The sequence below is a fragment of the Anser brachyrhynchus genome, assembly GCF_964034855.1.
Source record: "Anser brachyrhynchus genome assembly, chromosome: W".
Classification (NCBI taxonomy): Eukaryota; Metazoa; Chordata; class Aves; order Anseriformes; family Anatidae; genus Anser; species Anser brachyrhynchus.
In genome coordinates, this window is record NC_137704.1 from 5225519 (window position 1) to 5297195 (window position 71677).

Consider the following 71677-nt stretch of genomic DNA (forward strand, 5'->3'; position numbering starts at 1 on the left):
GGAGTTGGAGGGGCAGCCAGAGCCCCCCAGCTGGGCAGCACTCAGTGCCTGCCTCTCCCAGGGATGGGGTTACAAAGTTTGTTAAAGATGGAATTAGTATGCCTGGCCGTTTTTCTCTGTGTTTTAGTTTGTGTTAATAGTGCTTTCTTAATTTGTGTTACTCTTGCTTTCTTAATTTCTGTTAATCGCGCCTTCTTAATTTGTGTTAAACCTGCTTTCTTAATTTGTGTTAATCGAGCTCTTTTATGTTAATAAAGAAGGGGGAGATGTGGGAGCATGGCCATGGGGGTCGACAAGTCCCATAGTTGGTGATAACATCCGACTATTAAAGTAGAGACCATCAGGAAAGTAAAGAGTTGAGAGGGAACAAAGAAGGGTGATTCAGGAGACACCTTAAACAGGGACATGAAGAACAGGAACAGGGACAGGCTAACAGAGCAGGGAGAAACAAAAAAGAGCATATGGGAGGGTCCCACTGGCATAGGCAGGACCCACAAACAAGGACTCCAGGAGTTGGAGGGGCAGCCAGAGCCCCCTGGCTGGGCAGCACTCAGTGCCTGCCTCTCCCAGGGATGTTTTTACAAAGGTTGTTAAAAGATAGACTTAGTATGCCTGGCAGTTTTTCTCTGTGTTTTAGTTTGTGTTGATCCTGCCTTCTTAATTTGTGTTAATCGCGCCTTCTTAAGTTAATAAAGAAGGGGGAGATGTGGGAGTGTGGCCATGGGGGTCGAAATGCCCCATGGTTGGTGATAACATAGGACTCTTAAGGATGAGACCATCAGGAATTTAAAGAGTTGAGAGGGAACAAAGAAGGGTGATTCAGGTGACACCTTGTTGTCTGGGCTGGCTTGTTCTCCAGCCATTAATGCATGGAAGTGGCTGGGTGTTTGGTGTTGCCGGGCAACGTTGTTGACCAATGACTAGTTAGTGGAAAGGTACTGCTGTGAGGCGGAAATTATAGGAAGGGAGCCTTTCCTGAATAAGGGATAGAATGAAGTTGTGCCCTCACTCTGAGAGATGAACTTATGCCCTCAGTAAGAGAGAGTTCAAGTTATGTCATCAATAAAGAGGTAGCAGTTACAGATCCTGAAAGAACCCCGTTGTCCGTGCGGTCTTTACGCCACAAATCGCCCCCCAACAGGGACATGAAACGAACAGGGACGAGAAGAAAACAAACAGGGGAATGAAGAACAGGAACAGGGACAGGCTAACAGAACAGGGACAAAAACAAAAAAGGAATGAATAGGGACAGGCAAACGGAACAGGGACAAAAACAGAAAAGGAATGAATACGTACAGGCTAACAGAACAGGGACGAACAAAAAGAGCTTATGGGAGGGTCACGCTGGCTTACGCAGGACCCCCAAACAAGGACTCCAGGAGTTGGAGGGGCAGCCAGAGCCCCCCGACTGGGCAGCACTCAGTGCCTGCCTCTCCCAGGGACGGGGTTACAAAGTTTGTTAAAGATGGAATTAGTATGCCTGGCAGTTTTTCTCTGTATTTTAGTTTGTGTTAATAGTGCTTTCTTAATTTGTGTTACTCTTGCTTTCTTAATTTCTGTTAATCGCGCCTTCTTAATTTGTGTTAAACCTGCTTTCTTAATTTGTGTTAATCGAGCTCTTTTATGTTAATAAAGGAGAGGGAGATGTGGGAGCCTGGCCATGGGGTTAGACAAGCCCCATGGTTGGTGATAAGATCTGACTAATAAAGTAGAGACCTTGAGGAAAGTAAAGCCTTGAGAGGGAACAAAGAAGGGTGATTCAGGAGACACCTTAAGCAGGGACATGAAGAGCAGGAACAGGGATAGTCTAACAGAACAGGGACGAAAACAAAAAAGTAATGAATAGGGACAGGCTATCAGAACAGGGACAAACAAAAAACAGCGTATGGGAGGGTCTCGCTGGCATAGGCAGGACCCCCAAACAAGGACTCCAGGAGTTGGAGGGGCAGCCAGAGCCCCCCGGCTGGGCAGCACTCAGTGCCTGCCTCTCCCAGGGATGGGTTTACAAAGGTTGTTAAAGATAGACTTAGTATGCCTGGCAGTTTTTCTCTGTGTTTTAGTTTGTGCTGTTCCTGCCTTCTTAATTTGTGTTAATCGCGCTTTCTTATGTTAATAAAGAAGGGGAAGATGTGGGAGTGTGGCCATGGGGGTCGACAAGATCCATGGTTGGTGATAACATCAGACTCTTAATGATGAGACCATCAGGAAAGTAAAGCCTTGAGAGGGAACAAAGAAGGGTGATTCAGGAGACACCTTAAAAAGGGACATGAAGAACAGGAACAGGGACAGGCTAACAGAGCAGGGAGAAACAAAAAACAGCATATGGGAGGGTCCCACTGGCATATGCTGGACCCAAAAACAAGGACTCCAGGAGTTGGAGGGGCAGCCAGAGCCCCCCAGCTGGGCAGCACTCAGTGCCTGCCTCTCCCAGGGATGGGGTTACAAAGTTTGTTAAAGATGGAATTAGTATGCCTGGCCGTTTTTCTCTGTGTTTTAGTTTGTGTTAATAGTGCTTTCTTAATTTGTGTTACTCTTGCTTTCTTAATTTCTGTTAATCGCGCCTTCTTAATTTGTGTTAAACCTGCTTTCTTAATTTGTGTTAATCGAGCTCTTTTATGTTAATAAAGAAGGGGGAGATGTGGGAGCATGGCCATGGGGGTCGACAAGTCCCATGGTTGGTGATAACATCCAACTCTTAAAGATGAGGCCATCAGGAAAGTAAAGAGTTGAGAGGGAACAAAGAAGGGTGATTCAGGAGACACCTTAAACAGGGACATGAAGAACAGGAACAGGGACAGGCTAACAGAGCAGGGAGAAACAAAAAACAGCATATGGGAGGGTCCCACTGGCATAGGCAGGACCCACAAACAAGGACTCCAGGAGTTGGAGGGGCAGCCAGAGCCCCCCAGCTGGGCAGCACTCAGTGCCTGCCTCTCCCAGGGATGGGGTTACAAAGTTTGTTAAAGATGGAATTAGTATGCCTGGCAGTTTTTCTCTGTGTTTTAGTTTGTGTTGATCCTGCCTTCTTAATTTGTGTTAATCGCGCTTTCTTATGTTAATAAAGAAGGGGAAGATGTGGGAGTGTGGCCATGGGGGTCGACAAGCCCCATGGTTGGTGATAAGTTCCGTCTCTTAAAGATGAGGCCATCAGGAAAGTAAAGCCTTGAGAGGGAACAAAGAAGGGTGATTCAGGAGACACCTTGAACAGGGACATGAAGAACAGGAACAGGGACAGGCTAACAGAGCAGGGAGAAACAAAAAACAGCATATGGGAGGGTCCCACTGGCATAGGCAGGACCCACAAACAAGGACTCCAGGAGTTGGAGGGGCAGCCAGAGCCCCCCAGCTGGGAAGCACTCAGTGCCTGCCTCTCCCAGGGATGGGGTTACAAAGTTTGTTAAAGATGGAATTAGTATGCCTGGCAGTTTTTCTCTGTGTTTTAGTTTGTGTTGATCTTGCCTTCTTAATTTGTGTTAATCGCGCTTTCTTAAGTTAATAAAGAAGGGGAAGATGTGGGAGTGTGGCCATGGGGGTCGACAAGCCCCATGGTTGGTGATAACATCGGACTCTTAAAGATGAGGCCATCAGGAAAGGAAAGCCTTGAGAGGGAGCAAAGAAGGGTGATTCAGGAGACACCTTAAACAGGGACATGAAGAACAGGAACAGGGATAGTCTAATAGAACAGGGACGAAAACAAAAAAGTAATGAATAGGGAAAGGCTATCAGAACAGGGACAAACAAAAAACAGCGTATGGGAGGGTCTCGCTGGCATAGGCAGGACCCCCAAACAAGGACTCCAGGAGTTGGAGGGGCAGCCAGAGCCCCCCGGCTGGGCAGCACTCAGTGCCTGCCACTCCCAGGGATGGGGTTGCAAAGGTTATTAAAGATAGTCTTAGTATGCCTGGCAGTTTTTCTCTGTTTTTTAGTTTGTGTTGATCTTGCCTTCTTAATTTGTGTTAATCGCGCTTTCTTAAGTTAATAAAGAAGGGGAAGATGTGGGAGTGTGGCCATGGGGGTCGACAAGCCCCATGGTTGGTGATAACATCGGACTCTTAAAGATGAGGCCATCAGGAAAGGAAAGCCTTGAGAGGGAACAAAGAAGGGTGATTCAGGAGACACCTTAACCAGGGACATGAAGAACAGGAACAGGGATAGTCTAACAGAACAGGGAGGAAAACAAAAAAGGAATGAATAGGGACAGGCTATCAGAACAGGGACAAACAAAAAACAGCGTATGGGAGGGTCTCGCTGGCATAGGCAGGACCTACAAACAAGGACTCCAGGAGTTGGAGGGGCAGCCAGAGCCCCCCAGCTGGGCAGCACTCAGTGCCTGCCTCTCCCAGGGATGGGGTTAAAAAGTTTGTAAAAGATGGAATTAGTATGCCTGGCAGTTTTTCTCTGTTTTTTAGTTTGTGTTAATAGTGCTTTCTTAATTTGTGTTACTCTTGCTTTCTTAATTTCTGTTAATCGCGCCTTCTTAATTTGTGTTAAACCTGCTTTCTTAATTTGTGTTAATCGAGCTCTTTTATGTTAATAAAGAAGGGGGAGATGTGGGAGTGTGGCCATGGGGGTCGACAAGCCCCATGGTTGGTGATCACATCCGACTATTAAAGTAGAGACCATCAGGAAAGTAAAGCCTTGAGAGGGAGCAAAGAAGGGTGATTCAGGAGACACCTTAACCAGGGACATGAAGAACAGGAACAGGGACAGGCTAACAGAGCAGGGAGAAACAAAAAACAGCATATGGGAAGGGCCCCACTGGCATATGCTGGACCCACAAACAAGGACTCCAGGAGTTGGAGGGGCAGCCAGAGCCCCCCGGCTGGGCAGCACTCAGTGCCTGCCTCTCCCAGGGACGGTTTTACAAAGATTGTTAAAGATAGACTTAGTATGCCTGGCAGTTTTTCTCTGTGTTTTAGTTTGTGTTGATCATGCCTTCTTAATTTGTGTTAATCGCGCTTTCTTAAGTTAATGAAGAAGGGGAAGATGTGGGAGTGTGGCCATGGGGGTCGACAGGCCCCATGGTTGGTGATAACATCGGACTCTTAAGGATGAGACCATCAGGAATGGAAACCCTTGAGAGGGAACAAAGAAGGGTTATTCAAAAGGCACCTTAACCAGGGACATGAAGAACAGGAACAGGGATAGTCTAACAGAACAGGGACAAAAACAAAAAAGGAATGAATAGGGACAGGCTATCAGAACAGGGGCAAACAAAAAACAGCGTATGGGAGGGTCTCGCTGGCATAGGCAGGACCCACAAACAAGGACTCCAGGAGTTGGAGGGGCAGCCAGAGCCCCCCGGCTGGGCAGCACTCAGTGCCTGCCTCTCCCAGGGACGGTTTTACAAAGATTGTTAAAGATAGACTTAGTATGCCTGGCAGTTTTTCTCTGTGTTTTAGTTTGTGTTGATCCTGCCTTCTTAATTTGTGTTAATCGCGCTTTCTTATGTTAATAAAGAAGGGGAAGTTGTGGGAGTGTGGCAATGGGGGTCAACAAGCCCCATGGTTGGTGATAACATCCGACTCTTAAGGATGAGACCATCAGGAATTTAAAGAGTTGAGAGGGAACAAAGAAGGGTGATTCAGGTGAAACCTTCTTGTCTGGGTTGGCTAGTTCTCCAGCCATTAATGCATGGAAGTGGCTGGGTGTTTGCTGTTGCCGGGCAAAGTTGTTGACCAATGACTAGTTAGTGGAAAGGTACTGCTGTGAGGCGGAAATTATAGGAAGGGAGCCTTTCCTGAATAAGGGATAGAATGAAGTTGTGCCCTCACTCTGAGAGATGAAGTTATGCCTTCAGTAAGAGAGAGTTCAAGATATGTCATCAATAAAGAGGTAGCAGTTACAGATCCTGAAAGAACCCCGTTGTCCGTGCGGTCTTTACGCCACAAATCGCCCCCCAACAGGGACATGAAAACGAACAGGGACCAGAAGAAAACAAACAGGGACATGAAGAACAGGAACAGGGACAGGCTAACAGAACAGGGACAAAAACAAAAAAGGAATGAATAGGGACAGGCAAACGGAACAGGGACAAAAACAGAAAAGGAATGAATAGGTACAGGCTAACAGAACAGGGAAGAACAAAAAGAGGGTATGGGAGGGTCACGCTGGCTTACCCAGGACCCCCAAACAAGGACTCCAGGAGTTGGAGGGGCAGCCAGAGCCCCCCGGCTGGGCAGCACTCAGTGCCTGCCTCTCCCAGGGATGGTTTTACAAAGATTGTTAAAGATAGACTTAGTATGCCTGGCAGTTTTTCTCTGTTTTAGTTTGTGTTGATCCTGCCTTTTTAATTTGTGTTAATCGCGCTTTCTTATGTTAATAAAGAAGGAGGAGATGTGGGAGTGTGGCCATGGGGGTCGACAAGCCCCATGGTTGGTGATAACATCCAACTGTTAAAGTAGAGACCATCAGGAAAGTAAAGCCTTGAGAGGGAACAAAGAAGGGTGATTCAGGAGACACCTTAAACAGGGACATGAAGAACAGGAACAGGGATAGTCTAACAGAACAGGGACAAAAACAAAAAAGGAATGAATAGGGACAGGCTATCAGAACAGGGACAAACAAAAAACAGCATATGGGAGGGTCTCGCTGGCATAGGCAGGACCCCCAAACAAGGACTCCAGGAGTTGGAGGGGCAGCCAGAGCCCCCCGGCTGGGCAGCACTCAGTGCCTGCCTCTCCCAGGGATGGGGTTACAAAGTTTGTTAAAGATGGAATTAGTATGCCTGGCAGTTTTTCTCTGTATTTTAGTTAGTGTTAATAGTGCTTTCTTAATTTGTGTTACTCTTGCTTTCTTAATTTCTGTTAATCGCGCCTTCTTAATTTGTGTTAAACCTGCTTTCTTAATTTGTGTTAATCGAGCTCTTTTATGTTAATAAAGAAGGGGGAGTTGTGGGAGCATGGCCATGGGGGTCGACAAGTCCCATGGTTGGTGATCACATCCGACTCTTAAAGATGAGGCCATCAGGAAAGTAACGAGTTGAGAGGGAACAAAGAAGGGTGATTCAGGAGACACCTTAACCAGGGACATGAAGAACAGGAACAGGGACAGGCTAACAGAGCAGGGAGAAACAAAAAACAGCATATGGGAGGGTCCCACTGGCATATGCTGGACCCACAAACAAGGACTCCAGGAGTTGGAGGGGCAGCCAGAGCCCCCCGGCTGGGCAGCACTCAGTGCCTGCCTCTCCCAGGGACGGTTTTACAAAGATTGTTAAAGATAGACTTAGTATGCCTGGCAGTTTTTCTCTGTGTTTTAGTTTGTGTTGATCCTGCCTTCTTAATTTGTGTTAATCGCGCTTTCTTAAGTTAATGAAGAAGGGGAAGATGTGGGAGTGTGGCCATGGGGGTCGACAGGCCCCATGGTTGGTGATAACATCGGACTCTTAAGGATGAGACCATCAGGAATGGAAACCCTTGAGAGGGAACAAAGAAGGGTTATGCAAAAGGCACCTTAACCAGGGACATGAAGAACAGGAACAGGGATAGTCTAACAGAACAGGGACAAAAAGAAAAAAGGAATGAATAGGGAAAGGCTATCAGAACAGGGACAAACAAAAAACAGCATATGGGAGGGTCTCGCTGGCATAGGCAGGACCCACAAACAAGGACTCCAGGAGTTGGAGGGGCAGCCAGAGCCCCCCTGCTGGGAAGCACTCAGTGCCTGCCTCTCCCAGGGATGGGGTTACAAAGTTTGTTAAAGATGGAATTAGTATGCCTGGCAGTTTTTCTCTGTATTTTATTTTGTGTTAATAGTGCTTTCTTAATCTGTGTTACTCTTGCTTTCTTAATTTCTGTTAATCGCGCCTTCTTAATTTGTGTTAAACCTGCTTTCTTAATTTGTGTTAATCGAGCTCTTTTATGTTAATAAAGAAGGGGGAGATGTGGGAGCGTGGCCATGGGGGTCGACAGGCCCCATGGTTGGTAATAACATCCGACTCTTAAGGATGAGACCATCAGGAAAGGAAAGCCTTGAGAGGGAACAAAGAAGGGTGATTCAGGAGACACCTTAACCAGGGACATGAAGAACAGGAACAGGGATAGTCTAACAGAACAGGGACAAAAACAAAAAAGGAATGAATAGGGACAGGCTATCAGAACAGGGGCAAACAAAAAACAGCGTATAGGAGGGTCTCGCTGGCATAGGCAGGACCCACAAACAAGGACTCCAGGAGTTGGAGGGGCAGCCAGAGCCCCCCGGCTGGGCAGCACTCAGTGCCTGCCTCTCCCAGGGACGGTTTTACAAAGATTGTTAAAGATAGACTTAGTATGCCTGGCAGTTTTTCTCTGTGTTTTAGTTTGTTTTGATCCTGCCTTCTTAATTTGTGTTAATCGCGCTGTCTTATGTTAATAAAGAAGGGGAAGATGTGGGAGTGTGGCCATGGGGGTCGACAAGTCCCATGGTTGGTGATAACATCCGACTCTTAAGGATGAGACCATCAGGAATTTAAAGAGTTGAGAGGGAACAAAGAAGGGTGATTCAGGTGACACCTTCTTGTCTGGGGTGGCTAGTTCTCCAGCCATTAAAGCATGGAAGTTGCTGGGTGTTTGCTGTTGCCGGGCAAAGTTGTTGACCAATGGCTAGTTAGTGGAAAGGTACTGCTGTGAGGCGGAAGTTATAGGAAGGGAGCCTTTCCTGAATAAGGGATAGAATGAAGTTGTGCCCTCACTCTGAGAGATGAAGTTATGCCTTCAGTAAGAGATTGTTCAAGATATGTCATCAATAAAGAGGTAGCAGTTACAGATCCTGAAAGAACCCCGTTGTCCGTGCGGTCTTTACGCCACAAATCGCCCCCCAACAGGGACATGAAAACGAACAGGGACGAGAAGAAAACAAACAGGGGAATGAAGAACAGGAACAGGGACAGGCTAACAGAACAAGGACAAAAACAAAAAAGGAATGAATAGGGACAGGCAAACGGAACAGGGACAAAAACAGAAAAGGAATGAATAAGTACAGGCTAACAGAACAGGGACGAACAAAAAGAGGGTATGGGAGGGCCACGCTGGCTTACCCAGGACCCCCAAACAAGGACTCCAGGAGTTGGAGGGGCAGCCAGAGCCCCCCGGCTGGGCAGCACTCAGTGCCTGCCTCTCCCAGGGATGGGGTTACAAAGTTTGTTAAAGATGGAATTAGTATGCCTGGCAGTTTTTCTCTGTATTTTAGTTTGTGTTAATAGTTCTTTCTTAATTTGTGTTACTCTTCCTTTCTTATTTTCTCTTAATCGCGCCTTCTTAATTTGTGTTAAACCTGCTTTCTTAATTTGTGTTAATCAAGCTCTTTTATGTTAATAAAGAAGGGGGAGATGTGTGAGCCTGGCCATGGGGGTCCACAAGTCCCATGGTTGGTGATAACATCTGACTCTTAAAGATGAGGCCATCAGGAAAGGAAAGCCTTGAGAGGGAACAAAGAAGGGTGATTCAGGAGACACCTTAAACAGGGACATGAAGAACAGGAAGAGGGACAGGCTAACAGAGCAGGGAGAAACAAAAAACAGCATATGGGAGGGTCCCGCTGGCATATGCTGGACCCACAAACAAGGACTCCAGGAGTTGGAGGGGCAGCCAGAGCCCCCCGGCTGGGCAGCACTCAGTGCCTGCCTCTCCCAGGGATGGTTTTACAAAGATTGTTAAAGATAGACTTAGTATGCCTGGCAGTTTTTCTCTGTGTTTTATTTTGTGTTGATCCTGCCTTCTTAATTTGTGTTAATCGCGCTTTCTTATTTTAATAAAGAAGGGGAAGATGTGGGAGTGTGGCCATGGGGGTCGACAAGCTCCATGGTTTGTGATAACATCGGACTCTTAAAGTAGAGACCACCAGGAAAGTAAAGCCTTGAGAGGGAACAAAGAAGGGTGATTCAGGAGACACGTTAAAAAGGGACATGAAGAACAGGAACAGGGACAGGCTAACAGAGCAGGGAGAAACAAAAAACAGCATATGGGAGGGTCCCACTGGCATATGCTGGACCCACAAACAAGGACTCCAGGAGTTGGAGGGGCAGCCAGAGCCCCCCAGCTGGGCAGCACTCAGTGCCTGCCTCTCCCAGGGATGGGGTTGCAAAGTTTGTTAAACATAGACTTAGTATGCCTGGCAGTTTTTCTCTGTGTTTTAGTTTGTGTTGATCCTGCCTTCTTAATTTGTGTTAATCGCGCCTTCTTAATTTGTGTTAAACCTGCTTTCTTAATTTGTGTTAATCGAGCTCTTTTATGTTAATAAAGAAGGGGAAGATGTGGGAGTGTGGCCATGGGGGTCGACAGGCCGCATGGTTGGTAATAACATCCGACTCTTAAGGTTGAGACCATCAGGAAAGGAAAGCCTTGAGAGGGAACAAAGAAAGGTGATTCAGGGGACACCTTAAACAGGGACATGAAGAACAGGAACAGGGATAGTCTAACAGAACAGGGACAAAAACAAAAAAGGAATGAATAGGGACAGGCTATCAGAACAGGGACAAACAAAAAACAGCGTATGGGAGGGTCTCGCTGGCATAGGCAGGACCCCCAAACAAGGACTCCAGGAGTTGGAGGGGCAGCCAGAGCCCCCCGCTGGGAAGCACTCAGTGCCTGCCTCTCCCATTGATGGTTTTACAAAGATTGTTAAAGATAGACTTAGTATGCCTGGCATTTTTTCTCTGTGTTGTAGTTTGTGTTGATCCTGCCTTCTTAATTTGTGTTAATCGCGCTTTCTTATTTTAATAAAGAAGGGGAAGTTGTGGGAGTGTGGCCATGGGGGTCGACAAGCCCCATGGTTTGTGATAACATCGGACTCTTAAAGTAGAGACCACCAGGAAAGTAAAGCCTTGAGAGGGAACAAAGAAGGGTGATTCAGGAGACACCTTAAGCAGGGACATGAAGAACAGGAACAGGGACAGGCTAACAGAACAGGGACAAAACAAAAAAGGAATGAATAGGGACAGGCTATCAGAACAGGGACAAACAAAAAACAGCGTATGGGAGGGTCTCGCTGGCATAGGCAGGACCCACAAACAAGGACTCCAGGAGTTGGAGGGGCAGCCAGAGCCCCCCGGCTGGGCAGCACTCAGTGCCTGCCTCTCCCAGGGATGGGGTTACAAAGTTTGTTAAAGATGGAATTAGTATGCCTGGCAGTTTTTCTCTGTATTTTAGTTTGTGTTAATAGTGCTTTCTTAATTTGTGTTACTCTTGCTTTCTTAATTTCTGTTAATCGCGCCTTCTTAATTTGTGTTAAACCTGCTTTCTTAATTTGTGTTAGTCGAGCTCTTTTATGTTAATAAAGAAGGGGGAGATGTGTGAGCCTGGCCATGGGGGTCCACAAGTCCCATGGTTGGTGATAACATCTGACTCTTAAAGATGAGGCCATCAGGAAAGGAAAGCCTTGAGAGGGAACAAAGAAGGGTGATTCAGGAGACACCTTAAACAGGGACATGAAGAACAGGAACAGGGACAGGCTAACAGAGCAGGGAGAAACAAAAAACAGCATATGGGAGGGTCCCACTGGCATATGCTGGACCCACAAACAAGGACTCCAGGAGTTGGAGGGGCAGCCAGAGCCCCCCGGCTGGGCAGCACTCAGTGCCTGCCTCTCCCAGGGATGGTTTTACAAAGATTGTTAAAGATAGACTTAGTATGCCTGGCAGTTTTTCTCTGTGTTTTAGTTTGTGTTGATCCTGCCTTCTTAATTTGTGTTAATTGCGCTTTCTTATGTTAATAATGAAGGGGAAGTTGTGGGAGTGTGGCAATGGGGGTCAACAAGCCCCATGGTTGGTGATAACATCCGACTCTTAAGGATGAGACCATCAGGAATTTGAAGAGTTGAGAGGGAACAAAGAAGGGTGATTCAGGTGAAACCTTCTTGTCTGGGTTGGCTAGTTCTCCAGCCATTAATGCATGGAAGTGGCTGGGTGTTTGCTGTTGCCGGGCAAAGTTGTTGACCAATGACTAGTTAGTGGAAAGGTACTGCTGTGAGGCGGAAATTATAGGAAGGGAGCCTTTCCTGAATAAGGGATAGAATGAAGTTGTGCCCTCACTCTGAGAGATGAACTTATGCCCTCAGTAAGAGAGAGTTCAAGTTATGTCATCAATAAAGAGGTAGCAGTTACAGATCCTGAAAGAACCCCGTTGTCCGTGCGGTCTTTACGCCACAAATCGCCCCCCAACAGGGACATGAAAACGAACAGGGACGAGAAGAAAACAAACAGGGACATGAAGAACAGGAACAGGGACAGGCTAACAGAACAGGGACAAAAACAAAAAAGGAATGAATAGGGACAGGCAAACGGAACAGGAAAAAAAAAAAAAGGAATGAATAGGTACAGGCTAACAGAACAGGGACGAACAAAAAGAGCGTATGGGAGGGTCACGCTGGCTTACGCAGGACCCCCAAACAAGGACTCCAGGAGTTGGAGGGGCAGCCAGAGCCCCCCGGCTGGGCAGCACTCAGTGCCTGCCACTCCCAGGGATGGGGTTGCAAAGTTTGTTAAAGATAGTCTTAGTATGCCTGGCAGTTTTTCTCTGTGTTTTAGTTTGTGTTGATCCTGCCTTCTTAATTTGTGTTAATTGCGCTTTCTTATGTTAATAAAGAAGGAGGAGATGTGGGAGTGTGGCCATGGGGGTCGACAAGCCCCATGGTTGGTGATCACATCCGACTCTTAAAGATGAGGCCATGAGGAAAGTAAAGCCTTGAGAGGGAACAAAGAAGGGTGATTCAGGAGACACCTTAAAAAGGGACATGAAGAACAGGAACAGGGATAGTCTAACAGAACAGGGACAAAAACAAAAAAGGAATGAATAGGGACAGGCTAACAGAACAGGGAGAAACAAAAAACAGCGTATGGGAGGGTCTCGCTGGCATAGGCAGGACCCACAAACAAGGACTCCAGGAGTTGGAGAGGCAGCTAGAGCCCCCCCGGCTGGGCAGCACTCAGTGCCTGCCACTCCCAGGGATGGGGTTGCAAAGTTTGTTAAAGATAGTCTTAGTATGCCTGGCAGTTTTTCTCTGTGTTTTAGTTTGTGTTGATCCTGCCTTCTTAATTTGTGTTAATTGTGCTTTCTTATGTTAATAAAGAAGGAGGAGATGTGGGAGTGTGGCCATGGGGGTCGACAAGCCCCATGGTTGGTGATCACATCCGCCTCTTAAAGATGAGACCATCAGGAAAGTAAAGCCTTGAGAGGGAACAAAGAAGGGTGATTCAGGAGATACCTTAACCAGGGACATGAAGAACAGGAACAGGGACAGGCTAACAGAACAGGGACAAAAACAAAAAAGTAATGAATAGGGACAGGCTATCAGAACAGCGACAAACAAAAAACAGCGTATGGGAGGGTCTCGCTGGCATAGGCAGGACCCACAAACAAGGACTCCAGGAGTTGGAGGGGCAGCAAGAGCCCCCCGGCTGGGCAGCACTCAGAGCCTGCCTCTCCCAGGGATGGGGTTACAAAGTTTGTTAAAGATGGAATTAGTATGCCTGGCAGTTTTTCTCTGTGTTTTAGTTTGTGTTAATAGTGCTTTCTTAATTTGTGTTACTCTTCCTTTCTTAATTTCTGTTAATCGCGCCTTCTTAATTTGTGTTAAACCTGCTTTCTTAATTTGTGTTAATCGAGCTCTTTTATGTTAATAAAGAAGGGGGAGATGTGGGAGCATGGCCATGGGGGTCGACAAGCCCCATGGTTGGTGATCACATCCGACTATTAAAGTAGAGGCCATCAGGAAAGTAAAGCCTTGAGAGGGAACAAAGAAGGGTGATTCAGGAGACACCTTAAAAAGGGACATGAAGAACAGGAACAGGGACAGGCTAACAGAGCAGGGAGAAACAAAAAACAGCGTATGGGAGGGTCTCGCTGGCATAGGCAGGACCCACAAACAAGGACTCCAGGAGTTGGAGGGGCAGCCAGAGCCCCCCGGCTGGGCAGTACTCAGTGCCTGCCTCTCCCAGGGATGGTTTTACAAAGGTTGTTAAAGATAGACTTAGTATGCCTGGCAGTTTTTCTCTGTGTTTTAGTTTGTGTTGATCCTGCCTTCTTAATTTGTGTTAATCGCGCTTTCTTAAGTTAATAAAGAAGGGGAAGATGTGGGAGTGTGGCCATGGGGGTCGACAAGCCCCATGGTTGGTAATAACATAGGACTCTTAAGGATGAGACCATCAGGAATTTAAAGAGTTGAGAGGGAACAAAGAAGGGTGATTCAGGTGACACCTTCTTGTCTGGGGTGGCTTGTTCTCCAGCCATTAAAGCATGGAAGTTGCTGGGTGTTTGCTGTTGCCGGGCAACTTTGTTGACCAATGACTAGTTAGTGGAAAGGTACTGCTGTGAGGCGGAAGTTATAGGAAGGGAGCCTTTCCTGAATAAGGGATAGAATGAAGTTGTGCCCTCACTCTGAGAGATGAAGTTATGCCCTCAGTAAGAGAGAGTTCAAGTTATGTCATCAATAAAGAGGTAGCAGTTACAGATCCTGAAAGAACCCCGTTGTCCGTGCGGTCTTTACGCCACAAATCGCCCCCCAACAGGGACATGAAAACGAACAGGGACCAGAAGAAAACAAACAGTGACATGAAGAAGAGGAACAGGGACAGGCAAACAGAACAGGGGCAAAAACAAAAAAGGAATGAATAGGGACAGGCAAACGGAACAGGGACAAAAACAGAAAAGGAATGATCAGGTACAGGCTAACAGAACAGGGATGAGCAAAAAGAGCATATGGGAGGGTCACGATGGTTTACGCAGGACCCCCAAAAAAAGACTCCAGGAGTTGGAGGGGCAGCCAGAGCCCCCCAGCTGGGCATCACTCAAGTCCTGCCTGTCCCAGGGACGGGGTTACAAAGTTTGTTAAAGATGGAATTAGTATGCCTGGCAGTTTTTCTCTGTATTTTAGTTTGTGTTAATAGTGCTTTCTTAATTTGTGTTACTCTTGCTTTCTTAATTTCTGTTAATCGCGCCTTCTTAATTTGCGTTAAACCTGCTTTCTTAATTTGTGTTAATCGAGCTCTTTTATGTTAATAAAGAAGGGGGAGATGTGGGAGCATGCCATGGGGGTCGACAAGTCCCATGGTTGGTGATAACAACCGACTCTTAAAGATGAGGCCATCAGGAAAGTAAAGAGTTGAGAGGGAACAAAGAAGGGTGATTCAGGAGACACCTTAAACAGGGACATGAAGAACAGGAACAGGGACAGGCTAACAGAGCAGGGAGAAACAAAAATCAGCATATGGGAGGGTCCCACTGGCATAGGCAGGACCCACAAACAAGGACTCCAGGAGTTGGAGGGGCAGCCAGAGCCCCCCAGCTGGGCAGCACTCAGTGCCTGCCTCTCCCAGGGACGGGGTTACAAAGTTTGTTAAAGATGGAATTAGTATGCCTGGCAGTTTTTCTCTGTATTTTAGTTTGTGTTAATAGTGCTTTCTTAATTTGTGTTACTCTTGCTTTCTTAATTTCTGTTAATCGCGCCTTCTTAATTTGTGTTAAACCTGCTTTCTTAATTTGTGTTAATCGAGCTCTTTTATGTTAATAAAGGAGGGGGAGATGTGGGAGCCTGGCCATGGGGTTAGACAAGCCCCATGGTTGGTGATAAGATCTGACTAATAAAGTAGAGACCATCAGGAAAGTAAAGCCTTGAGAGGGAACAAAGAAGGGTGATTCAGGAGACACCTTAAACAGGGACATGAAGAACAGGAACAGGGATAGTCTAACAGAACAGGGACGAAAACAAAAAAGTAATGAATAGGGACAGGCTATCAGAACAGCGACAAACAAAACACAGCGTATGGGAGGGTCTCGCTGGCATAGGCAGGACCCCCAAACAAGGACTCCAGGAGTTGGAGGGGCAGCCAGAGCCCCCAGCTGGGCAGCACTCAGTGCCTGCCTCACCCAGGGACAGTTTTACAAAGATTGTTAAAGATAGACTTAGTATGCCTGGCAGTTTTTCTCTGTTTTTTAGTTTGTGTTGATCCTGCCTTCTTAATTTGTGTTAATCGCGCTTTCTTATGTTAATAAAAAAGGAGGACATGTGGGAGTGTGGCCATGGGGGTCGTCAAGCCCCATGGTTGGTAATAACATAGGACTCTTAAGGATGAGACCATCAGGAATTTAAAGAGTTGAGAGGGAACAAAGAAGGGTGATTCAGGTGACACCTTCTTGTCTGGGGTGGCTTGTTCTCCAGCCATTAAAGCATGGAAGTTGCTGGGTGTTTGGTGTTGTCGGGCAAAGTTGTTGACCAATGACTAGTTAGTGGAAAGTTACTGCTGTGAGGCGGAAATTATAGGAAGGGAGCCTTTCCTTAATAAGGGATAGAATGAAGTTGTGCCCTCACTCTGAGAGATGAAGTTATGCCTTCAGTAAGAGAGAGTTCAAGATATGTCATCAATAAAGAGGTAGCAGTTACAGATCCTGAAAGAACCCCGTTGTCCGTGCGGTCTTTACGCCACAAATCGCCCCCCAACAGGGACGTGAAAACGAACAGGGACGAGAAGAAAACAAACAGGGGAATGAAGAACAGGAACAGAGACAGGCAAACAGAACAAGGACAAAAACAAAAAAGGAATGAATAGGGACAGGCAAACGGAACAGGGACAAAAACAGAAAAGGAATGAATAGGTACAGGCTAACAGAACAGGGACGAACAAAAAGAGGGTAAGGGAGGGTCACGCTGGCTTACGCAGGACCCCCAAACAAGGACTCCAGGAGTTGGAGGGGCAGCCAGAGCCCCCCGGCTGGGCAGCACTCAGTGCCTGCCTCTCCCAGGGATGGGGTTACAAAGTTTGTAAAAGATGGAATTAGTATGCCTGGCAGTTTTTCTCTGTGTTTTAGTTTGTGTTAATAGTGCTTTCTTAATTTGTGTTACTCTTGCTTTCATAATTTCTGTTAATCGCGCCTTCTTAATTTGTGTTAAACCTGCTTTCTTAATTTGTGTTAATCGAGCTCTTTTATGTTAATAAAGCAGGGGGAGATGTGGGAGCATGGCCATGGGGGTCCACAAGTCCCATGGTTGGTGATAACATCCAACTCTTAAAGATGAGGCCATCAGGAAAGTAATGAGTTGAGAGGGAACAAAGAAGGGTGATTCAGGAGACACCTTAAACAGGGACATGAAGAACAGGAACAGGGACAGGCTAACGGAGCAGGGAGAAACAAAAAACAGCATATGGGAGAGTCCCACTGGCATATGCTGAACCCACAAACAAGGACTCCAGGAGTTGGAGGGGCAGCCAGAGCCCCCCGGCTGGGCAGCGCTCAGTGCCTGCCTCTCCCAGGGATGGTTTTACAAAGGTTGTTAAAGATAGACTTAGTATGCCTGGCAGTTTTTCTCTGTGTTTTAGTTTGTGTTGATCCTGCCTTCTTAATATGTGTTAATCGCGCTTTCTTAAGTTAATAAAGAAGGGGGAGATGTAGGAGTGTGGCCATGGGGGTCGACAAGCCCCATGGTTGGTGATAACATCAGACTCTTAATGATGAGACCATCAGGAAAGTAAAGCCTTGAGAGGGAACAAAGAAGGGTGATTCAGGAGACACCTTAAACAGGGACATGAAGAACAGGAACAGGGATAGTCTAACAGAACAGGGAGAAAAACAAAAAAGGAATGAATAGGGACAGGCTATCAGAACAGGGACAAACAAAAAATAGCCTATGGGAGGGTCTCGCTGGCATAGGCAGGACCCCCAAACAAGGACTCCAGGAGTTGGAGGGGCAGTCAGAGCCCCCCGGCTGGGCAGCACTCAGTGCCTGCCTCTCCCACGGCTGGTTTTACAAAGATTGTTAAAGATAGACTTAGTATGCCTGGCAGTTTTTCTCTGTGTTTTAGTTTGTGTTGATCCTGCCTTCTTAATTTGTGTTACTCTTGCTTTCTTAATTTCTGTTAATCGCGCCTTCATAATTTGTGTTAAACATGCTTTCTTAATTTGTGTTAATCGAGCTCTTTTATGTTAATAAAGAAGGGGGAGTTGTAGGAGTGTGGCCATGGGGGTCGACAAGTCCCATGGTTGCTGATAACATCGGACTCTTAAAGTAGAGACCATCAGGAAAGTAAAGCCTTGAGAGGGAACAAAGAAGGGTGATTCAGGAGACACCTTAAGCAGGGACATGAAGAACAGGAACAGGGACAGCCTAACAGAACAGGGACAAAACAAAAAAGGAATGAATAGGGACATGCTATCAGAACAGCGACAAACAAAAAACAGCGTATGGGAGGGTCTCGCTGACATAGGCAGGACCCACAAACAAGGACTCCAGGAGTTGGAGGGGCAGCCAGAGCCCCCCGGCTGGGCAGCACTCAGTGCCTGCCTCTCCCAGGGACGGTTTTACAAAGATTGTTAAAGATAGACTTAGTATGCCTGGCAGTTTTTCTCTGTGTTTTAGTTTGTGTTGATCCTGCCTTCTTAATTTGTGTTAATCGCGCTTTCTTATGTTAATAAAAAAGGAGGAGATGTGGGAGTGTGGCCATGGGGGTTGTCAAGCCCCATGGTTGGTAATAACATAGGACTCTTAAGGATGAGACCATCAGGAATTTAAAGAGTTGAGAGGGAACAAAGAAGGGTGATTCAGGTGACACCTTGTTGTCTGGGGTGGCTAGTTCTCCAGCCATTAATGCATGGAAGTGGCTGGGTGTTTGGTGTTGCCGGGCAAAGTTGTTGACCTATGACTAGTTAGTGGAAAGGTACTGCTGTGAGGCGGAAGTTATAGGAAGGGAGCCTTTCCTGAATAAGGGATAGAATGAAGTTGTGCCCTCACTCTGAGAGATGAACTTATGCCCTCAGTAAGAGAGAGTTCAAGTTATGTCATCAATAAAGAGGTAGCAGTTACAGATCCTGAAAGGACCCCGTTGTCCGTGCGGTCTTTACGCCACAAATCGCCCCCCAACAGGGACATGAAAACGAACAGGGACGAGAAGAAAACAAACAGGGACATGAAGAACAGGAACAGGGACAGGCTAACAGAACAGGGACAAAAACAAAAAAGGAATTAATAGGGACAGGCAAACGGAACAGGAAAAAAAAAAAAAAGGAATGAATAGGTACAGGCTAACAGAACAGGGACGAACAAAAAGAGCTTATGGGAGGGTCACGCTGGCTTACGCAGGACCCACAAACAAGGACTCCAGGAGTTGGAGGGGCAGCCAGAGCCCCCCGGCTGGGCAGCACTCAGTGCCTGCCTCTCCCAGGGATGGGGTTGCAAAGTTTGTTAAAGATAGTCTTAGTATGCCTGGCAGTTTTTCTCTGTGTTTTAGTTTGTGTTGATCCTGCCTTCTTAATTTGTGTTACTCGCGCTTTCTTAAGTTAATGAAGAAGGGGAAGATGTGGGAGTGTGGCCATGGGGGTCGGCAAGCCCCATGGTTGGTGATAACATCCGACTCTTAAGGATGAGACCATCAGGAATTTAAAGAGCTGAGAGGGAACAAAGAAGGGTGATTCAGGTGACACCTTAAAAAGGGACATGAAGAACAGGAACAGGGACAGGCTAACAGAGCAGGGAGAAACAAAAAACAGCATAGGGGAGGGTCTCATTGGCATATGCTGGACCCAAAAACAAGGACTCCAGGAGTTGGAGGGGCAGCCAGAGCCCCCCGGCTGGGCAGCACTCAGTGCCTGCCTCTCCCAGGGATGGTTTTACAAAGATTGTTAAAGATAGACTTAGTATGCCCGGCAGTTTTTCTCTGTGTTTTAGTTTGTGTTGATCCTGCCTTCTTAATTTGTGTTAATTGCGCTTTCTTATGTTAATAATGAAGGGGAAGTTGTGGGAGTGTGGCAATGGGGGTCAACAAGCCCCATGGTTGGTGATAACATCGGACTCTTAAGGATGAGACCATCAGGAATTTAAAGAGTTGAGAGGGAACAAAGAAGGGTGATTCAGGTGAAACCTTCTTGTCTGGGGTGGCTAGTTCTCCAGCCATTAATGCATGGAAGTGGCTGGGTGTTTGCTGTTGCCGGGCAAAGTTGTTGACCAATGACTAGTTAGTGGAAAGGTACTGCTGTGAGGCGGAAATTATAGGAAGGGAGCCTTTCCTGAATAAGGGATAGAATGAAGTTGTGCCCTCACTCTGAGAGATGAACTTATGCCCTCAGTAAGAGAGAGTTCAAGTTATGTCATCAATAAAGAGGTAGCAGTTACAGATCCTGAAAGGACCCCGTTGTCCGTGCGGTCTTTACGCCACAAATCGCCCCCCAACAGGGACATGAAACGAACAGGGACGAGAAGAAAACAAACAGGGACATGAAGAACAGGAACAGGGACAGGCTAACAGAACAGGGACAAAAACAAAAAAGGAATTAATAGGGACAGGCAAACGGAACAGGAAAAAAAAAAAAAGGAATGAATAGGGAAAGCCTATCAGAACAGGGACAAACAAAAAACAGCGTATGGGAGGGTCACGCTGGCATAGGCAGGACCCACAAACAAGGACTCCAGGAGTTGGAGGGGCAGCCAGAGCCCCCCTGCTGGGCAGCACTCAGTGCCTGCCTCTCCCAGGGATGGGGTTACAAAGTTTGTAAAAGATGGAATTAGTATGCCTGGCAGTTTTTCTCTGTGTTTTAGTTTGTGTTGATCCTGCCTTCTTAATTTGTGTTAATCGCGCTTTCTTAAGTTAATGAAGAAGGGGAAGATGTGGGAGTGTGGCCATGGGGGTCGGCAAGCCCCATGGTTGGTGATAACATCCGACTCTTAAGGATGAGACCATCAGGAATTTAAAGAGCTGAGAGGGAACAAAGAAGGGTGATTCAGGTGACACCTTAAGCAGGGACATGAAGAACAGGAACAGGGATAGTCTAACAGAACAGGGACAAAAACAAAAAAGGAATGAATAGGGACAGGCTATCAGAACAGCGACAAACAAAAAACAGCGTATGGGAAGGTCTCGCTGGCATAGGCAGGACCCCCAAACAAGGACTCCAGGAGTTGGAGGGGCAGCCAGAGCCCCCCAGCTGGGCAGCACTCAGTGCCTGCCTCTCCCAGGGACGGGGTTACAAAGTTTGTTAAAGATGGAATTAGTATGCCTGGCCGTTTTTCTCTGTATTTTAGTTTGTGTTAATAGTTCTTTCTTAATTTGTGTTACTTTTCCTTTCTTATTTTCTGTTAATCGCGCCTTCTTAATTTGTGTTAAACCTGCTTTCTTAATTTGTGTTAATCGAGCTCTTTTATGTTAATAAAGAAGGGGGAGTTGTGGGAGCATGGCCATGGGGGTCGACAAGTCCCATGGTTGGTGATAACATCCGACTCTTAAAGATGAGGCCATCAGGAAAGTAAAGAGTTGAGAGGGAACAAAGAAGGGTGATTCAGGAGACACCTTAAGCAGGGACATGAAGAACAGGAACAGGGGCAGACTCACAGAGCAAGGAGAAACAAAAAACAGCATATGGGAGGGTCCCACTGGCGTATGCTGGACCCACAGACAAGGACTCCAGGAGTTGGAGGGGCAGCCAGAGCCCCCTGGCTGGGCAGCACTCAGTGCCTGCCTCTCCCAGGGATGGTTTTGCAAAGGTTGTTAAAGATAGACTTAGTATGCCTGGCAGTTTTTCTCTGTGTTTTAGTTTGTGTTGATCCTGCCTTCTTAATTTGTGATAATCGCGCTTTCTTATGTTAATAAAGAAGGAGGAGATGTGGGAATGTGGCCATGGGGGTCGACAAGCCCCATGGTTGGTAATAACATCCGACTCTTAAGGATGAGACCATCAGGAATTTAAAGAGTTGAGAGGGAACAAAGAAGGGTGATTCAGGTGACACCTTCTTGTCTGGGGTGGCTAGTTCTCCAGCCATTAAAGCATGGAAGTTGCTGGGTGTTTGCTGTTGCCGGGCAAAGTTGTTGACCAATGACTAGTTAGTGGAAAGGTACTGCTCTGAGGCGGAAATTATAGGAAGGGAGCCTTTCCAGAATAAGGGATAGAATGAAGTTGTGCCCTCACTCTTAGAGATGAAGTTATGCCTTCAGTAAGAGAGAGTTCAAGATATGTCGTCAATAAAGAGGTAGCAGTTACAGATCCTGAAAGAACCCCGTTGTCCGTGCGGTCTTTACGCCACAAATCGCCCCCCAACAGGGACATGAAAACGAACAGGGACGAGAAGAAAACAAACAGGGACATGAAGAACAGGAACAGGGACAGGCTAACAGAACAGGGACAAAAACAAAAAAGGAATGAATAGGGACAGGCAAACGGAACAGGGACAAAAACAGAAAAGGAATGAATAGGTACAGGCTAACAGAAATGGGACGAACAAAAAGAGCTTATGGGAGGGTCACGCTGGCTTACGCAGGACCCCCAAACAAGGACTCCAGGAGTTGGAGGGGAAGCCAGAGCCCCCCGGCTGGGCAGCACTCAGTGCCTGCCACTCCCAGGGATGGGGTTGCAAAGTTTGTTAAAGATAGTCTTAGTATGCCTGGCAGCTTTTCTCTGTGTTTTAGTTTGTGTTGATCCTGCCTTCTTAATTTGTGTTAATTGTGCTTTCTTATGTTAATAAAGAAGGGGAAGATGTGGGAGTGTGGCCATGGGGGTCGACAAGCCCCATGGTTGGTGATAACAACTGACTCTTAAAGTAGAGACCATCAGGAAAGTAAAGCCTTGAGAGGGAACAAAGAAGGGTGATTCAGGAGACACCTTAACCAGGGACATGAAGAACAGGAACAGGGACAGGCTAACAGAACAGGGACAAAACAAAAAAGGAATGAATAGGGACAAGCTATCAGAAAAGCGACAAACAAAAAGCAGCGTATGGGAGGGTCTCGCTGGCTTAGGCAGGACCCACAAACAAGGACTCCAGGAGTTGGAGGGGCAGCCAGAGCCCCCCAGCTGGGAAGCACTCAGTGCCTGCCTCTCCCAGGGATGGGGTTACAAAGTTTGTTAAAGATGGAATTAGTATGCCTGGCAGTTTTTCTCTGTATTTTAGTTTGTGTTAATAGTGCTTTCTTAATTTGTGTTACTCTTGCTTTCTTAATTTCTGTTAATCGCGCCTTCTTAATTTGGGTTAAACCTGCTTTCTTAATTTGTGTTAATCGAGCTCTTTTATGTTAATAAAGAAGGGGGAGTTGTGGGAGCATGGCCATGGGGGACGACAAGTCCCATGGTTGGTGATAACATCTGACTCTTAAAGATGAGGCCATCAGGAAAGTAAAGCCTTGAGAGGGAACAAAGAAGGGTGATTCAGGAGACACCTTAAACAGGGACATGAAGAACAGGAACAGGGACAGGCAAACAGAGCAGGGAGAAACAAAAAACAGCATATGGGAGGGTCCCACTGGCATATGCTAGACCCACAAACAAGGACTCCAGGAGTTGGAGGGGCAGCCAGAGCCCCCCAGCTGGGCAGCACTCAGTGCCTGCCTCTCCCAGGAATGGGGTTACAAAGTTTTTTAAAGATGGAATTAGTATGCCTGGCAGTTTTTCTCTGTATTTTAGTTTGTGTTAATAGTGCTTTCTTAATTTGTGTTACTCTTGCTTTCTTAATTTCTGTTAATCGCGCCTTCTTAATTTGTGTTAAACCTGCTTTCTTAATTTGTGTTAATCGAGCTCTTTTGTGTTAATAAAGAAGGGGGAGATGTGGGAGCATGGCCATGGGGGCCGACAAGTCCCATGGTTGGTGATAACAACCGACTCTTAAAGATGAGGCCATCAGGAAAGTAACGAGTTGAGAGGGAACAAAGAAGGGTGATTCAGGAGACACCTTAAACAGGGACATGAAGAACAGGAACAGGGACAGGCTAACAGAGCAGGGAGAAACATAAATCAGCATATGGGAGGGTCCCACTGGCATAGGCAGGACCCACAAACAAGGACTCCAGGAGTTGGAGGGGCAGCCAGAGCCCCCCAGCTGGGCAGCACTCAGTGCCTGCCTCTCCCAGGGACGGGGTTACAAAGTTTGTTAAAGATGGAATTAGTATGCCTGGCAGTTTTTCTCTGTATTTTAGTTTGTGTTAATAGTGCTTTCTTAATTTGTGTTACTCTTGCTTTCTTAATTTCTGTTAATCGCGCCTTCTTAATTTGTGTTAAACCTGCTTTCTTAATTTGTGTTAATCGAGCTCTTTTATGTTAATAAAGGAGGGGGAGATGTGGGAGCCTGGCCATGGGGTTAGACAAGCCCCATGGTTGGTGATAAGATCTGACTAATAAAGTAGAGACCATCAGGAAAGTAAAGCCTTGAGAGGGAACAAAGAAGGGTGATTCAGGAGACACCTTAAACAGGGACATGAAGAACAGGAACAGGGATAGTCTAACAGAACAGGGAGAAACATAAATCAGCATATGGGAGGGTCCCACTGGCATAGGCAGGACCCAAAAACAAGGACTCCAGGAGTTGGAGGGGCAGCCAGAGCCCCCCGGCTGGGCAGCACTCAGTGCCTGCCTCTCCCAGGGATGGTTTTACAAAGCTTGTTAAAGATAGACTTAGTATGCCTGGCAGTTTTTCTCTGTGTTTTAGTTTGTTTTGATCCTGCCTTCTTAATTTGTGTTAATTGCGCTTTCTTATGTTAATAAAGAAGGGGAAGATGTGGGAGTGTGGCAATGGGGGTAGACAAGCCCCATGGTTGGTGATAACATCGGACTCTTAAGGATGAGACCATCAGGAATTTAAAGAGTTGAGAGGGAACAAAGAAGGGTGATTCAGGTGACACCTTCTTGTCTGGGGTGGCTAGTTCTCCAGCCATTAATGCATGGAAGTGGCTGGGTGTTTGCTGTTGCCGGGCAAAGTTGTTGACCAATGACTAGTTAGTGGAAAGGTACTGCTGTGAGGCGGAAGTTATAGGAAGGGAGCCTTTCCTGAATAAGGGATAGAATGAAGTTGTGCCCTCACTCTGAGAGATGAAGTTATGCCCTCAGTAAGAGAGAGTTCAAGTTATGTCATCAATAAAGAGGTAGCAGTTACAGATCCTGAAAGAACCCCGTTGTCCGTGCGGTCTTTACGCCACAAATCGCCCCCCAACAGGGACAAGAAAACGAACAGGGACGAGAAGAAAACAAACAGGGACATGAAGAACAGGAACAGGGACAGGCTAACAGAACAGGGACAAAAACAAAAAAGGAATGAATAGGGACAGGCAAACGGAACAGGAAAAAGAAAAAAAAAGGAATGAATAGGTACAGGCTAACAGAACAGGGACGAACAAAAAGAGCTTATGGGAGGGTCACGCTGGCTTACGCAGGACCCACAAACAAGGACTCCAGGAGTTGGAGGGGCAGCCAGAGCCCCCCGGCTGGGCAGCACTCAGTGCCTGCCTCTCCCAGGGATGGGGTTGCAAAGTTTGTTAAAGATAGTCTTAGTATGCCTGGCAGTTTTTCTCTGTGTTTTAGTTTGTGTTGATCCTGCCTTCTTAATTTGTGTTAATTGCGCTTTCTTATGTTAATAAAGAAGGAGGACATGTGGGAGTGTGGCCATGGGGGTCGACAAGCCCCATGGTTGGTGATCACATCCGACTCTTAAAGATGAGGCCATGAGGAAAGTAAAGCCTTGAGAGGGAGCAAAGAAGGGTGATTCAGGAGACACCTTAAACAGGGACATGAAGAACAGGAACAGGGACAGGCTAACAGAACAGGGACAAAAACAAAAAAGGAATGAATAGGGACAGGCTATCAGAACAGGGACAAACAAAAAACAGCATATGGGAGGGTCTCGCTGGCATAGGCAGGACCCCCAAACAAGGACTCCAGGAGTTGGAGGGGCAGCCAGAGCTCCCCGGCTGGGCAGCACTCAGTGCCTGCCTCTCTCAGGGATGGGGTTACAAAGTTTGTTAAAGATGGAATTAGTATGCTTGGCAGTTTTTCTCTGTATTTTAGTTTGTGTTAATAGTGCTTTCTTAATTTGTGTTACTCTTGCTTTCTTAATTTCTGTTAATCGAGCCTTCTTAATTTGTGTTAATTCCGCTTTCTTATGTTAATAAAGAAGGGGAAGATGTGGGAGTGTTGCCATGGGGGTCGACAAGCCCCATGGTTGGTGATAACATCAGACTCTTAATGATGAGACCATCAGGAAAGTAAAGCCTTGAGAGGGAACAAAGAAGGGTGATTCAGGAGACACCTTAAACAGGGACATGAAGAACAGGAACAGGGATAGTCTAACAGAACAGGGACAAAAACAAAAAAGTAATGAATAGGGACAGGCTATCAGAACAGGGACAAACAAAAAACAGCGTATGGGAGGGTCTCGCTGGCATAGGCAGGACCCCCAAACAAGGACTCCAGGAGTTGGAGGGGCAGCCAGAGCCCCCCGGCTGGGCAGCACTCAGTGCCTGCCTCTCCCAGGGATGGGTTTACAAAGGTTGTTAAAGATAGACTTAGTATGCCTGGCAGTTTTTCTCTGTGTTTTAGTTTGTGCTGTTCCTGCCTTCTTAATTTGTGTTAATCGCGCTTTCTTATGTTAATAAAGAAGGGGAAGATGTGGGAGTGTGGCCATGGGGGTCGACAAGATCCATGGTTGGTGATAACATCAGACTCTTAATGATGAGGCCATCAGGAATGGAAACCCTTGAGAGGGAACAAAGAAGGGTGATTCAGGAGACACCTTAAAAAGGGACATGAAGAACAGGAACAGGGACAGGCTAACAGAGCAGGGAGAAACAAAAAACAGCATATGGGAGAGTCCCACTGGCATAGGCAGGACCCACAAACAAGGACTCCAGGAGTTGGAGGGGCAGCCAGAGCCCCCTGGCTGGGCAGCACTCAGTGCCTGCCTCTCCCAGGGATGTTTTTACAAAGGTTGTAAAAAGATAGACTTAGTATGCCTGGCAGTTTTTCTCTGTGTTTTAGTTTGTGTTGATCCTGCCTTCTTAATTTGTGTTAATCGTGCTTTCTTAAGTTAATAAAGAAGGGGGAGATGTGGGAGTGTGGCCATGGGGGTCGAAATGCCCCATGGTTGGTGATAACATAGGACTCTTAAGGATGAGACCATCAGGAATTTAAAGAGTTGAGAGGGAACAAAGAAGGGTGATTCAGGTGACACCTTGTTTTCTGGGGTGGCTTGTTCTCCAGCAATTAATGCATGGAAGTGGCTGGGTGTTTGGTGTTGCCGGGCAAAGTTGTTGACCAATGACTAGTTAGTGGAAAGGTACTGCTGTGAGGCGGAAATTATAGGAAGGGAGCCTTTCCTGAATAAGGGATAGAATGAAGTTGTGCCCTCACTCTGAGAGATGAACTTATGCCCTCAGTAAGAGAGAGTTCAAGTTATGTCATCAATAAAGAGGTAGCAGTTACAGATCCTGAAAGAACCCCGTTGTCCGTGCGGTCTTTACGCCACAAATCGCCCCCCAACAGAAACATGAAACGAACAGGGACGAGAAGAAAACAAACAGGGGAATGAAGAACAGGAACAGGGACAGGCTAACAGAACAGGGACAAAAACAAAAAAGGAATGAATAGGGACAGGCAAACGGAACAGGGACAAAAACAGAAAAGGAATGAATACGTACAGGCTAACAGAACAGGGACGAACAAAAAGAGCTTATGGGAGGGTCACGCTGGCATAGGCAGGACCCCCAAACAAGGACTCCAGGAGTTGGAGGGGCAGCCAGAGCCCCCCGACTGGGCAGCACTCAGTGCCTGCCTCTCCCAGGGACGGGGTTACAAAGTTTGTTAAAGATGGAATTAGTATGCCTGGCAGTTTTTCTCTGTATTTTAGTTTGTGTTAATAGTGCTTTCTTAATTTGTGTTACTCTTGCTTTCTTAATTTCTGTTAATCGCGCCTTCTTAATTTGTGTTAAACCTGCTTTCTTAATTTGTGTTAATCGATCTCTTTTATGTTAATAAAGGAGGGGGAGATGTGGGAGCCTGGCCATGGTGTTAGACAAGCCCCATGGTTGGTGATAAGATCTGACTAATAAAGTAGAGACCATGAGGAAAGTAAAGCCTTGAGAGGGAACAAAGAAGGGTGATTCAGGAGACACCTTAAGCAGGGACATGAAGAGCAGGAACAGGGATAGTCTAACAGAACAGGGACAAAAACAAAAAAGGAATGAATAGGGACAGGAAAACGAAACAGGGACAAAAACAGAAAAGAAATGATCAGGTACAGGCTAACAGAACAGGGATGACCAAAAAGAGCATATGGGAGGGTCACGATGGTTTACGCAGGACCCACAAACAAGGACTCCAGGAGTTGGAGGGGCAGCCAGAGCCCCCCAGCTGGGCAGCACTCAGTGCCTGCCTCTCCCAGGGATGGGGTTGCAAAGTTTGTTGAAGATAGTCTTAGTATGCCTGGCAGTTTTTCCCTGTGTTTTAGTTTGTGTTGATCCTGCCTTCTTAATTTGTGTTAATCGCGCTTTCTTAAGTTAATAAAGAAGGGGAAGATGTGGGAGTGTGGCCATGGGGGTCGACAAGCCCCATGGTTGGTGATCACATCCGACTCTTAAAGATGAGTCCATCAGGAAAGTAAAGCCTTGACAGGGAACAAAGAAGGGTGATTCAGGAGACACCTTAAGCAGGGACATGAAGAACAGGAACAGGGATAGTCTAACAGAACAGGGACAAAAACAAAAAAGGAATGAATAGGGACAGGCTATCAGAACAGGGACAAACAAAAAACAGCGTATGGGAGGGTCTCGCTGGCATAGGCAGGACCCCCAAAACAAGGACTCCAGGAGTTGGAGGGGCAGCCAGAGCCCCCCGGATGGGCAGCACTCAGTGCCTGCCTCTCCCAGGGTTGTGGTTACAAAGTTTGTTAAAGATGGAATTAGTATGCCTGGCAGTTTTTCTCTGTATTTTAATTTGTGTTAATAGTGCTTTCTTAATTTGTGTTACTCTTGCTTTCTTAATTTCTGTTAATCGCGCCTTCTTAATTTGTGTTAAACCTGCTTTCTTAATTTGTGTTAATCCAGCTCTTTTATGTTAATAAAGAAGGGGGAGATGTGGGAGTGTGGCCATGGGGGTCGACAAGCCCCATGGTTGTTGATAACATCCAACTGTTGAAGTAGAGACCATCAGGAAAGTAAAGCCTTGAGAGGGAACAAAGAAGGGTGATTCAGGAGACACCTTAAACAGGGACATGAAGAACAGGAACAGGGATAGTCTAACAGAACAGGGACAAAAACAAAAAAGGAATGAATAGGGACAGGCTATCAGAACAGGGACAAACAAAAAACAGCGTATGGGAGGGTCTCGCTGGCATTGGCAGGACCCACAAACAAGGACTCCAGGAGTTGGAGGGGCAGCCAGAGCCCCCCGGCTGGGCAGCACGCAGTGCCTGCCTCTCAAAAGGCTGGTTTTACAAAGATTGTTAAAGACAGACTTAGTATGCCTGGCAGCTTTTCTCTGTTTTAGTTTGTGTTGATCCTGCCTTCTTAATTTGTGTTAATCGCGTTTTCTTAAGTTAATAAAGAAGGGGAAGATGTGGGAGTGTGGCCATGGGGGTCGACAAGCCCCATGGTTGGTAATAATATCCGACTCTTAAGGATGAGACCATCAGGAATTTAAAGAGTTGAGAGGGAACAAAGAAGGGTGATTCAGGTGACACCTTGTTGTCTGGGGTGGCTTGTTCTCCAGCCTTTAAAGCATGGAAGTTGCTGGGTGTTTGCTGTTGCCGGGCAAAGTTGTTGACCAATGACTAGATAGTGGAGAGGTACTGCTGTGAGGCGGAAATTATAGGAAGGGAGCCTTTCCTGAATAAGGGATAGAATGAAGTTGTGCCCTCACTCTGAGAGATGAAGTTATGCCCTCAGTAAGAGAGAGTTCAAGTTATGTCATCAATAAAGAGGTAGCAGTTACAGATCCTGAAAGAACCCCGTTGTCCGTGCGGTCTTTACGCCACAAATCGCCCCCCAACAGGGACATGAAAACGAACAGGGACAAGAAGAAAACAAACAGGGACATGAAGAACAGGAACAGGGACAGGCTAACAGCACAGGGACAAAAACAAAAAAGGAATGAATAGGGACAGGCAAACGGAACAGGGACAAAAACAGAAAAGGAATGAATAGGTACAGGCTAACAGAACAGGGACGAACAAAAAGAGCTTATGGGAGGGTCACGCTGGCTTACGCAGGACCCCCAAACAAGGACTCCAGGAGTTGGAGGGGCAGCCAGAGCCCCCCGGCTGGGCAGCACTCAGTGCCTGCCTCTCCCAGGGATGGGGTTGCAAAGTTTGTTAAACGTAGACTTAGTATGCCTGGCAGTTTTTCTCTGTGTTTTAGTTTGTGTTGATCCTGCCTTCTTAATTTGTGTTAATCGCGCTTTCTTGTGTTAATAAAGAAGGGGAAGATGTGGGAGTGTGGCCATGGGGGTCGACAAGCCCCATGGTTGGTGATAACATCGGACTCTTAAAGATGAGACCATGAGGAAAGTAAAGCCTTGAGAGGGAACAAAGAAGGGTGATTCAGGAGACACCTTAAACAGGGACATGAAGAACAGGAACAGGGACGGGCTAACAGAGCAGGGAGAAACAAAAAACAGCATATGGGAGGGTCCCACTGGCATAGGCAGCACCCACAAACAAGGACTCCAGGAGTTGGAGGGGCAGCCAGAGCCCCCCGGCTGGGCACCACTCAGTGCCTGCCTCTCCCAGGGATGGTTTTACAAAGGTTGTTAAACATAGACTTAGTATGCCTGGCAGTTATTCTCTGTGTTTTAGTTTGTGTTGATCCTGCCTTCTTATTTTGTGTTAATCGCGCTTTCTTATGTTAATAAAGAAGGGGGAGATGTGGGAGTGTGGCCATGGGGGTCGACAGGCCCCATGGTTGGTGATAACATCCAACTCTTAAAGATGAGGCCATCAGGAATTTAAAGAGTTGAGAGGGAACAAAGAAGGGTGATTCAGGTGACACCTTCTTGTCTGGGGTGGCTAGTTCTCCAGCCATTAATGCATGGAAGTGGCTGGGTGTTTGCTGTTGCCGGGCAAAGTTGTTGACCAATGACTAGTTAGTGGAAAGTTACTGCTGTGAGGCGGAAGTTATAGGAAGGGAGCCTTTCCTGAATAAGGGATAGAATGAAGTTGTGCCCTCACTCTGAGAGATGAAGTTATGCCCTCAGTAAGAGAGAGTTCAAGTTATGTCATCAATAAAGAGGTAGCAGTTACAGATCCTGAAAGAACCCCGTTGTCCGTGCGGTCTTTACGCCACAAATCGCCCCCCAACAGGGACATGAAAACGAACAGGGACGAGAAGAAAACAAACAGGGACATGAAGAACAGGAACAGGGACAGGCTAACAGAACAGGGACAAAAACAAAAAAGGAATGAATAGGGACAGGCAAACGGAACAGGGACAAAAACAGAAAAGGAATGAATAGGTACAGGCTAACAGAACAGGGACGAACAAAAAGAGCTTATGGGAGGGTCACGCTGGCTTACGCAGGACCCACAAACAAGGACTCCAGGAGTTGGAGGGGCAGCCAGAGCCCCCCGGCTGGGCAGCACTCAGTGCCTGCCTCTCCCAGGGATGGTTTTACAAAGGTTGTTAAAGATAGACTTAGTATGCCTGGCAGTTTTTCTCTGTGTTTTAGTTTGTGTTGATCCTGCCTTCTTAATTTGTGTTACTCGCGCTTTCTTAAGTTAATAAAGAAGGAGGAGATGTGGGAGTGTGGCCATGGGGGTCGACAAGCCCCATGGTTGGTGATCACATCCGACTCTTAAAGATGAGGCCATGAGGAAAGTAAAGCCTTGAGAGGGAACAAAGAAGGGTGATTCAGGAGACACCTTAAACAGGGACATGAAGAACAGGAACAGGGATAGTCTAACAGAACAGGGACAAAAACAAAAAAGGAATGAATAGGGACAGGCTAACAGAACAGGGAGAAACAAAAAACAGCCTATGGGAGGGTCTCGCTGGCATAGGCAGGACCCACAAACAAGGACTCCAGGAGTTGGAGAGGCAGCTAGAGCCCCCCCGGCTGTGCAGCACTCAGTGCCTGCCACTCCCAGGGATGGGGTTGCAAAGTTTGTTAAAGATAGTCTTAGTATGCCTGGCAGTTTTTCTCTGTGTTTTAGTTTGTGTTGATCCTGCCTTCTTAATTTGTGTTAATTGTGCTTTCTTATGTTAATAAAGAAGGAGGAGATGTGGGAGTGTGGCCATGGGGGTCGACAAGCCCCATGGTTGGTGATCACATCCGACTCTTAAAGATGAGACCATCAGGAAAGTAAAGCCTTGAGAGGGAACAAAGAAGGGTGATTCAGGAGACACCTTAACCAGGGACATGAAGAACAGGAACAGGGACAGGCTAACAGAACAGGGACAAAAACAAAAAAGTAATGAATAGGGACAGGCTATCAGAACAGCGACAAACAAAAAACAGCGTATGGGAGGGTCTCGCTGGCATAGGCAGGACCCACAAACAAGGACTCCAGGAGTTGGAGGGGCAGCCAGAGCCCCCCAGCTGGGCAGCACTCAGTGCCTGCCTCTCCCAGGGATGGGGTTACAAAGTTTGTTAAAGATGGAATTAGTATGCCTGGCAGTTTTTCTCTGTATTTTAGTTTGTGTTAATAGTGCTTTCTTAATTTGTGTTACTCTTGCTTTCTTAATTTCTGTTAATCACGCCTTCATAATTTGTGTTAAACCTGCTTTCTTAATTTGTGTTAATCGAGCTCTTTTATGTTAATAAAGAAGGGGGAGTTGTGGGAGCATGGCCATGGGGGTCGACAAGTCCCATGGTTGGTGATAACATCCGACTCTTAAAGATGAGGCCATCAGGAAAGTAAAGAGTTGAGAGGGAACAAAGAAGGGTGATTCAGGAGACACCTTAAGCAGGGACATGAAGAACAGGAACAGGGACGGGCTAACAGAGCAGGGAGAAACAAAAAACAGCATATGGGAGGGTCCCACTGGCATATGCTGGACCCACAAACAAGGACTCCAGTAGTCGGAGGGGCACCCAGAGCCCCCCGGCTGGGCACCACTCAGTGCCTGCCTCTCCCAGGGATGGTTTTACAAAGATTGTTAAAGATAGACTTAGTATGCCTGGCAGTTTTTCTCTGTGTTTTAGTTTGTGTTGATCCTGCCTTCTTAATTTGTGTTAATCGCGCTTTCTTATGTTAATAAAGAAGGGGAAGATGTGGGAGTGTGGCAATGGGGGTCGACAAGCCCCACGGTTGGTGATCACATCCGACTCTTAAAGATGAGACCATGAGGAAAGTAAAGCCTTGCGAGGGAACAAAGAAGGGTGATTCAGGTGACACCTTCTTGTCTGGGGTGGCTAGTTCTCCAGCCATTAATGCATGGAAGTGGCTGGGTGTTTGCTGTTGCCGGGCAAAGTTGTTGACCAATGACTAGTTAGTGGAAAGTTACTGCCGTGAGGCGGAAGTTATAGGAAGGGAGACTTTCCTGAATAAGGGATAGAATGAAGTTGTGCCCTCACTCTGAGAGATGAAGTTATGCCCTCAGTAAGAGAGAGTTCCAGTTATGTCATCAATAAAGAGGTAGCAGTTACAGATCCTGAAAGAACACCGTTGTCCGTGCGGTCTTTACGCCACAAATCGCCCCCCAACAGGGACATGAAAACGAACAGGGACGAGAAGAAAACAAAGAGGGACATGAAGAACAGGAACAGGGACAGGCTAACAGAACAGGGACAAAAACAAAAAAGGAATGAATAGGGACAGGCAAAGGGAACAGGGAAAAAAAAAAAAAAAGAATGAATAGGTACAGGGTAACAGAACAGGGACGAACAAAAAGAGCTTATGGGAGGGTCACGCTGGCTTACGCAGGACCCACAAACAAGGACTCCAGTAGTCGGAGGGGCAGCCAGAGCCCCCCGGCTGGGCAGTACTCAGTGCCTGCCTCTCCCAGGGATGGTTTTACAAAGGTTGTTAAAGATAGACTTAGTATGCCTGGCAGCTTTTCTCTGTGTTTTAGTTTGTGCTGATCCTGCCTTCTTAATTTGTGTTAATCGCGCTTCCTTAAGTTAATAAAGAAGGGGAAGATGTGGGAGTGTGGCCATGGGGGTCGACAAGCCCCATGGTTGGTGATCACATCCGACTATTAAAGATGAGACCATCAGGAAAGTAAAGCCTTGAGAGGGAACAAAGAAGGGTGATTCAGGAGACACCTTAAACAGGGACATGAAGAACAGGAACAGGGATAGTCTAACAGAACAGGGACGAAAACAAAAAAGTAATGAATAGGGACAGGCTATCAGAACAGGGACAAACAAAAAACAGCCTATGGGAGGGTCTCGCTGGCAGAGGCAGGACCCCCAAACAAGGACTCCAGGAGTTGGAGGGGCAGCCAGAGCCCCCCGGCTGGGCAGCACTCAGTGCCTGCCTCTCCCAGGGATGAGGTTACAAAGTTTGTTAAAGATGGAATTAGTATGCCTGGCAGTTTTTCTCTGTATTTTACTTAGTGTTAATAGTGCTTTCTTAATTTGTGTTACTCTTCCTTTCTTAATTTCTGTTAATCGTGCCTTCTTAATTTGTGTTAAACCTGCTTTCTTAATTTGTGTTAATCGAGCTCTTTTATGTTAATAAAGAAGGGGGAGATGTGGGAGCATGGCCATGGGGGTCGACAAGTCCCATGGTTGGTGATAACATCCGACTCTTAAAGATGAGACCATCAGGAAAGGAAAGCCTTGAGAGGGAACAAAGAAGGGTGATTCAGGAGACACCTTAAACAGGGACATGAAGAACAGGAACAGGGACAGGCTAACGGAGCAGGGAGAAACAAAAAACAGCATATGGGAGGGTCCCACTGGCATATGCTGGACCCACAAACAAGGACTCCAGGAGTTGGAGGGGCAGCCAGAGCCCCCCGGCTGGGCAGCACTCAGTGCCTGCCTCTCCCAGGGATGGGTTTACAAAGGTTGTTAAAGATAGACTTAGTATGCCTGGCAGTTTTTCTCTGTGTTTTAGTTTGTGCTGATCCTGCCTTCTTAATTTGTGTTAATCGCGCTTTCTTATGTTAATAAAGAAGGGGAAGATGTGGGAGTGTAGCCATGGGGGTCGACAAGATCCATGGTTGGTGATAACATCAGACTCTTAATGATGAGACCATCAGGAAAGTAAAGCCTTGAGAGGGAACAAAGAAGGGTGAATCAGGAGACACCTTAAAAAGGGACATGAAGAACAGGAACAGGGACAGGCTAACAGAGCAGGGAGAAACAAAAAACAGCATATGGGAGGGTCCCACTGGCATATGCTGGACCCAAAAACAAGGACTCCAGGATTTGGAGGGGCAGCCAGAGCCCCCGGCTGGGCAGCACTCAGTGCCTGCCTCTCCCAGGAATGGGGTTACAAAGTTTGTTAAAGATGGAATTAGTATGCCTGGCAGTTTTTCTCTGTATTTTAGTTTGTGTTAATAGTGCTTTCTTAATTTGTGTTACTCTTGCTTTCTTAATTTCTGTTAATCGCGCCTTCTTAATTTGTGTTAAACCTGCTTTCTTAATTTGTGTTAATCGAGCTCTTTTATGTTAATAAAGAAGGGGGAGATGTGGGAGCATGGCCATGGGGGTCGACAAGTCCCATGGTTGGTGATAACAACCGACTCTTAAAGATGAGGCCATCAGGAAAGTAAAGAGTTGAGAGGGAACAAAGAAGGGTGATTCAGGAGACACCTTAAACAGGGACATGAAGAACAGGAACAGGGACAGGCTAACAGAGCAGGGAGAAACAAAAATCAGCATATGGGAGGGTCCCACTGGCATAGGCAGGACCCACAAACAAGGACTCCAGGAGTTGGAGGGGCAGCCAGAGCCCCCCAGCTGGGCAGCACTCAGTGCCTGCCTCTCCCAGGGACGGGGTTACAAAGTTTGTTAAAGATGGAATTAGTACGCCTGGCAGTTTTTCTCTGTATTTTAGTTTGTGTTGATCCTGCCTTCTTAATTTGTGTTACTCTTGCTTTCTTAATTTCTGTTAATCGCGCCTTCTTAATTTGTGTTAAACCTGCTTTCTTAATTTGTGTTAATCGAGCTCTTTTATGTTAGTAAAGGAGGGGGAGATGTGGGAGCCTGGCCATGGGGTTAGACAAGCCCCATGGTTGGTGATAAGATCTGACTAATAAAGTAGAGACCATCAGGAAAGTAAAGCCTTGAGAGGGAACAATGAAGGGTGATTCAGGAGACACCTTAAACAGGGACATGAAGAACAGGAACAGGGACAGGCTAACAGAGCAGGGAGAAACAAAAATCAGCATATGGGAGGGTCCCACTGGCATAGGCAGGACCCACAAACAAGGACTCCAGGAGTTGGAGGGGCAGCCAGAGCCCCCCAGCTGGGCAGCACTCAGTGCCTGACTCTCCCAGGGATGGGGTTACAAAGTATGTTAAAGATGGAATTAGTATGCCTGGCAGTTTTTCTCTGTGTTTTAGTTTCTGTTGATCCTGCCTTCTTAATTTGTGTTAATCGCGCTTTCTTATGTTAATAAAGAAGGGGAAGATGTGGGAGTGTGGCCATGGGGGTCGACAAGCCCCATGGTTGGTAATAATATCCGACTCTTAAGGATGAGACCATCAGGAATTTAAAGAGTTGAGAGGGAACAAAGAAGGGTGATTCAGGTGACACCTTCTTGTCTGGGCTGGCTTGTTCTCCAGCCATTAATGCATGGAAGTGGCTGGGTGTTTGGTGTTGCCGGGCAAAGTTGTTGACCAATGACTAGTTAGTGGAAAGGTACTGCTGTGAGGCGGAAATTATAGGAAGGGAGCCTTTCCTGAATAAGGGATAGAATGAAGTTGTGCCCTCACTCTGAGAGATGAACTTATGCCCTCAGTAAGAGAGAGTTCAAGTTATGTCATCAATAAAGAGGTAGCAGTTACAGATCCTGAAAGAACCCCGTTGTCCGTGCGGTCTTTACGCCACAAATCGCCCCCCAACAGGGACATGAAACGAACAGGGACGAGAAGAAAACAAACAGGGGAATGAAGAACAGGAACAGGGACAGGCTAACAGAACAGGCACAAAAACAAAAAAGGAATGAATAGGGACAGGCAAACGGAACAGGGACAAAAACAGAAAAGGAATGAATACGTACAGGCTAACAGAACAGGGACGAACAAAAAGAGCTTATGGGAGGGTCACGCTGGCTTACGCAGGACCCCCAAACAAGGACTCCAGGAGTTGGAGGGGCAGCCAGAGCCCCCCGACTGGGCAGCACTCAGTGCCTGCCTCTCCCAGGGTTGGGGTTACAAAGTTTGTTAAAGATAGACTTAGTATGCCTGGCAGCTTTTCTCTGTGTTTTAGTTTGTGCTGATCCTGCCTTCTTAATTTGTGTTAATCGCGCTTTCTTAAGTTAATAAAGAAGGGGAAGATGTGGGAGTGTGGCCATGGGGGTCGACAAGCCCCATGGTTGGTGATCACATCCGACTATTAAAGTAGAGACCATCAGGAAAGTAAAGCCTTGAGAGGGAACAAAGAAGGGTGATTCAGGAGACACCTTAAACAGGGACATGAAGAACAGGAACAGGGATAGTCTAACAGAACAGGGACGAAAACAAAAAAGTAATGAATAGGGACATGCTATCAGAACAGGGACAAACAAAAAACAGCCTATGGGAGGGTCTCGCTGGCATAGGCAGGACCCACAAACAAGGACTCCAGGAGTTGGAGGGGCAGCCAGAGCCCCCCGGCTGGGCAGCACTCAGTGCCTGCCTCTCCCAGGGATGGTTTTACAAAGGTTGTTAAAGATAGACTTAGTATGCCTGGCAATTTTTCTCTGTGTTTTAGTTTCTGTTGATCCTGCCTTCTTAATTTGTGTTAATCGCGCTTTCTTATGTTAATAAAGAAGGGGAAGATGTGGGAGTGTGGCCATGGGGGTCGACAAGCCCCATGGTTGGTAATAATATCCGACTCTTAAGGATGAGACCATCAGGAATTTAAAGAGTTGAGAGGGAACAAAGAAGGGTGATTCAGGAGACACCTTAAACAGGGACATGAAGAACAGGAACAGGGACAGGCTAACAGAGCAGGGAGAAACAAAAAACAGTATATGGGAGGGTCCCACTGGCATAGGCAGGACCCACAAACAAGGACTCCAGGAGTTGGAGGGGCAGCCAGAGCCCCCCGGCTGGGCAGTACTCAGTGCCTGCCTCTCCCAGGGATGGTTTTACAAAGGTTGTTAAAGGTAGACTTAGTATGCCTGGCAGTTTTTCTCTGTGTTTTAGTTTCTGTTGATCCTGCCTTCTTAATTTGTGTTAATCGCGCTTTCTTAAGTTAATAAAGAAGGGGAAGATGTGGGAGTGTGGCCATGGGGGTCGACAAGCCCCATGGTTGGTGATCACATCCGACTATTAAAGTAGAGACCATCAGGAAAGTAAAGCCTTGAGAGGGAACAAAGAAGGGTGATTCAGGAGACACCTTAAACAGGGACATGAAGGACAGGAACAGGGATAGTCTAATAGAACAGGGACGAAAACAAAAAAGTAATGAATAGGGACAGGCTATCAGAACAGGGACAAACAAAAAACAGCCTATGGGAGGGTCTCGCTGGCATAGGCAGGACCCACAAACAAGGACTCCAGGAGTTGGAGGGGCAGCCAGAGCCCCCCGGCTGGGCAGCACTCAGTGCCTGCCTCTCCCAGGGATGGTTTTACAAAGGTTGTTAAAGATAGACTTAGTATGCCTGGCAGTTTTTCTCTGTGTTTTAGTTTCTGTTGATCCTGCCTTCTTAATTTGTGTTAATCGCGCTTTCTTATGTTAATAAAGAAGGGGAAGATGTGGGAGTGTGGCCATGGGGGTCGACAAGCCCCATGGTTGGTAATAATATCCGACTCTTAAGGATGAGACCATCAGGAATTTAAAGAGTTGAGAGGGAACAAAGAAGGGTGATTCAGGAGACACCTTAAACAGGGACATGAAGAACAGGAACAGGGACAGGCTAACAGAGCAGGGAGAAACAAAAAACAGCATATGGGAGGGTCCCACTGGCATAGGCAGGACCCACAAACAAGGACTCCTAGAGTTGGAGGGGCAGCCAGAGCCCCCCGGCTGGGCAGTACTCAGGTCCTGCCTCTCCCAGGGACGGGGTTACAAAGTTTGTTAAAGATGAAATTAGTATGCCTGGCAGTTTCTCCCTGTGTTTTAGTTTGTGTTGATCCTGCCTTCTTAATTTGTGTTAATCGCGCTTTCTTATGTTAATAAAGAAGGGGAAGATGTGGGAGTGTGGCCATGGGGGTCGACAAGCCCCTTGGTTTGTGATAACATCGGACTCTTAAAGTAGAGACCACCAGGAAAGTAAAGCCTTGACAGGGAACAAAGAAGGGTGATTCAGGAGACACCTTAAGCAGCGACATGAAGAACAGGAACAGGGACAGGCTAACAGAACAGGGACAAAACAAAAAAGGAATGAATAGGGACATGCTATCAGAACAGGGGCAAACAAAAAACAGCGTATGGGAGGGTCTCGCTGGCATAGGCAGGACCCCCAAACAAGGACTCCAGGAGTTGGAGGGGCAGCCAGAGCCCCCCAGCTGGGAAGCACTCAGTGCCTGCCTCTCCCAGGGATGGGGTTACAAAGTTTGTTAAAGATGGAATTAGTATGCCTGGCAGTTTTTCTCTGTATTTTATTTTGTGTTAATAGTGCTTTCTTAATTTGTGTTACTCTTGCTTTCTTAATTTCTGTTAATCGCGCCTTCATAATTTGTGTTAAACCTGCTTTCTTAATTTGTGTTAATCGAGCTCTTTTATGTTAATAAAGAAGGGGGAGTTGTGGGAGTGTGGCCATGGGGGTCGACAAGCCCCTTGGTTTGTGATAACATCGGACTCTTAAAGTAGAGACCACCAGGAAAGTAAAGCATTGACAGGGAACACAGAAGGGTGATTCAGGAGACACCTTAAGCAGGGACATGAAGAACAGGAACAGGGACAGGCTAACAGAGCAGGGAGAAACAAAAAACAGCATATGGGAGAGTCCCACTGGCATATGCTGAACCCACAAACAAGGACTCCAGGAGTTGGAGGGGCAGCCAGAGCCCCCCAGCTGGGCAGCACTCAGTGCCTGCCTCTCCCAGGGACGGGGTTACAAAGTTTGTTAAAGATGAAATTAGTATGCCTGGCAGTTTCTCTCTGTGTTTTAGTTTGTGTTGATCCTGCCTTCTTAATTTGTGTTAATCGCGCTTTCTTATGTTAATAAAGAAGGGGAAGATGTGGGAGTGTGGCCATGGGGGTCGACAAGCCCCTTGGTTTGTGATAACATCGGACTCTTAAAGTAGAGACCACCAGGAAAGTAAAGCCTTGACAGGGAACAAAGAAGGGTGATTCAGGAGACACCTTAAGCAGGGACATGAAGAACAGGAACAGGGACAGGCTAACAGAACAGGGACAAAACAAAAAAGGAATGAATAGGGACATGCTATCAGAACAGGGGCAAACAAAAAACAGCGTATGGGAGGGTCTCGCTGGCATAGGCAGGACCCCCAAACAAGGACTCCAGGAGTTGGAGGGGCAGCCAGAGCCCCCCAGCTGGGAAGCACTCAGTGCCTGCCTCTCCCAGGGATGGGGTTACAAAGTTTGTTAAAGATGGAATTAGTATGCCTGGCAGTTTTTCTCTGTATTTTATTTTGTGTTAATAGTGCTTTCTTAATTTGTGTTACTCTTGCTTTCTTAATTTCTGTTAATCACGCCTTCATAATTTGTGTTAAACCTGCTTTCTTAATTTGTGTTAATCGAGCTCTTTTATGTTAATAAAGAAGGGGGAGTTGTGGGAGTGTGGCCATGGGGGTCGACAAGCCCCTTGGTTTGTGATAACATCGGACTCTTAAAGTAGAGACCACCAGGAAAGTAAAGCATTGACAGGGAACAAAGAAGGGTGATTCAGGAGACACCTTAAGCAGGGACATGAAGAACAGGAACAGGGACAGGCTAACAGAGCAGGGAGAAACAAAAAACAGCATATGGGAGAGTCCCACTGGCATATGCTGAACCCACAAACAAGGACTCCAGGAGTTGGAGGGGCAGCCAGAGCCCCCCAGCTGGGCAGCACTCAGGTCCTGCCTCTCCCAGGGACGGGGTTACAAAGTTTGTTAAAGATGAAATTAGTATGCCTGGCAGTTTCTCTCTGTGTTTTAGTTTGTGTTGATCCTGCCTTCTTAATTTGTGTTAATCGCGCTTTCTTATGTTAATAAAGAAGGGGAAGATGTGGGAGTGTGGCCATGGGGGTCGACAAGCCCCTTGGTTTGTGATAACATCGGACTCTTAAAGTAGAGACCACCAGGAAAGTAAAGCCTTGACAGGGAACAAAGAAGGGTGATTCAGGAGACACCTTAAGCAGGGACATGAAGAACAGGAACAGGGACAGGCTAACAGAACAGGGACAAAACAAAAAAGGAATGAATAGGGACATGCTATCAGAACAGGGACAAACAAAAAACAGCGTATGGGAGGGTCTCGCTGGCATAGGCAGGACCCCCAAACAAGGACTCCAGGAGTTGGAGGGGCAGCCAGAGCCCCCCAGCTGGGAAGCACTCAGTGCCTGCCTCTCCCAGGGATGGGGTTTCAAAGTTTGTTAAAGATGGAATTAGTATGCCTGGCAGTTTTTCTCTGTATTTTATTTTGTGTTAATAGTGCTTTCTTAATTTGTGTTACTCTTGCTTTCTTAATTTCTGTTAATCGCGCCTTCATAATTTGTGTTAAACCTGCTTTCTTAATTTGTGTTAATCGAGCTCTTTTATGTTAATAAAGAAGGGGGAGTTGTGGGAGCATGGCCATGGGGGTCGACAAGTCCCATGTTTGGTGATAACATCCGACTGTTAAAGTAGAGACCATCAGGAAAGTAAAGAGTTGAGAGGGAACAAAGAAGGGTGATTCAGGAGACACCTTAAACAGGGACATGAAGAACAGGAACAGGGACAGGCTAACAGAGCAGGGAGAAACAAAAAACAGCATATGGGAGGGTCTCGTTGGCATATGCTGGACCCACAAACAAGGACTCCAGGAGTTGGAGGGGCAGCCAGAGCCCCCCGGCTGGGCAGCACTCAGTGCCTGCCTCTCCCAGGGACGGTTTTACAAAGATTGTTAAAGATAGACTTAGTATTCCTGGGAGTTTTTCTCTGTGTTTTAGTTTGTGTTGATCCTGCCTTCTTAATTTGTGTTACTCGCGCTTTCTTAAGTTAATGAAGAAGGGGAAGATGTGGGAGTGTGGCCATGGGGGTCGGCAAGCCCCATGGTTGGTGATAACATCCGACTCTTAAGGATGAGACCATCAGGAATTTAAAGAGCTGAGAGGGAACAAAGAAGGGTGATTCAGGTGACACCCTCTTGTCTGGGGTGGCTAGTTCTCCAGCCATTAATGCATGGAAGTGGCTGGGTGTTTGCTGTTGCCGGGCAAAGTTGTTGACCAATGACTACTTAGTGGAAAGGTACTGCTGTGAGGCGGAAGTTATAGGAAGGGAGCCTTTCCTGAATAAGGGATAGAATGAAGTTGTGCCCTCACTCTGAGAGATGAAGTTATGCCCTCAGTAAGAGAGAGTTCAAGTTATGTCATCAATAAAGAGGTAGCAGTTACAGATCCTGAAAGAACCCCGTTGTCCGTGCGGTCTTTACGCCACAAATCGCCCCCCAACAGGGACATGAAAACGAACAGGGACGAGAAGAAAACAAACAGGGAAATGAAGAACAGGAACAGAGACAGGCAAACAGAACAAGGACAAAAACAAAAAAGGAATGAATAGGGACAGGCAAACGGAACAGGAAAAAAAAAAAAAGGAATTAATAGGTACAGGCTAACAGAACACGGACGAACAAAAAGAGCTTATGGGAGGGTCACGCTGGCTTACGCAGGACCTACAAACAAGGACTCCAGGAGTTGGAGGGGCAGCCAGAGCCCCCCGTCTGGGCAGCACTCAGTTCCTGCCTCTCCCAGGGATGGTTTTACAAAGGTTGTTAAAGATAGACTTAGTATGCCTGGCAGTTTTTCTCTGTGTTTTAGTTTGTGTTGATCCTGCCTTCTAAATTTGTGTTAATCGTGCTTTCTTATTTTAATAAAGAAGGGGGAGATGTGGGAGTGTGGCCATGGGGGTCGAAAAGCCCCATGGTTGGTGATAACATCCGACTCTTAAAGATGAGGCCATCAGGAAAGGAAAGCCTTGAGAGGGAACAAAGAAGGGTGATTCAGGAGACACCTTAAGCAGGGACATGAAGAACAGGAACAGGGATAGTCTAACAGAACAGGGACGAAAACAAAAAGGGAATGAATAGGGACAGGCTATCAGAACAGGGACAAACAAAAAACAGCGTATGGGAGGGTCTCGCTGGCATAGGCAGGACCCACAAACAAGGACTCCAGGAGTTGGAGGGGCAGCCAGAGCCCCCCGGCTGGGCAGCACTCAGTGCCTGCCTCTCCCAGGGATGGTTTTACAAAGGTTGTTAAAGATAGACTTAGTATGCCTGGCAGTTTTTCTCTGTGTTTTAGTTTCTGTTGATCCTGCCTTCTTAATTTGTGTTAATCGCGCTTTCTTATGTTAATAAAGAAGGGGAAGATGTGGGAGTGTGGCCATGGGGGTCGACAAGCCCCTTGGTTTGTGATAACATCGGACTCGTAAAGTAGAGACCACCAGGAAAGTAAAGCCTTGCGAGGGAACAAAGAAGGGTGATTCAGGAGACACCTTAAACAGGGACATGAAGAACAGGAACAGGGACAGGCTAACAGAGCAGGGAGAAACAAAAAACAGCATATGGGAGGGTCCCACTGGCATAGGCAGGACCCACAAACAAGGACTCCAGGAGTTGGAGGGGCAGCCAGAGCCCCCCGGCTGGGCAGTACTCAGTGCCTGCCTCTCCCAGGGATGGTTTTACAAAGGTTGTTAAAGATAGACTTAGTATGCCTGGCAGTTTTTCTCTGTGTTTTAGTTTGTGTTGATCCTGCCTTCTTAATTTGTGTTAATCGCGCTTTCTTAAGTTAATAAAGAAGGGGAAGATGTGGGAGTGTGGCCATGGGGGTCGACAAGCCCCATGGTTGGTAATAATATCCGACTCTTAAGGATGAGACCATCAGGAATTTAAAGAGTTGAGAGGGAACAAAGAAGGGTGATTCAGGTGACACCTTGTTGTCTGGGGTGGCTTGTTCTCCAGCCATTAAAGCATGGAAGTTGCTGGGTGTTTGCTGTTGCCGGGCAAAGTTGTTGACCAATGACTAGTTAGTGGAAAGGTACTGCTGTGAGGCAGAAGTTATAGGAAGGGAGCCTTTCCTGAATAAGGGATAGAATGAAGTTGTGCCCTCACTCTGAGAGATGAAGTTATGCCCTCAGTAAGAGAGAGTTCAAGTTATGTCATCAATAATGAGGTAGCAGTAACAGATCCTGAAAGAACCGCGTTGTCCGTGCGGTCTTTACGCCACAAATCGCCCCCCAACAGGGACATGAAAACTAACAGGGACCAGAAGAAAACAAACAGGGACATGAAGAAGAGGAACAGGGACAGGCAAACAGAACAGGGGCAAAAACAAAAAAGGAATGAATAGGGACAGGCAAACGGAACAGGGACAAAAACAGAAAAGGAATGATCAGGTACAGGCTAACAGAACAGGGATGACCAAAAAGAGCATATGGGAGGGTCACGATGGTTTACGCAGGACCCCCAAACAAGGACTCCAGGAGTTGGAGGGGCAGCCTAAGCCCCCCAGCTGGGCAGCACTCAGTGCCTGCCTCTCCCAGGGATGGGTTTACAAAGGTTGTTAAAGATAGACTTAGTATGCCTGGCAGTTTTTCTCTGTGTTTTAGTTTGTGCTGATCCTGCCTTCTTAATTTGTGTTAATCGCGCTTTCTTATGTTAATAAAGAAGGGGAAGATGTGGGAGTGTGGCCATGGGGGTCGACAAGCCCCATGGTTGGTGATAACATCAGACTCTTAATAACGAGACCATCAGGAAAGTAAAGCCTTGAGAGGGAACAAAGAAGGGTGATTCAGGAGACACCTTAAAAAGGGACATGAAGAACAGGAACAGGGACAGGCTAACGGAGCAGGGAGAAACAAAAAACAGCATATGGGAGGGTCCCACTGGCATATGCTGGACCCAAAAACAAGGACTCCAGGATTTGGAGGGGCAGCCAGAGCCCCCGGCTGGGCAGCACTCAGTGCCTGCCTCTCCCAGGGATGGGGTTACAAAGTTTGTTAAAGATGGAATTAGTATGCCTGGCAGTTTTTCTCTGTATTTTAGTTTGTGTTAATAGTGCTTTCTTAATTTGTGTTACTCTTGCTTTCTTAATTTCTGTTAATTGCGCCTTCTTAATTTGTGTTAAACCTGCTTTCTTAATTTGTGTTAATCGAGCTCTTTTATGTTAATAAAGAAGGGGGAGATGTGGGAGCATGGCCATGGGGGTCGACAAGTCCCATGGTTGGTGATAACAACCGACTCTTAAAGATGAGGCCATCAGGAAAGTAAAGAGTTGAGAGGGAACAAAGAAGGGTGATTCAGGAGACACCTTAAACAGGGACATGAAGAACAGGAACAGGGACAGGCTAACAGAGCAGGGAGAAACAAAAATCAGCATATGGGAGGGTCCCACTGGCATAGGCAGGACCCACAAACAAGGACTCCAGGAGTTGGAGGGGCAGCCAGAGCCCCCCAGCTGGGCAGCACTCAGTGCCTGCCTCTCCCAGGGACGGGGTTACAAAGTTTGTTAAAGATGGAATTAGTATGCCTGGCAGTTTTTCTCTGTATTTTAGTTTGTGTTAATAGTGCTTTCTTAATTTGTGTTACTCTTGCTTTCTTAATTTCTGTTAATCGCGCCTTCTTAATTTGTGTTAAACCTGCTTTCTTAATTTGTGTTAATCGAGCTCTTTTATGTTAATAAAGGAGGGGGAGATGTGGGAGCCTGGCCATGGGGTTAGACAAGCCCCATGGTTGGTGATAAGATCTGACTAATAAAGTAGAGACCATCAGGAAAGTAAAGCCTTGAGAGGGAACAAAGAAGGGTGATTCAGGAGACACCTTAAACAGGGACATGAAGAACAGGAACAGGGATAGTCTAACAGAACAGGGACGAAAACAAAAAAGTAATGAATAGGGACAGGCTATCAGAACAGGGACAAACAAAAAACAGCGTATGGGAGGGTCTCGCTGGCATAGGCAGGACCCACAAACAAGGACTCCAGGAGTTGGAGGGGCAGCCAGAGCCCCCCAGCTGGGCAGCACTCAGTGCCTGCCTCTCCCAGGGATGGGGTTACAAAGTTTGTTAAAGATGGAATTAGTATGCCTGGCAGTTTTTCTCTGTGTTTTAGTTTGTGTTGATCCTGCCTTCTTAATTTGTGTTAATCGCGCTTTCTTATGTTAATAAAGAAGGGGAAGATGTGGGAGTGTGGCCATGGGGGTCGACAAGCCCCATGGTTGGTGGTAACATCAGACTCTTAATGATGAGACCATCAGGAAAGTAAAGAGTTGAGAGGGAACAAAGAAGGGTGATTCAGGAGACACCTTAAAAAGGGACATGAAGAACAGGAACAGGGACAGGCTAACGGAGCAGGGAGAAACAAAAAACAGCATATGGGAGGGTCCCACTGGCATAGGCAGGACCCAAAAACAAGGACTCCAGGAGTTGGAGGGGCAGCCAGAGCCCCCCGGCTGGGCAGTACTCAGTGCCTGCCTCTCCCAGGGATGGTTTTACAAAGGTTGTTAAAGATAGACTTAGTATGCCTGGCAGTTTTTCTCTGTGTTTTAGTTTGTGTTGATCCTGCCTTCTTAATTTGTGTTAATCGCGCTTTCTTAAGTTAATAAAGAAGGGGAAGATGTGGGAGTGTGGCCATGGGGGTCGACAAGCCCCATGGTTGGTAATAATATCCGACTCTTAAGGATGAGACCATCAGGAATTTAAAGAGTTGAGAGGGAACAAAGAAGGGTGATTCAGGTGACACCTTGTTGTCTGGGGTGGCTTGTTCTCCAGCCATTAAAGCATGGAAGTTGCTGGGTGTTTGCTGTTGCCGGGCAAAGTTGTTGACCAATGACTAGTTAGTGGAAAGGTACTGCTGTGAGGCAGAAGTTATAGGAAGGGAGCCTTTCCTGAATAAGGGATAGAATGAAGTTGTGCCCTCACTCTGAGAGATGAAGTTATGCCCTCAGTAAGAGAGAGTTCAAGTTATGTCATCAATAATGAGGTAGCAGTAACAGATCCTGAAAGAACCGCGTTGTCCGTGCGGTCTTTACGCCACAAATCGCCCCCCAACAGGGACATGAAAACTAACAGGGACCAGAAGAAAACAAACAGGGACATGAAGAAGAGGAACAGGGACAGGCAAACAGAACAGGGGCAAAAACAAAAAAGGAATGAATAGGGACAGGCAAACGGAACAGGGACAAAAACAGAAAAGGAATGATCAGGTACAGGCTAACAGAACAGGGATGACCAAAAAGAGCATATGGGAGGGTCACGATGGTTTACGCAGGACCCCCAAACAAGGACTCCAGGAGTTGGAGGGGCAGCCTAAGCCCCCCAGCTGGGCAGCACTCAGTGCCTGCCTCTCCCAGGGATGGGTTTACAAAGGTTGTTAAAGATAGACTTAGTATGCCTGGCAGTTTTTCTCTGTGTTTTAGTTTGTGCTGATCCTGCCTTCTTAATTTGTGTTAATCGCGCTTTCTTATGTTAATAAAGAAGGGGAAGATGTGGGAGTGTGGCCATGGGGGTCGACAAGCCCCATGGTTGGTGATAACATCAGACTCTTAATAACGAGACCATCAGGAAAGTAAAGCCTTGAGAGGGAACAAAGAAGGGTGATTCAGGAGACACCTTAAAAAGGGACATGAAGAACAGGAACAGGGACAGGCTAACGGAGCAGGGAGAAACAAAAAACAGCATATGGGAGGGTCCCACTGGCATATGCTGGACCCAAAAACAAGGACTCCAGGATTTGGAGGGGCAGCCAGAGCCCCCGGCTGGGCAGCACTCAGTGCCTGCCTCTCCCAGGGATGGGGTTACAAAGTTTGTTAAAGATGGAATTAGTATGCCTGGCAGTTTTTCTCTGTATTTTAGTTTGTGTTAATAGTGCTTTCTTAATTTGTGTTACTCTTGCTTTCTTAATTTCTGTTAATTGCGCCTTCTTAATTTGTGTTAAACCTGCTTTCTTAATTTGTGTTAATCGAGCTCTTTTATGTTAATAAAGAAGGGGGAGATGTGGGAGCATGGCCATGGGGGTCGACAAGTCCCATGGTTGGTGATAACAACCGACTCTTAAAGATGAGGCCATCAGGAAAGTAAAGAGTTGAGAGGGAACAAAGAAGGGTGATTCAGGAGACACCTTAAACAGGGACATGAAGAACAGGAACAGGGACAGGCTAACAGAGCAGGGAGAAACAAAAATCAGCATATGGGAGGGTCCCACTGGCATAGGCAGGACCCACAAACAAGGACTCCAGGAGTTGGAGGGGCAGCCAGAGCCCCCCAGCTGGGCAGCACTCAGTGCCTGCCTCTCCCAGGGACGGGGTTACAAAGTTTGTTAAAGATGGAATTAGTATGCCTGGCAGTTTTTCTCTGTATTTTAGTTTGTGTTAATAGTGCTTTCTTAATTTGTGTTACTCTTGCTTTCTTAATTTCTGTTAATCGCGCCTTCTTAATTTGTGTTAAACCTGCTTTCTTAATTTGTGTTAATCGAGCTCTTTTATGTTAATAAAGGAGGGGGAGATGTGGGAGCCTGGCCATGGGGTTAGACAAGCCCCATGGTTGGTGATAAGATCTGACTAATAAAGTAGAGACCATCAGGAAAGTAAAGCCTTGAGAGGGAACAAAGAAGGGTGATTCAGGAGACACCTTAAACAGGGACATGAAGAACAGGAACAGGGATAGTCTAACAGAACAGGGACGAAAACAAAAAAGTAATGAATAGGGACAGGCTATCAGAACAGGGACAAACAAAAAACAGCGTATGGGAGGGTCTCGCTGGCATAGGCAGGACCCACAAACAAGGACTCCAGGAGTTGGAGGGGCAGCCAGAGCCCCCCAGCTGGGCAGCACTCAGTGCCTGCCTCTCCCAGGGATGGGGTTACAAAGTTTGTTAAAGATGGAATTAGTATGCCTGGCAGTTTTTCTCTGTGTTTTAGTTTGTGTTGATCCTGCCTTCTTAATTTGTGTTAATCGCGCTTTCTTATGTTAATAAAGAAGGGGAAGATGTGGGAGTGTGGCCATGGGGGTCGACAAGCCCCATGGTTGGTGGTAACATCAGACTCTTAATGATGAGACCATCAGGAAAGTAAAGAGTTGAGAGGGAACAAAGAAGGGTGATTCAGGAGACACCTTAAAAAGGGACATGAAGAACAGGAACAGGGACAGGCTAACGGAGCAGGGAGAAACAAAAAACAGCATAGGGGAGGGTCTCACTGGCATATGCTGGACCCAAAAACAAGGACTCCAGGAGTTGGAGGGGCAGCCAGAGCCCCCCGGCTGGGCAGTACTCACTGCCTGCCTCTCCCAGGGATGGTTTTACAAAGATTGTTAAAGATAGACTTAGTATGCCTGGCAGGTTTTCTCTGTGTTTTAGTTTGTGTTGATCCTGCCTTCTTAATTTGTGTTAATCGCGCTTTCTTATGTTAATAAAGAAGGGGAAGATGTGGGAGTGTGGCAATGGGGGTAGACAAGCCCCATGGTTGGTGATAACATCGGACTCTTAAGGATGAGACCATCAGGAATTTAAAGAGTTGAGAGGGAAAAAAGAAGGGTGATTCAGGTGACACCTTCTTGTCTGGGGTGGCTAGTTCTCCAGCCATTAATGCATGGAAGTGGCTGGGTGTTTGCTGTTGCCGGGCAAAGTTGTTGACCAATGACTAGTTAGTGGAAAGTTACTGCTGTGAGGCGGAAGTTATAGGAAGGGAGCCTTTCCTGAATAAGGGATAGAATGAAGTTGTGCCCTCACTCTGAGAGATGAAGTTATGCCCTCAGTAAGAGAGAGTTCCAGTTATGTCATCAATAAAGAGGTAGCAGTTACAGATCCTGAAAGAACCCCGTTGTCCGTGCGGTCTTTACGCCACAAATCGCCCCCCAACAGGGACATGAAAACGAACAGGGACGAGAAGAAAACAAAGAGGGACATGAAGAACAGGAACAGGGACAGGCTAACAGAACAGGGACAAAAACAAAAAAGGAATGAATAGGGACAGGCAAACGGAACAGGGAAAAAAAAAAAAAAAGAATGAATAGGTACAGGGTAACAGAACAGGGACGAACAAAAAGAGCTTATGGGAGGGTCACGCTGGCTTATGCAGGACCCACAAACAAGGACTCCAGTAGTCGGAGGGGCAGCCAGAGCCCCCCGGCTGGGCAGTACTCAGTGCCTGCCTCTCCCAGGGATGGTTTTACAAAGGTTGTTAAAGATAGACTTAGTATGCCTGGCAGCTTTTCTCTGTGTTTTAGTTTGTGCTGATCCTGCCTTCTTAATTTGTGTTAATTGCGCTTTCTTATTTTAATAAAGAAGGGGAAGATGTGGGAGTGTGGCCATGGGGGTCGACAAGCCCCATGGTTGGTGATCACATCCGACTATTAAAGTAGAGACCATCAGGAAAGTAAAGCCTTGAGAGGGAACAAAGAAGGGTGATTCAGGAGACACCATAAACAGGGACATGAAGAACAGGAACAGGGATAGTCTAACAGAACAGGGACAAAAACAAAAAAGGAATGAATAGGGACAGGCTATCAGAACAGGGACAAACAAAAAAAAGCGTATGGGAGGGTCTCGCTGGCATAGGCAGGACCCACAAACAAGGACTCCAGGAGTTGGAGGGGCAGCCAGAGCTCCCCGGCTGGGCAGCACTCAGTGCCTGCCTCTCCCAGGGATGGGGTTACAAAGTTTGTAAAAGATGGAATTAGTATGCCTGGCAGTTTTTCTCTGTATTTTAGTTTGTGTTAATAGTGCTTTCTTAATTTGTGTTACTCTTGCTTTCTTAATTTCTGTTAATCGCGCCTTCATAATTTGTGTTAAACATGCTTTCTTAATTTGTGTTAATCGAGCTCTTTTATGTTAATAAAGAAGGGGGAGAAGTGGGAGCATGGCCATGGGGGTCGACAAGTCCCATGGTTGGTGATAACATCCGACTCTTAAAGATGAGACCATCAGGAAAGGAAAGCCTTGAGAGGGAACAAAGAAGGGTGATTCAGGAGACACCTTAAACAGGGACATGAAGAACAGGAACAGGGACAAGCTAACGGAGCAGGGAGAAACAAAAAACAGCATATGGGAGGGTCCCACTGGCATATGCTGGACCCACAAACAAGGACTCCAGGAGTTGGAGGGGCAGCCAGAGCCCCCCGGCTGGGCAGCACTCAGTGCCTGCCTCTCCCAGGGATGGTTTTACAAAGGTTGTTAAAGATAGACTTAGTATGCCTGGCAGTTTTTCTCTGTGTTTTAGTTTCTGTTGATCCTGCCTTCTTAATTTGTGTTAATCGCGCTTTCTTATGTTAATAAAGAAGGGGAAGATGTGGGAGTGTGGCCATGGGGGTCGACAAGCCCCATGGTTGGTAATAATATCCGACTCTTAAGGATGAGACCATCAGGAATTTAAAGAGTTGAGAGGGAACAAAGAAGGGTGATTCAGGAGACACCTTAAACAGGGACATGAAGAACAGGAACAGGGACAGGCTAACAGAGCAGGGAGAAACAAAAAACAGCATATGGGAGGGTCCCACTGGCATAGGCAGGACCCACAAACAAGGACTCCAGGAGTTGGAGGGGCAGCCAGAGCCCCCCGGCTGGGCAGTACTCAGTGCCTGCCTCTCCCAGGGATGGTTTTACAAAGGTTGTTAAAGATAGACTTAGTATGCCTGGCAGTTTTTCTCTGTGTTTTAGTTTGTGTTGATCCTGCCTTCTTAATTTGTGTTAATCGCGCTTTCTTAAGTTAATAAAGAAGGGGAAGATGTGGGAGTGTGGCCATGGGGGTCGACAAGCCCCATGGTTGGTAATAATATCCGACTCTTAAGGATGAGACCATCAGGAAAGTAAAGCCTTGAGAGGGAACAAAGAAGGGTGATTCAGGAGACACCTTAAAAAGGGACATGAAGAACAGGAACAGGGACAGGCTAACAGAGCAGGGAGAAACAAAAAACAGCATATGGGAGGGTCCCACTGGCATATGCTGGACCCAAAAACAAGGACTCCAGGAGTTGGAGGGGCAGCCAGAGCCCCCCAGCTGGGCAGCACTCAGTGCCTGCCTCTCCCAGGTATGGGGTTACAAAGTTTGTTAAAGATGGAATTAGTATGCCTGGCAGTTTTTCTCTGTATTTTAGTTTGTGTTAATAGTGCTTTCTTAATTTGTGTTACTCTTGCTTTCTTAATTTCTGTTAATCGCGCCTTCTTAATTTGTGTTAAACCTGCTTTCTTAATTTGTGTTAATCGAGCTCTTTTATGTTAATAAAGAAGGGGGAGATGTGGGAGCATGGCCATGGGGGTCGACAAGTCCCATGGTTGGTGATAACAACCGACTCTTAAAGATGAGGCCATCAGGAAAGTAAAGAGTTGAGAGGGAACAAAGAAGGGTGATTCAGGAGACACCTTAAACAGGGACATGAAGAACAGGAACAGGGACAGGCTAACAGAGCAGGGAGAAACAAAAATCAGCATATGGGAGGGTCCCACTGGCATAGGCAGGACCCACAAACAAGGACTCCAGGAGTTGGAGGGGCAGCCAGAGCTCCCCGGCTGGGCAGCACTCAGTGCCTGCCTCTCCCAGGGATGGGGTTACAAAGTTTGTAAAAGATGGAATTAGTATGCCTGGCAGTTTTTCTCTGTATTTTAGTTTGTGTTAATAGTGCTTTCTTAATTTGTGTTACTCTTGCTTTCTTAATTTCTGTTAATCGCGCCTTCATAATTTGTGTTAAACATGCTTTCTTAATTTGTGTTAATCGAGCTCTTTTATGTTAATAAAGAAGGGGGAGATGTGGGAGCGTGGCCATGGGGGTCGACAAGTCCCATGGTTGGTGATAACATCCGACTCTTAAAGATGAGACCATCAGGAAAGGAAAGCCTTGAGAGGGAACAAAGAAGGGTGATTCAGGAGACACCTTAAACAGGGACATGAAGAACAGGAACAGGGACAAGCTAACGGAGCAGGGAGAAACAAAAAACAGCATATGGGAGGGTCCCACTGGCATATGCTGGACCCACAAACAAGGACTCCAGGAGTTGGAGGGGCAGCCAGAGCCCCCCGGCTGGGCAGCACTCAGTGCCTGCCTCTCCCAGGGATGGTTTTACAAAGGTTGTTAAAGATAGACTTAGTATGCCTGGCAGTTTTTCTCTGTGTTTTAGTTTCTGTTGATCCTGCCTTCTTAATTTGTGTTAATCGCGCTTTCTTATGTTAATAAAGAAGGGGAAGATGTGGGAGTGTGGCCATGGGGGTCGACAAGCCCCATGGTTGGTAATAATATCCGACTCTTAAGGATGAGACCATCAGGAATTTAAAGAGTTGAGAGGGAACAAAGAAGGGTGATTCAGGAGACACCTTAAACAGGGACATGAAGAACAGGAACAGGGACAGGCTAACAGAGCAGGGAGAAACAAAAAAGAGCATATGGGAGGGTCCCACTGGCATAGGCAGGACCCACAAACAAGGACTCCAGGAGTTGGAGGGGCAGCCAGAGCCCCCCGGCTGGGCAGTACTCAGTGCCTGCCTCTCCCAGGGATGGTTTTACAAAGGTTGTTAAAGATAGACTTAGTATGCCTGGCAGTTTTTCTCTGTGTTTTAGTTTGTGTTGATCCTGCCTTCTTAATTTGTGTTAATCGCGCTTTCTTAAGTTAATAAAGAAGGGGAAGATGTGGGAGTGTGGCCATGGGGGTCGACAAGCCCCATGGTTGGTAATAATATCCGACTCTTAAGGATGAGACCATCAGGAAAGTAAAGCCTTGAGAGGGAACAAAGAAGGGTGATTCAGGAGACACCTTAAAAAGGGACATGAAGAACAGGAACAGGGACAGGCTAACAGAGCAGGGAGAAACAAAAAACAGCATATGGGAGGGTCCCACTGGCATATGCTGGACCCAAAAACAAGGACTCCAGGAGTTGGAGGGGCAGCCAGAGCCCCCCAGCTGGGCAGCACTCAGTGCCTGCCTCTCCCAGGAATGGGGTTACAAAGTTTGTTAAAGATGGAATTAGTATGCCTGGCAGTTTTTCTCTGTATTTTAGTTTGTGTTAATAGTGCTTTCTTAATTTGTGTTACTCTTGCTTTCTTAATTTCTGTTAATCGCGCCTTCTTAATTTGTGTTAAACCTGCTTTCTTAATTTGTGTTAATCGAGCTCTTTTATGTTAATAAAGAAGGGGGAGATGTGGGAGCATGGCCATGGGGGTCGACAAGTCCCATGGTTGGTGATAACAACCGACTCTTAAAGATGAGGCCATCAGGAAAGTAAAGAGTTGAGAGGGAACAAAGAAGGGTGATTCAGGAGACACCTTAAACAGGGACATGAAGAACAGGAACAGGGACAGGCTAACAGAGCAGGGAGAAACAAAAATCAGCATATGGGAGGGTCCCACTGGCATAGGCAGGACCCACAAACAAGGACTCCAGGAGTTGGAGGGGCAGCCAGAGCTCCCCGGCTGGGCAGCACTCAGTGCCTGCCTCTCCCAGGGATGGGGTTACAAAGTTTGTAAAAGATGGAATTAGTATGCCTGGCAGTTTTTCTCTGTATTTTAGTTTGTGTTAATAGTGCTTTCTTAATTTGTGTTACTCTTGCTTTCTTAATTTCTGTTAATCGCGCCTTCATAATTTGTGTTAAACATGCTTTCTTAATTTGTGTTAATCGAGCTCTTTTATGTTAATAAAGAAGGGGGAGTTGTAGGAGTGTGGCCATGGGGGTCGACAAGTCCCATGGTTGGTGATAACATCGGACTCTTAAAGTAGAGACCATCAGGAAAGTAAAGCCTTGAGAGGGAACAAAGAAGGGTGATTCAGGAGACACCTTAAGCAGGGACATGAAGAACAGGAACAGGGACAGCCTAACAGAACAGGGACAAAACAAAAAAGGAATGAATAGGGACATGCTATCAGAACAGCGACAAACAAAAAACAGCGTATGGGAGGGTCTCGCTGACATAGGCAGGACCCACAAACAAGGACTCCAGGAGTTGGAGGGGCAGCCAGAGCCCCCCGGCTGGGCAGCACTCAGTGCCTGCCTCTCCCAGGGACAGTTTTACAAAGATTGTTAAAGATAGACTTAGTATGCCTGGCAGTTTTTCTCTGTTTTTTAGTTTGTGTTGATCCTGCCTTCTTAATTTGTGTTAATCGCGCTTTCTTATGTTAATAAAAAAGGAGGAGATGTGGGAGTGTGGCCATGGGGGTCGTCAAGCCCCATGGTTGGTAATAACATAGGACTCTTAAGGATGAGACCATCAGGAATTTAAAGAGTTGAGAGGGAACAAAGAAGGGTGATTCAGGTGACACCTTGTTGTCTGGGGTGGCTTGTTCTCCAGCCATTAAAGCATGGAAGTTGCTGGGTGTTTGGTGTTGTCGGGCAAAGTTGTTGACCAATGACTAGTTAGTGGAAAGTTACTGCTGTGAGGCGGAAGTTATAGGAAGGGAGCCTTTCCTGAATAAGGGATAGAATGAAGTTGTGCCCTCACTCTGAGAGATGAAGTTATGCCTTCAGTAAGAGAGAGTTCAAGATATGTCATCAATAAAGAGGTAGCAGTTACAGATCCTGAAAGAACCCCGTTGTCCGTGCGGTCTTTACGCCACAAATCGCCCCCCAACAGGGACATGAAAACGAACAGGGACGAGAAGAAAACAAACAGGGGAATGAAGAACAGGAACAGAGACAGGCAAACAGAACAAGGACAAAAACAAAAAAGGAATGAATAGGGACAGGCAAACGGAACAGGGACAAAAACAGAAAAGGAATGAATAGGTACAGGCTAACAGAACAGGGACGAACAAAAAGAGGGTAAGGGAGGGTCACGTTGGCTTACGCAGGACCCCCAAACAAGGACTCCAGGAGTTGGAGGGGCAGCCAGAGCCTTCCAGCTGGGCAGCACTCAGTGCCTGCCTCTCCCAGGGATGGGGTTACAAAGTTTGTAAAAGATGGAATTAGTATGCCTGGCAGTTTTTCTCTGTATTTTAGTTTGTGTTAATAGTGCTTTCTTAATTTGTGTTAATTGCGCTTTCTTATGTTAATAAAGAAGGGGAAGATGTGGGAGTTTGGCCATGGGGGTCGACAAGCCCCATGGTTGGTGATAACATCGGACTCTTAAGGATGAGACCATCAGGAATTTAAAGAGTTGAGAGGGAACAAAGAAGGGTGATTCAGGTGACACCTTCTTGTCTGGGGTGGCTAGTTCTCCAGCCATTAATGCATGGAAGTGGCTGGGTGTTTGCTGTTGCCGGGCAAAGTTGTTGACCAATGACTAGTTAGTGGAAAGGTACTGCTGTGAGGCGGAAGTTATAGGAAGGGAGCCTTTCCTGAATAAGGGATAGAATGAAGTTGTGCGCTCACTCTGAGAGATGAAGTTATGCCCTCAGTAAGAGAGAGTTCAAGTTATGTCATCAATAAAGAGGTAGCAGTTACAGATCCTGAAAGAACCCCGTTGTCCGTGCGGTCTTTACGCCACAAATCGCCCCCCAACAGGGACAAGAAAACGAACAGGGACGAGAAGAAAACAAACAGGGACATGAAGAACAGGAACAGGGACAGGCTAACAGAACAGGGATAAAAACAAAAAAGGAATGAATAGGGACAGGCAAACGGAACAGGAAAAAAAAAAAAAAGGAATGAATCGGTACAGGCTAACAGAACAGGGACGAACAAAAAGAGCTTATGGGAGGGTCACGCTGGCTTACGCAGGACCCCCAAACAAGGACTCCAGGAGTTGGAGGGGCAGCCAGAGCCCCCCGGCTGGGCAGCACTCAGTGCCTGCCTCTCCCAGGGATGGTTTTACAAAGGTTGTTAAAGATAGACTTAGTATGCCTGGCAGTTTTTCTCTGTGTTTTAGTTTGTGCTGATCCTGCCTTCTTAATTTGTGTTAATTGTGCTTTCTTATGTTAATAAAGAAGGGGAAGATGTGGGAGTGTGGCCATGGGGGTCGACAAGCCCCATGGTTGGTGATAACGTTGGACTCTTAATGATGAGACCATCAGGAAAGTAAAGAGTTGAGAGGGAACAAAGAAGGGTGATTCAGGAGACACCATAAACAGGGACATGAAGAACAGGAACAGGGATAGTCTAACAGAACAGGGACAAAAACAAAAAAGGAATGAATAGGGACAGGCTATCAGAACAGGGACAAACAAAAAACAGCATATGGGAGGGTCTCGCTGGCATAGGCAGGACCCACAAACAAGGACTCCAGGAGTTGGAGGGGCAGCCAGAGCTCCCCGGCTGGGCAGCACTCAGTGCCTGCCTCTCCCAGGGACGGGGTTACAAAGTTTGTTAAAGATGGAATTAGTATGCCTGGCAGTTTTTCTCTGTATTTTAGTTTGTGTTAATAGTGCTTTCTTAATTTGTGTTACTCTTGCTTTCTTAATTTGTGTTAATCGCGCCTTCATAATTTGTGTTAAACCTGCTTTCTTAATTTGTGTTAATCGAGCTCTTTTATGTTAATAAAGAAGGGGGAGTTGTAGGAGTGTGGCCATGGGGGTCGACAAGTCCCATGGTTGGTGATAACATCTGACTCTTAAAGATGAGGCCATCAGGAAAGTAAAGAGTTGAGAGGGAACAAAGAAGGGTGATTCAGGAGACACCTTAAACAGGGACATGAAGAACAGGGACAGGCTAACAGAGCAGGGAGAAACAAAAAACAGCATATGGGAGGGTCCCACTGGCATATGCTAGACCCACAAACAAGGACTCCAGGATTTGGAGGGGCAGCCAGAGCCCCCCGGCTGGGCAGCACTCAGTGCCTGCCTCTCCCAGGGATGGGGTTACAAAGTTTTTAAAAGATGGAATTAGTATGCCTGGCAGTTTTTCTCTGTGTTTTAGTTTGTGTTGATCCTGCCTTCTTAATTTGTGTTACTCGCGCTTTCTTAAGTTAATGAAGAAGGGGAAGATGTGGGAGTGTGGCCATGGGGGTCGGCAAGCCCCATGGTTGGTGATAACATCCGACTCTTAAGGATGAGACCATCAGGAATTTAAAGAGCTGAGAGGGAACAAAGAAGGGTGATTCAGGTGACACCCTCTTGTGTGGGGTGGCTAGTTCTCCAGCCATTAATGCATGGAAGTGGCTTGGTGTTTGCTGTTGCCGGGCAAAGTTGTTGACCAATGACTAGTTAGTGGAAAGGTACTGCTGTGAGGCGGAAGTTATAGGAAGGGAACCTTTCCTGAATAAGGGATAGAATGAAGTTGTGCCCTCACTCTGAGAGATGAACTTATGCCCTCAGTAAGAGAGAGTTCAAGTTATGTCATCAATAAAGAGGTAGCAGTTACAGATCCTGAAAGAACCCCGTTGTCCGTGCGGTCTTTACGCCACAAATCGCCCCCCAACAGGGACAAGAAAACGAACAGGGACGAGAAGAAAACAAACAGGGACATGAAGAACAGGAACAGGGACAGGCTAACAGAGCAGGGAGAAACAAAAAAGAGCATATGGGAGGGTCCCACTGGCATATGCTGGACCCACAAACAAGGACTCCAGGAGTTGGAGGGGCAGCCAGAGCCCCCCGGCTGGGCAGTACTCAGTGCCTGCCTCTCCCAGGGATGGTTTTACAAAGGTTGTTAAAGATAGACTTAGTATGCCTGGCAGTTTTTCTCTGTGTTTTAGTTTGTGTTGATCCTGCCTTCTTAATTTGTGTTAATTGTGCTTTCTTATGTTAATAAAGAAGGGGAAGATGTGGGAGTGTGGCCATGGGGGTCGACAAGCCCCTTGGTTTGTGATAACATCGGACTCGTAAAGTAGAGACCACCAGGAAAGTAAAGCCTTGCGAGGGAACAAAGAAGGGTGATTCAGGAGACACCTTAAGCAGGGACATGAAGAACAGGAACAGGGACAGGCTAACAGAACAGGGACAAAACAAAAAAGGAATGAATAGGGACATGCTATCAGAACAGGGGCAAACAAAAAACAGCGTATGGGAGGGTCTCGCTGGCATAGGCAGGACCCACAAACAAGGACTCCAGGAGTTGGAGGGGCAGCCAGAGCCCCCCAGCTGGGAAGCACTCAGTGCCTGCCTCTCCCAGGGATGGGGTACAAAGTTTGTTAAAGATGGAATTAGTATGCCTGGCAGTTTTTCTCTGTATTTTATTTTGTGTTAATAGTGCTTTCTTAATTTGTGTTACTCTTGCTTTCTTAATTTCTGTTAATCGCGCCTTCATAATTTGTGTTAAACCTGCTTTCTTAATTTGTGTTAATCGAGCTCTTTTATGTTAATAAAGAAGGGGGAGTTGTGGGAGCATGGCCATGGGGGTCGACAAGTCCCATGGTTGGTGATAACATCCGACTCTTAAAGATGAGGCCATCAGGAAAGTAAAGAGTTGAGAGGGAGCAAAGAAGGGTGATTCAGGAGACACCTTAAACAGGGACATGAAGAACAGGAACAGGGACAGGCTAACAGAGCAGGGAGAAACAAAAAACAGCATATGGGAGGGTCTCGTTGGCATATGCTGGACCCACAAACAAGGACTCCAGGAGTTGGAGGGGCAGCCAGAGCCCCCCGGCTGGGCAGCACTCAGTGCCTGCCTCTCCCAGGGACGGTTTTACAAAGATTGTTAAAGATAGACTTAGTATTCCTGGGAGTTTTTCTCTGTGTTTTAGTTTGTGTTGATCCTGCCTTCTTAATTTGTGTTACTCGCGCTTTCTTAAGTTAATGAAGAAGGGGAAGATGTGGGAGTGTGGCCATGGGGGTCGGCAAGCCCCATGGTTGGTGATAACATCCGACTCTTAAGGATGAGACCATCAGGAATTTAAAGAGCTGAGAGGGAACAAAGAAGGGTGATTCAGGTGACACCCTCTTGTGTGTGGTGGCTAGTTGTCCAGCCATTAATGCATGGAAGTGGCTGGGTGTTTGCTGTTGCCAGGCAAAGTTGTTGACCAATGACTACTTAGTGGAAAGGTACTGCTGTGAGGCAGAAGTTATAGGAAGGGAGCCTTTCCTGAATAAGGGATAGAATGAAGTTGTGCCCTCACTCTGAGAGATGAAGTTATGCCGTCAGTAAGAGAGAGTTCAAGTTGTGTCATCAATAAAGAGGTAGCAGTTACAGATCCTGAAAGAACCCCGTTGTCCGTGCGGTCTTTACGCCACAAATCGCCCCCCAACAAGGACATGAAAACGAACAGGGACGAGAAGAAAACAAACAGGGAAATGAAGAACAGGAACAGAGACAGGCAAACAGAACAAGGACAAAAACAAAAAAGGAATGAATAGGGACAGGCAAACGGAACAGGAAAAAAAAAAAAGGAATTAATAGGTACAGGCTAACAGAACAGGGACGAACAAAAAGAGCTTATGGGAGGGTCACGCTGGCTTACGCAGGACCCACAAACAAGGACTCCAGGAGTTGGAGGGGCAGCCAGAGCCCCCCGTCTGGGCAGCACTCAGTTCCTGCCTCTCCCAGGGATGGTTTTACAAAGGTTGTTAAAGATAGACTTAGTATGCCTGGCAGTTTTTCTCTGTGTTTTAGTTTGTGTTGATCCTGCCTTCTAAATTTGTGTTAATCGTGCTTTCTTATTTTAATAAAGAAGGGGGAGATGTGGGAGTGTGGCCATGGGGGTCGACAAGCCCCATGGTTGGTGATAACATCCGACTCTTAAGGATGAGACCATCAGGAATTTAAAGAGTTGAGAGGGAACAAAGAAGGGTGATTCAGGTGACACCTTCTTGTCTGGGGTGGCTAGTTCTTCAGCCATTAATGCATGGAAGTGGCTGGGTGTTTGCTGTTGCCGGGCAAAGTTGTTGACCAATGACTAGTTAGTGGAAAGGTACTGCTGTGAGGCGGAAGTTATAGGAAGGGAGCCTTTCCTGAATAAGGGATAGAATGAAGTTGTGCGCTCACTCTGAGAGATGAAGTTATGCCCTCAGTAAGAGAGAGTTCAAGTTATGTCATCAATAAAGAGGTAGCAGTTACAGATCCTGAAAGAACCCCGTTGTCCGTGCGGTCTTTACGCCACAAATCGCCCCCCAACAGGGACAAGAAAACGAACAGGGACGAGAAGAAAACAAACAGGGACATGAAGAACAGGAACAGGGACAGGCTAACAGAACAGGGATAAAAACAAAAAAGGAATGAATAGGGACAGGCAAACGGAACAGGAAAAAAAAAAAAAAGGAATGAATCGGTACAGGCTAACAGAACAGGGACGAACAAAAAGAGCTTATGGGAGGGTCACGCTGGCTTACGCAGGACCCCCAAACAAGGACTCCAGGAGTTGGAGGGGCAGCCAGAGCCCCCCGGCTGGGCAGCACTCAGAGCCTGCCTCTCCCAGGGATGGTTTTACAAAGGTTGTTAAAGATAGTCTTAGTATGCCTGGCAGTTTTTCTCTGTGTTTTAGTTTGTGTTGATCCTGCCTTCTAAATTTGTGTTAATTGTGCTTTCTTATGTTAATAAAGAAGGGGAAGATGTGAGAGTGTGGCCATGGGGGTCGACAAGCCCCATGGTTGGTGATAACATTGGACTCTTAATGATGAGGCCATCAGGAAAGTAAAGAGTTGAGAGGGAACAAAGAAGGGTGATTCAGGAGACACCTTAAACAGGGACATGAAGAACAGGGACAGGCTAACAGAGCAGGGAGAAACAAAAAACAGCATATGGGAGGGTCCCACTGGCATATGCTAGACCCACAAACAAGGACTCCAGGAGTTGGAGGGGCAGCCAGAGCCCCCCGGCTGGGCAGCACTCAGTGCCTGCCTCTCCCAGGGATGGGGTTACAAAGTTTGTTAAAGATGGAATTAGTATGCCTGGCAGTTTTTCTCTGTGTTTTAGTTTGTGTTAATAGTGCTTTCTTAATTTGTGTTACTCTTGCTTTCTTAATTTCTGTTAATCGCGCCTTCTTAATTTGTGTTAAACCTGCTTTCTTAATTTGTGTTAATCGAGCTCTTTTATGTTAATAAAGAAGGGGGAGATGTGGGAGCATGGCCATGGGGGTCGACAAGTCCCATGGTTGGTGATAACAACCGACTCTTAAAGATGAGGCCATCAGGAAAGTAAAGAGTTGAGAGGGAACAAAGAAGGGTGATTCAGGAGACACCTTAAACAGGGACATGAAGAACAGGAACAGGGACAGGCTAACAGAGCAGGGAGAAACAAAAATCAGCATATGGGAGGGTCCCACTGGCATAGGCAGGACCCACAAACAAGGACTCCAGGAGTTGGAGGGGCAGCCAGAGCCCCCCAGCTGGGCAGCACTCAGTGCCTGCCTCTCCCAGGGACGGGGTTACAAAGTTTGTTAAAGATGGAATTAGTATGCCTGGCAGTTTTTCTCTGTATTTTAGTTTGTGTTAATAGTGCTTTCTTAATTTGTGTTACTCTTGCTTTCTTAATTTCTGTTAATCGCGCCTTCTTAATTTGTGTTAAACCTGCTTTCTTAATTTGTGTTAATCGAGCTCTTTTATGTTAATAAAGGAGGGGGAGATGTGGGAGCCTGGCCATGGGGTTAGACAAGCCCCATGGTTGGTGATAAGATCTGACTAATAAAGTAGAGACCATCAGGAAAGTAAAGCCTTGAGAGGGAACAAAGAAGGGTGATTCAGGAGACACCTTAAACAGGGACATGAAGAACAGGAACAGGGATAGTCTAACAGAACAGGGACGAAAACAAAAAAGTAATGAATAGGGACAGGCTATCAGAACAGGGACAAACAAAAAACAGCGTATGGGAGGGTCTCGCTGGCATAGGCAGGACCCACAAACAAGGACTCCAGGAGTTGGAGGGGCAGCCAGAGCCCCCCAGCTGGGCAGCACTCAGTGCCTGCCTCTCCCAGGGATGGGGTTACAAAGTTTGTTAAAGATGGAATTAGTATGCCTGGCAGTTTTTCTCTGTGTTTTAGTTTGTGTTGATCCTGCCTTCTTAATTTGTGTTAATCGCGCTTTCTTATGTTAATAAAGAAGGTGAAGATGTGGGAGTGTGGCCATGGGGGTCGACAAGCCCCATGGTTGGTGGTAACATCAGACTCTTAATGATGAGACCATCAGGAAAGTAAAGCCTTGAGAGGGAACAAAGAAGGGTGATTCAGGAGACACCTTAAAAAAGGACATGAAGAACAGGAACAGGGACAGGCTAACGGAGCAGGGAGAAACAAAAAACAGCATAGGGGAGGGTCTCACTGGCATATGCTGGACCCAAAAACAAGGACTCCAGGAGTTGGAGGGGCAGCCAGAGCCCCCCGGCTGGGCAGCACTCAGTGCCTGCCTCTCCCAGGGATGGTTTTACAAAGATTGTTACAGATAGACTTAGTATGCCTGGCAGGTTTTCTCTGTGTTTTAGTTTGTTTTGATCCTGCCTTCTTAATTTGTGTTAATTGCGCTTTCTTATGTTAATAAAGAAGGGGAAGATGTGGGAGTGTGGCAATGGGGGTAGACAAGCCCCATGGTTGGTGATAACATCGGACTCTTAAGGATGAGACCATCAGGAATTTAAAGAGTTGAGAGGGAACAAAGAAGGGTGATTCAGGTGACACCTTCTTGTCTGGGGTGGCTAGTTCTCCAGCCATTAATGCATGGAAGTGGCTGGGTGTTTGCTGTTGCCGGGCAAAGTTGTTGACCAATGACTAGTTAGTGGAAAGGTACTGCTGTGAGGCGGAAGTTATAGGAAGGGAGCCTTTCCTGAATAAGGGATAGAATGAAGTTGTGCCCTCACTCTGAGAGATGAAGTTATGCCCTCAGTAAGAGAGAGTTCAAGTTATGTCATCAATAAAGAGGTAGCAGTTACAGATCCTGAAAGAACCCCGTTGTCCGTGCGGTCTTTACGCCACAAATCGCCCCCCAACAGGGACAAGAAAACGAACAGGGACGAGAAGAAAACAAACAGGGGCATGAAGAACAGGAAGAGGGACAGGCTAACAGAACAAGGACAAAAACAAAAAAAAATGAATAGGGACAGGCAAACGGAACAGGGACAAAAACAGAAAAGGAATGAATAGGTACAGGCTAACAGAACAGGGACGAAAAAAAGAGGGTAAGGGAGGGTCACGCTGGCTTACGCAGGACCCCCAAACAAGGACTCCAGGAGTTGGAGGGGCAGCCAGAGCCCCCCAGCTGGGCAGCACTCAGTGCCTGCCTCTCCCAGGGATGGGGTTACAAAGTTTGTAAAAGATGGAATTAGTATGCCTGGCAGTTTTTCTCTGTGTTTTAGTTTGTGTTAATAGTGCTTTCTTAATTTGTGTTACTCTTGCTTTCATAATTTCTGTTAATCGCGCCTTCTTAATTTGTGTTAAACCTGCTTTCTTAATTTGTGTTAATCGAGCTCTTTTATGTTAATAAAGCAGGGGGAGATGTGGGAGCATGGCCATGGGGGTCCACAAGTCCCATGGTTGGTGATAACATCCAACTCTTAAAGATGAGGCCATCAGGAAAGTAAAGAGTTGAGAGGGAACAAAGAAGGGTGATTCAGGAGACACCTTAAACAGGGACATGAAGAACAGGAACAGGGACAGGCTAACGGAGCAGGGAGAAACAAAAAACAGCATATGGGAGAGTCCCACTGGCATATGCTGAACCCACAAACAAGGACTCCAGGAGTTGGAGGGGCAGCCAGAGCCCCCCAGCTGGGCAGCACTCAGGTCCTGCCTCTCCCAGGGACGGGGTTACAAAGTTTGTTAAAGATGAAATTAGTATGCCTGGCAGTTTCTCTCTGTGTTTTAGTTTGTGTTGATCCTGCCTTCTTAATTTGTGTTAATCGCGCTTTCTTATGTTAATAAAGAAGGGGAAGATGTGGGAGTGTGGCCATGGGGGTCGACAAGCCCCTTGGTTTGTGATAACATCGGACTCTTAAAGTAGAGACCACCAGGAAAGTAAAGCCTTGACAGGGAACAAAGAAGGGTGATTCAGGAGACACCTTAAGCAGGGACATGAAGAACAGGAACAGGGACAGGCTAACAGAGCAGGGAGAAACAAAAAACAGCATATGGGAGGGTCCCACTGGCATATGCTGGACCCACAAACAAGGACTCCAGGAGTTGGAGGGGCAGCCAGAGCCCCCCGGCTGGGCAGCACTCAGTGCCTGCCTCTCCCAGGGATGGTTTTACAAAGATTGTTAAAGATAGACTTAGTATGCCTGGCAGTTTTTCTCTGTGTTTTAGTTTGTGTTGATCCTGCCTTCTTAATTTGTGTTAATTGCGCTTTCTTATGTTAATAAAGAAGGGGAAGATGTGGGAGTTTGGCCATGGGGGTCGACAAGCCCCATGGTTGGTGATAACATCGGACTCTTAAGGATGAGACCATCAGGAATTTAAAGAGTTGAGAGGGAACAAAGAAGGGTGATTCAGGTGACACCTTCTTGTCTGGGGTGACTAGTTCTCCAGCCATTAATGCATGGAAGTGGCTGGGTGTTTGCTGTTGCCGGGCAAAGTTGTTGACCAATGACTAGTTAGTGGAAAGGTACTGCTGTGAGGCGGAAGTTATAGGAAGGGAGCCTTTCCTGAATAAGGGATAGAATGAAGTTGTGCGCTCACTCTGAGAGATGAAGTTATGCCCTCAGTAAGAGAGAGTTCAAGTTATGTCATCAATAAAGAGGTAGCAGTTACAGATCCTGAAAGAACCCTGTTGTCCGTGCGGTCTTTACGCCACAAATCGCCCCCCAACAGGGACAAGAAAACGAACAGGGACGAGAAGAAAACAAACAGGGACATGAAGAACAGGAACAGGGACAGGCTAACAGAACAGGGATAAAAACAAAAAAGGAATGAATAGGGACAGGCAAACGGAACAGGAAAAAAAAAAAAAAGGAATGAATCGGTACAGGCTAACAGAACAGAGACGAACAAAAAGAGCTTATCGGAGGGTCACGCTGGCTTACGCAGGACCCCCAAACAAGGACTCCAGGAGTTGGAGGGGAAGCCAGAGCCCCCCGGCTGGGCAGCACTCAGTGCCTGCCTCTCCCAGGGATGGTTTTACAAAGGTTGTTAAAGATAGACTTAGTATGCCTGGCAGTTTTTCTCTGTGTTTTAGTTTGTGTTGATCCTGCCTTCTAAATTTGTGTTAATTGTGCTTTCTTATGTTAATAAAGAAGGGGAAGATGTGGGAGTGTGGCCATGGGGGTCGACAAGCCCCATGGTTGGTGATAACATTGGACTCTTAATGATGAGACCATCAGGAAAGTAAAGAGTTGAGAGGGAACAAAGAAGGGTGATTCAGGAGACACCATAAACAGGGACATGAAGAACAGGAACAGGGATAGTCTAACAGAACAGGGACAAAAACAAAAAAGGAATGAATAGGGACAGGCTATCAGAACAGGGACAAACAAAAAACAGCATATGGGAGGGTCTCGCTGGCATAGGCAGGACCCACAAACAAGGACTCCAGGAGTTGGAGGGGCAGCCAAAGCTCCCCGGCTGGGCAGCACTCAGTGCCTGCCTCTCCCAGGGATGGGGTTACAAAGTTTGTTAAAGATGGAATTAGTATGCCTGGCAGTTTTTCTCTGTATTTTAGTTTGTGTTAATAGTGCTTTCTTAATTTGTGTTACTCTTGCTTTCTTAATTTCTGTTAATCGCGCCTTCATAATTTGTGTTAAACCTGCTTTCTTAATTTGTGTTAATCGAGCTCTTTTATGTTAATAAAGAAGGGGGAGTTGTAGGAGTGTGGCCATGGGGGTCGACAAGTCCCATGGTTGGTGATAACATCGGACTCTTAAAGATGAGGCCATCAGGAAAGTAAAGAGTTGAGAGGGAACAAAGAAGGGTGATTCAGGAGACACCTTAAACAGGGACATGAAGAACAGGGACAGGCTAACAGAGCAGGGAGAAACAAAAAACAGCATATGGGAGGGTCCCACTGGCATATGCTAGACCCACAAACAAGGACTCCAGGAGTTGGAGGGGCAGCCAGAGCCCCCCGGCTGGGCAGCACTCAGTGCCTGCCTCTCCCAGGGATGGGGTTACAAAGTTTTTAAAAGATGGAATTAGTATGCCTGGCAGTTTTTCTCTGTGTTTTAGTTTGTGTTGATCCTGCCTTCTTAATTTGTGTTAATCGCGCTTTCTTAAGTTAATGAAGAAGGGGAAGATGTGGGAGTGTGGCCATGGGGGTCGACAAGCCCCATGGTTGGTGATAACATCCGACTATTAAAGTAGAGACCATCAGGAAAGTACACCCTTGAGAGGGAACAAAGAAGGGTTATTCAAAAGACACCTTAACCAGGGACATGAAGAACAGGAACAGGGATAGTCTAACAGAACAGGGACAAAAACAAAAAAGGAATGAATAGGGAAAGGCTATCAGAACAGGGACAAACAAAAAACAGCGTATGGGAGGGTCTCGCTGGCATAGGCAGGACCCACAAACAAGGACTCCAGGAGTTGGAGGGGCAGCCAGAGCCCCCCGGCTGGGCAGCACTCAGTGCCTGCCTCTCCCAGGGTTGGGGTTACAAAGTTTGTAAAAGATGGAATTAGTATGCCTGGCAGTTTTTCTCTGTGTTTTAGTTTGTGTTGATCCTGCCTTCTTAATTTGTGTTACTCGCGCTTTCTTAAGTTAATGAAGAAGGGGAAGATGTGGGAGTGTGGCCATGGGGGTCGGCAAGCCCCATGGTTGGTGATAACATCCGACTCTTAAGGATGAGACCATCAGGAATTTAAAGAGCTGAGAGGGAACAAAGAAGGGTGATTCAGGTGACACCCTCTTGTGTGGGGTGGCTAGTTCTCCAGCCATTAATGCATGGAAGTGGCTGGGTGTTTGCTGTTGCCGGGCAAAGTTGTTGACCAATGACTAGTTAGTGGAAAGGTACTGCTGTGAGGCGGAAGTTATAGGAAGGGAACCTTTCCTGAATAAGGGATAGAATGAAGTTGTGCCCTCACTCTGAGAGATGAAGTTATGCCCTCAGTAAGAGAGAGTTCAAGTTATGTCATCAATAAAGAGGTAGCAGTTACAGATCCTGAAAGAACCCCGTTGTCCGTGCGGTCTTTACGCCACAAATCGCCCCCCAACAGGGACAAGAAAACGAACAGGGACGAGAAGAAAACAAACAGGGACATGAAGAACAGGAACAGGGACAGGCTAACAGAGCAGGGAGAAACAAAAAAGAGCATATGGGAGGGTCCCACTGGCATATGCTGGACCCACAAACAAGGACTCCAGGAGTTGGAGGGGCAGCCAGAGCCCCCCGGCTGGGCAGTACTCACTGCCTGCCTCTCCCAGGGATGGTTTTACAAAGGTTGTTAAAGATAGACTTAGTATGCCTGGCAGTTTTTCTCTGTGTTTTAGTTTGTGTTGATCCTGCCTTCTTAATTTGTGTTAATTGTGCTTTCTTATGTTAATAAAGAAGGGGAAGATGTGGGAGTGTGGCCATGGGGGTCGACAAGCCCCTTGGTTTGTGATAACATCGGACTCGTAAAGTAGAGACCACCAGGAAAGTAAAGCCTTGCGAGGGAACAAAGAAGGGTGATTCAGGAGACACCTTAAGCAGGGACATGAAGAACAGGAACAGGGACAGGCTAACAGAACAGGGACAAAACAAAAAAGGAATGAATAGGGACATGCTATCAGAACAGGGGCAAACAAAAAACAGCGTATGGGAGGGTCTCGCTGGCATAGGCAGGACCCACAAACAAGGACTCCAGGAGTTGGAGGGGCAGCCAGAGCCCCCCAGCTGGGAAGCACTCAGTGCCTGCCTCTCCCAGGGATGGGGTACAAAGTTTGTTAAAGATGGAATTAGTATGCCTGACAGTTTTTCTCTGTATTTTATTTTGTGTTAATAGTGCTTTCTTAATTTGTGTTACTCTTGCTTTCTTAATTTCTGTTAATCGCGCCTTCATAATTTGTGTTAAACCTGCTTTCTTAATTTGTGTTAATCGAGCTCTTTTATGTTAATAAAGAAGGGGGAGTTGTGGGAGCATGGCCATGGGGGTCGACAAGTCCCATGGTTGGTGATAACATCCGACTCTTAAAGATGAGGCCATCAGGAAAGTAAAGAGTTGAGAGGGAGCAAAGAAGGGTGATTCAGGAGACACCTTAAACAGGGACATGAAGAACAGGAACAGGGACAGGCTAACAGAGCAGGGAGAAACAAAAAAGAGCATATGGGAGGGTCTCGTTGGCATATGCTGGACCCACAAACAAGGACTCCAGGAGTTGGAGGGGCAGCCAGAGCCCCCCGGCTGGGCAGCACTCAGTGCCTGCCTCTCCCAGGGACGGTTTTACAAAGATTGTTAAAGATAGACTTAGTATTCCTGGGAGTTTTTCTCTGTGTTTTAGTTTGTGTTGATCCTGCCTTCTTAATTTGTGTTACTCGCGCTTTCTTAAGTTAATGAAGAAGGGGAAGATGTGGGAGTGTGGCCATGGGGGTCGGCAAGCCCCATGGTTGGTGATAACATCCGACTCTTAAGGATGAGACCATCAGGAATTTAAAGAGCTGAGAGGGAACAAAGAAGAGTGATTCAGGTGACACCCTCTTGTGTGGGGTGGCTAGTTGTCCAGCCATTAATGCATGGAAGTGGCTGGGTGTTTGCTGTTGCCGGGCAAAGTTGTTGACCAATGACTACTTAGTGGAAAGGTACTGCTGTGAGGCGGAAGTTATAGGAAGGGAGCCTTTCCTGAATAAGGGATAGAATGAAGTTGTGCCCTCACTCTGAGAGATGAAGTTATGCCCTCAGTAAGAGAGAGTTCAAGTTATGTCATCAATAAAGAGGTAGCAGTTACAGATCCTGAAAGAACCCCGTTGTCCGTGCGGTCTTTACGCCACAAATCGCCCCCCAACAGGGACATGAAAACGAACAGGGACGAGAAGAAAACAAACAGGGAAATGAAGAACAGGAACAGAGACAGGGAAACAGAACAAGGACAAAATCAAAAAAGGAATGAATAGGGACAGGCAAACGGAACAGGAAAAAAAAAAAAGGAATTAATAGGTACAGGCTAACAGAACAGGGACGAACAAAAAGAGCTTATGGAAGGGTCACGCTGGCTTACGCAGGACCCACAAACAAGGACTCCAGGAGTTGGAGGGGCAGCCAGAGCCCCCCGTCTGGGCAGCACTCAGTTCCTGCCTCTCCCAGGGATGGTTTTACAAAGGTTGTTAAAGATAGACTTAGTATGCCTGGCAGTTTTTCTCTGTGTTTTAGTTTGTGTTGATCCTGCCTTCTAAATTTGTGTTAATCGTGCTTTCTTATTTTAATAAAGAAGGGGGAGATGTGGGAGTGTGGCCATGGGGGTCGACAAGCCCCATGGTTGGTGATAACATCCGACTCTTAAAGATGAGGCCATCAGGAAAGGAAAGCCTTGAGAGGGAACAAAGAAGGGTGATTCAGGAGACACCTTAAGCAGGGACATGAAGAACAGGAACAGGGATAGTCTAACAGAACAGGGACGAAAACAAAAAGGGAATGAATAGGGACAGGCTATCAGAACAGGGACAAACAAAAAACAGCGTATGGGAGGGTCTCGCTGGCATAGGCAGGACCCACAAACAAGGACTCCAGGAGTTGGAGGGGCAGCCAGAGCACCCCGGCTGGGCAGCACTCAGTGCCTGCCTCTCCCACGGCTGGTTTTACAAAGGTTGTTAAAGATAGACTTAGTATGCCTGGCAGTTTTTCTCTGTGTTTTAGTTTGTGTTGATCCTGCCTTCTTAATTTGTGTTAATTGTGCTTTCTTATGTTAATAAAGAAGGGGAAGATGTGGGAGTGTGGCCATGGGGGTCGACAAGCCCCTTGGTTTGTGATAACATCGGACTCGTAAAGTAGAGACCACCAGGAAAGTAAAGCCTTGCGAGGGAACAAAGAAGGGTGATTCAGGAGACACCTTAAACAGGGACATGAAGAACAGGAACAGGGACAGGCTAACAGAGCAGGGAGAAACAAAAAACAGCATATGGGAGGGTCCCACTGGCATATGCTGGACCCACAAAGAAGGACTCCAGGAGTTGGAGGGGCAGCCAGAGCCCCCCGGCTGGGCAGCACTCAGTGCCTGCCTCTCACAGGGATGGTTTTACAAAGATTGTTAAAGATAGACTTAGTATGCCTGGCAGTTTTTCTCTGTGTTTTAGTTTGTGTTGATCCTGCCTTCTTAATTTGTGTTAATCGTGCTTTCTTATTTTATTAAAGAAGGGGGAGATGTGGGAGTGTGGCCATGGGGGTCGACAAGCCCCATGGTTGGTGATAACATCCGACTGTTAAAGTAGAGACCATCAGGAAAGTAAAACCTTGAGAGGGAACAAAGAAGGGTGATTCAGGAGACACCTTAAGCAGGGACATGAAGAACAGGAACAGGGATAGTCTAACAGAACAGGGAGGAAAACAAAGAGGGAATGAATAGGGACAGGCTATCAGAACAGGGACAAACAAAAAACAGCGTATGGGAGGGTCTCGCTGGCATACGCAGGACCCTCACAAAAGGACTCCAGGAGTTGGAGGGGCAGCCAGAGCCCCCCGGCTGGGCAGCACTCAGTGCCTGCCTCTCCCAGGGATGGTTTTGCAAAGGTTGTTAAAGATAGACTTAGTATGCCTGGCAGTTTTTCTCTGTGTTTTAGTTTGTGTTGATCCTGCCTTCTTAATTTGTGATAATCGCGCTTTCTTATGTTAATAAAGAAGGAGGAGATGTGGGAATGTGGCCATGGGGGTCGACAAGCCCCATGGTTGGTAATAACATCCGACTCTTAAGGATGAGACCATCAGGAATTTAAAGAGTTGAGAGGGAACAAAGAAGGGTGATTCAGGTGACACCTTCTTGTCTGGGGTGGCTAGTTCTCCAGCCATTAAAGCATGGAAGTTGCTGTGTGTTTGGTGTTGCCGGGCAAAGTTGTTGAGCAATGACTAGTTAGTGGAAAGGTACTGCTGTGAGGCGGAAATTATAGGAAGGGAGCCTTTCCTGAATAAGGGATAGAATGAAGTTGTGCCCTCACTCTGAGAGATGAAGTTATGCCTTCAGTAAGAGA